We start from the raw sequence: 72,089 nt of genomic DNA, 5'->3' as shown, positions 1-72,089 counted from the left end.
CGAGTAGTGAATATATTATTTCACAGTCGGTAAACTTTTTGCTAAGGTAAATTGCATGCTCTTTTCAACCAGACTCGTCATGCTGCCCCAGTATACACCTCATAGACCCCTCAAAGGCTGTCAAGTACAGAATTAACGGTCGTCCCTCCACGGAAGGCAATAGAATCGGAGGCTCCTGCAAATATTCTTTTATTTTTTCCAAATGCCGCTTGGCAATCATTATTCCCCCTGACCGTTCGATCTTTTCTCAACAACTTGAATATGGGTTCACACGTGGCTGTTAGATAAGATATGAACCGTGAAATGCAGTTCAATCTACCTAAGAAACCATGAACCTTTTTCTCTGTTCTCAGCTCAGGCATTTCTTGTATTACTTTTTCCTTAGCAGGATCGACCTCGATTCCTCTTTTTTTTTTCTTCGCAATAAACCCCAGCAATTTACCGGACCGCACTCCGAAAGTGCACTTATTCGGATTCAACCTCAGTCTGAATTGTCTTAACCGGTCCATCAAATTGGCCAAGTCTGCCAAATGCCCCTCCTCTATTTGGGACTTTTCTATCACGTCATCAACATAGCATTCAATTTCATGATGAATCATATCATGAAACAAAGTCACCATAGCTCTTTGATGCGTGGCACCGGCGTTCTTGAGACCGCATGGTATCACCTCCGCTCTTGACACTCGCCTCCAAGGCGGCCCCAACCTTTACTTCCTTTAAGACCTCCTAGGGGCCCAGATTAACAATTTCAACTCGCCCCTCGTGCGGTTGAATCACCTTCTCCTCTTGTTTCAACAACCTGGCTAATTCCTCTGGCAGATCACAATCTTCTTCGCCTTCTTCTTCGGCATGATAGATCGGATTGTCGAAGTCATATAGGGTGTAACAGGATTGTTATCAATGAGATCCGGAGAATAATGGCTTTAGAGCCAGAACGAGACAGATCAAAAGAAAGAAAAATGAAAATAACCATTGCCATTTTTATTTTTGTTTTAAACTGCAAAAATAAGTGAAAAACAGGGAACACCGCTTTTAACGTGAAAAACATCCATTTATTACTGATGCAAACATTGCAAAATGAAACACATGAGGTGGCCCTTACAATGAACCATTACGTTTCGGGCAAAACGTATGGCTTTCATGCAGACAGAATTGAAAAACAGGAAATATTACTCTTCACGTAGAGTGACAGTGATGATCTTTTCGGCCTTCCAGTTCTGGATCTCCATCCCTGGTACGCACGGTTTTATCCACTGATCAATCTCACAGTCACTGTCGACCTCTTCACCCACCATACAGATGCGATCTGGATCTAGCATTCCAGCACTGGTGAACGTGAATGGCTGACGACGTCCTTTGCTCTGCCCAGACGATCCTCGGCCCGGCTGATAACCAACCCCAAACCTGTCTTCTTTGGCGGTGATGTCAATCATCTTTCCCCAACCTGGGGCTTCTCCGCTCTTCACCACCTCGGCGGCCTGCTTATACGAAGAAATGGACGGCTTCTTCTCTTCTTTGACAAAAACAACATTCTCCACCTTGACGGTTTCGAATGCTTGACTTGGTGTTTCCCATATTTCACCGTCCATTTCCACGTACTTGAACGATGACAGGTGGCTTACGAAGACGTCTTCCTCCCCACAAACTGTGACGACCTGCCCATCCCAGATGTACTTCAATTTCTGGTGCAAAGTCGAAGTCACTGCCCCAACAGTGTGTATCCATGGTCGACCCAACATGCAACTGTATGCCGGCTGAATATCCATGACATGAAACACAGACTTAAACACCTCGGGCCCGATCTTCACAGGGAGCTCCACTTCCCCAAACACAACCCTCTTTGAACCATCAAAAGCTCTCACCACCAAATCAGTTGGCCTCAGAATCAACCCCTCGCAGTCCAACTTCGCCAGGGCCTTCTTTGGCAACACATTGAGCGATGAGCCGGTATCCACCAAAACGTGCGAAAGCACCGCTCCTTTACACTCCATCACAATGTGTAATGCCCTATTATGATTACGCCCATCCACCGTAAGATCCAAATCAGTGAAACCCAGTCCATGGCTGGCATTAACATTAGACACCACTGTCTCCAGCTGATTGATCGTTATCTATTGCGGGACATAGGCTCTCTTTAATATTTTCAACAAAGCCTCTTTATGCCCTTCGGAGCTTAACAGCAATGACAGTATTGAAATCTTAGACGGGGTCTGCTGCAGATGGTCAACAAGCTTATACTCTGACTTCTTGATGATCCTCAGAAATTCTTCAGCTTCATCATCAAGTTCTCTTTCCGACCCCACGGGCGCCGGTGTCACTACAGGAGTACCCTCACTTACCACTTGCTTCCCTCCTGCCCTGGCTAAAGCCTCGGCCTTATCTTTCTTTTCTTTCTCCCCATCCCCACTCCTCAATGTGTCGGGCGCAAACAACCTTCCACTGCGAGTGAAACCACTGGGTCCGGCATTATCCACCTTTGAAACGGTGGTTTCACCTGCAGCCTGATTCTCCAACTTCTCCCCATTACAATAAACCTCTCCACCATAATCCCATGGCACAGCATCATCGTTGTCATACGGAATTGGCCCAGGTACCGTGATGGTAACTGGAGCTGCATCTGCCAGCACTGACAAATCGATCGGATCAAAATATATGGTTATGGTGGAGATTTCCTCCCTCTCCAAATCAACCTTCTCAAATCTGAGGCTTCCCTCATCCATCATTTTTTGGACAGCCTCCCTTAACAATACACACCCATTAGAAGCAACGGTGCATGCAGCACAACGATCATCACAACCCGGAAAAACCCCATTCTTCAACAGTTGTCTCTTGACCTCAGCCAATGGAGTCTTCAACTGATCCACGTCCGTCATCCAAATTCTGTCCTTATCCTTAGAAATTGCATTCACCCCCATCTGACCATGCGCCGGCATGGGATTAGCATTAACGTTTGGAGATGGTGCAAAATTGATGGCCTTAGAATCCACCAGGTCCTGGACCACATTGTTAAAAGCTTTACAATTCTCCACGTTGTGTCCAGGGGCACCCGAATGAAATTCGCATTTGGCATTTTCATCATAGTTGACAGGCCTAATCAGGTCTCAACGAAGCCAATGTTCTCAGCTGAACCAACCCCAAATCTTTCAATTTCTTCAGCAAGAATGAGTATGTCACAGGTGGCCTATCAAATTGACGATCAGTCATTCGCCCTCTCACCTGATACCCGGCCCTCTGCGGTCTCTGTTGAAATGATTGTCGTTGTTGTTGCGGTTGTTGTTGTTGATGTTGTTGTGCAGGCTGATTATCAGCAGGAATTGTTACCGCAGCAGTGTGCTGGTAGTAACGATCCCTACCTTGTCCCCTCTGGGCATACATGGCACTCGCATCACCTTCCTTCTTCCGCTGGCCATTACCAAAGGGCTTCTTCGATCCAGACATCGAAGCATTACCCTGTATCTTTCCCATCTTCAACCAACTTTATATTCTTTCCCCAGCCACCACTATGTCTGCAAAGTTGGTAACCGGGCATCCCACCATTCTTTCTGCAAACGTCCCCTGAAGGGTACCCATAAACAGATCAGACATCTCCCGGTCTACCAACGGAGGTTGAACTCTGGCAGCCAACTCCCTCCATCTCTGCGCATATTCTTTAAACCCCTCATTTGGCTTCTGAGACATACCCTGCAGCTGGGTACGACTAGGAGCCATGTCAGCATTGAACTGGTACTGTTTAAAGAAAGCATCTCCAAGATCTTGCCAGCTCTTGATATCCGACGACCTCAATTTGGTATACCATTCCAGAGACCCACCAGACAAGCTGTCCTGGAAGAAGTACATCCAAAGCTTCTGGTCCATTGTATAGGCAGAAATCTTTTGGACGAACGCCTGGAGATGAGTTTCCGGGCAAGAACTCCCGTTGTATTTATCAAACGCAGATGCTTTAAACTTTTGTGGGATCACAATCCCCTCAACCAGCCTCATATTTGACATGTTGACAACCCCGGGAGTAGCATAGCTTTCCAGAGCCCTTATCTTCTCTGCCAGTGCCTGAATCTCTTTGTTTGGCGGTTGGACACCATACAGGCCAAATTGCTCGTTCAACATGGAGAACTAATCCGCTTCTTTATCTTCCAAGGCTTCAAAGAAAGGAGGAAACTGATTATCCTTCAGATTATTGCCCATAGGACCTGGTCCACCACCTGCAGCGAAACCAAAACCTCCGCCGTTATTGAGCACCACATCAGCAGTAGTCTTCCTTCTGGGATCACCACCATCCCTAGAACCACCGAGACCGTTGTTGGAGACACCCTCTAAATTATTGCCACTGTTGGCAGCCGAAGCCCGCTCGAGCTTTTCCACTTTCTCAACAAGTACTTTCTTCCCCAAGGCGAACCCTTGCATAACGTTGATCAACTCTCCCATCTTCTCTTTCAGCTCGAGAATATCTGCGTTGGATGTATCCATCAGTTTGGATTTGTTGCGCCTGGTAGGGTATCTGTGTGGACGTGCTACGTGCAAAGGAATGATTCTACGTGCGCGAGCAATGATTCCTGAAACAATCAAGCACGTTAGAAACCGACACCTGCAAAATAGAAGACAAGTTATTATGATTCATGCATGAATGCAATATCTATCCATATGAGGAACACCCTGTCTTTCGATCCTGGTTTCATCGAGACAGATAATAATTTGACAGCAACATTCTGACATCAATCATCTGGTTTCATCATACAGAGCAGAGAATTATGATTTAGCAAAGATATCACCCAACCATGTGTGTGTTATGTGAGTGCGAACAGGAAATCAAATAAAGCTTGAAGATCAATCAATGAATGACAATAACCACTGTATATCAAAAGTGCACTACACGTGCAAGAGTCATACATCAAGTCTGATACAAATCAAATTACAATTCTCCAGAATCAGAAAGAAAATACAAGCAAGTGAATTCCGTCAACATGCCTGACGGTAATCCATACATAACAACAAAAGTCTAGTCTGCAGAAGGTCCCATAGAAGGCCCTACATCATCGACCATCCTGGTAAACTTCACGGCGAACCTGAGCTCAGTGTTCTCCTGCTGTAGTCTTCCTATCTCCTTCTGGTGAATCTTCATCTGTCGGAAATAATGATCCCTCTCAGCAAGATAATGATCTCTCTCAGCCATAATCTTCGCTTTCTCCGCTTCCCATTCTGTGGTAAGGACTTTGGCTCTAGCTTCCCTCTGATTCTTCACAAGAGTTTGCCTCCTCTTCTCATCCTCAATGACCTTCAAAGCTCTAGCCAACTTCTCCTTGGTGATGTCATGCTCCCTCGTGGATGACTCTAAAGCTTGGCTGACCTTGCCATAATAAGCAGTGTCTATCTCAAAACGCTTCACCACAAGAGCATGTCTCTTATCCTGGTCTTCTATTTTCCCTTTGATTTCCTGATTAGCCATTTGGATTCTAGCAACACTCATCTCCAACTCAGTCTTCTCTACATGCAGCTGATCTCTCTCCCTCTTCATCTCTAGAAACTCTTCCATACTGACAGAAGAATGAGATTCCTCAATCAACGGATACCAAGGATCACCCACAGGAAATGGTAGACGAGTGAGCTCTACTCTCTTGCTGAGCCAATCATCAAACGGAGGAAAAGACCTGTTATTAGCTCTACCCCAAGAAAACTTGCCTTTCCTTTGAATGCGGCGCCATGCATCAGACACTTGCCTCAACGATGACTGATTACCCTCAACCGGGAAGTAGCAAGACTTCTGAATCTCACACTTAAGAGGAGGAACCTCCATAGCGAATCCCATTTGTCTCTTAAGAAGCGTCGGGTTATAATTAATACAACCTTGAACTCCTATAAGAGGCACATTAGGAAAACTCCCACAACTGCAAATGAAATCTTGTCCAGCCCCACTACTGTGAGTCCAAGCTATGTCCTTGGCTCGCAAACCCATCAACTTGGTTGCCCAATTGACAGTATGGTCAAGAAGAACAAAGGCACCTCTGGAAGGCAAATATCCCATGAACCATTTGTACAACAACTGAGCACAACACCTAATCAATCCCCCACGCCGCTTCTCGTTCCGATTATGGACCGAGTAGTAAACATCCCCAACCAACGTGGGAATAGGATTCCTCTGCACAAACACCCGGATGGCATTAATGTCTACAAAATTCTTCTGGTTAGGGAACAGGATGATTCCATAGACGCTTACAGCAAGCAGAGCACAGACAGCCTTCCAATCACCCAAAACAGCATACTCCTTGGCTTTAACCTCCAGGAAACTCAGATGAAAACCAGGCAACTTTCCCTTCTCCTTCAAACCTCCTTTAGTCACTTCGGGGCTCAAATAAAGAGCACGGGAGATCCCACCAACATCAGGTTCTTCCTTAGTAGCATAGAAAGGAACTTGATTTCTGATCTAAATACCCAGGATACTAGCATAGTCCTCCATCAAAGGCCCCAACAAGTAATCCGGGAAGACAAAGCATCTCAAACCAGGATCATAAAACTGGAGAAAAGTATGGATGGCACTCATATCCCTGTCTGTGAGCCTGAAAACCATCTTCAGAATACCACCATAAGTCTCACGGAACATCCCCACATGGTCAGGTGTAATCAATGTTATCATCTCTTTCAGCACACTGATCTCTGGATCAAAGAAACTGTAGACAACATCGTCCTTCAAACCGGCCCTCGTATCTGAATAAAGAAGTCTCTCAACTAGGATCTCAATCAAGAATGTCCCCTGCATATGGATAAACATGAGTTAGATGCGGATAAATGCAAAATGAGAATGATACTGATGCATGAATGCAATGCACTGTGCCATCCTCCAAGTCATCTGATCATCAACTGTACGGAAGCCCCGGTCTCTGAACTGATCATAACCATCTGAGGGACTGAATAACCATAAATCCAACTTGGGAGGTTTCGAAATAAACGGAACCAGAGGATATATCACCATCATCACCAGAAAACCATTGAACGGATAACCACAACATCATCTGAATCGACCCAGGGAATCCTGAAATAAACGGATCCCCACTGATAAATACCGCGGACAGAACTCCGGCGTCTCAGAAATAAATCCATAAATCCCACTCATAAATAGAACCCAGATCAATGATTGAACCAATAGTCACCATCAGAACATCATCACCAGAACATGCATCTGTAGGAATCAAACCCTCCCCTCACAGGTGAATTCTAACAAGGTCATCCTAAGGCGGATAATGGTCTCGACAATTGGACAAGATACTCAACGGGTTTGCCCTTTTGGGTGTGCCGTTGCAGCTCTCATAAGATCTTCTAAACCAAAGATCCGAGAAAGAACGGTCACCGAAGTCAATAGCTCAGAAGAGGTAACCCAACCATAGTGGAAACTCCACTATGGAAAAGCTCTCTCAAAAGAACCTCGTCCGGCTTGTGGTATGTCACGTCACAACAACATGCCCAACCAACATGTGAGGAACGTGAGACCACACTAATCCTAGGTGTATACTCGGGCCTGGGTTTTAGCCCCACTCAGAACACCCATCCCAAATCAGAGGAACCAACCTGTACAGAGTCCAGCACAATGATAATATGATGCATGCAAACATATATGAAAATATATACACAGTATAATAATCATAAATGTAATAAATAAGTAGTAAAAGCAACCAAAACTATCCTAGAGAGCGCTAGGAATGACTCGCTTAGGGAAGATGGACCAGCAAGAGGTCAACTTCTTATGATGTCCCCAGTAGAGTCGCCAGTTATCGCAACGCGAAAAACAACCGGCGGGAAAAGACACAGAGCCGCCACCGTGCATTATTTATCCCAAAGGAGGGAAAGGAAACGCTCGAAGTAAACCTGGAAAGGAATGGTCTTACGACCAGAGATTACAAGGTACGGGAGTCGGTTACGCAAGGGGAAGGTATTAGCACCCCTCACGTCCGTCGTACTCGACGGGATCCATGCTCAAAAGAATAGAATAAGGTTGTTGATAAACTGCTCAAAGAATGCACACACACTGGAATAAACAGGATGGAAGAAGACAGAGGAAGCGGATTTGGCAGGATGTCGCATCCTGGGCCTACGTAGTTTGTCAGAAACAAACATCAGAGTCGACGTAGTTCGGGGACATGGGGAATTGGCTCTCTAGGATATCGCATTCTATGCCTACGTATCTCATCTGGAATGAGAATCAGAGCTACCGTAGTTCGGCTAACGCACGCCGAAACAAAACACAACACAAAGACGCTGAGACGTCAGAAGAAACTCAACAAGGAAACAGACTGCCAATGGCTGGTCTTACGTCCGACTCCGAACAACAAACACAAATAAGGAAACGGAATACCAATGGCTGGTCTTACATCCGACTCCAAACACACGCAAAAAGGTTAAACAAACAGACAATCTAACAGGGAGTCTGACACTCGAGCCTAATAGCTGTCAAGCAAACACCAAGAAGACGCTGAGACGTCAGAAGAAACAAAGAAGTTGAACACACAGACTAAAAGGGAGTCGGGAACTCGGACCTAATAGCTGTCAAGCAAAACACACACAAAAAAGAAAAAAGGGCGCCCGGAGAGATCTCGCACGATCTCCTGCCTACGTACCTCATCTGGTATGAGGATCAGGGCGACGTAGTTCCCCTTAACAGGGGAGAAACTTTCTCCTAACCAGAGACCGGGGAATAACAAACTAAAAGGGAGACTGACTCGAGCCTAATAGTTATCATGCAATCCACAATAGTCCTAGGTTGAGGTATCTAAACAGATCCTAACTCGCACAGGAAGCAAGTTGAAACAGCAAATAAATAGCAAATAAACATCACAGGTGAACAGCTATCACACACTATATGCAAACAAGCGGCTCATATAAGGCTAGGCTTTAGTCAAGGGGTCATATCAACCTCGACAAACAAGTCAACACTGGAAGGGGTGTCTGAGGCTCTTAACCACTGACATTGACCGTCAGGGTGAGCAGATGAAAGGTAATGAGGGTAAGACCTCATAGCTCTTAACCCGGGCCTGGGTGAGCTTCAAATTAATGAAAACGTGGGGGTCCAGAATGTGGGACCCTACTCCACTTGACTGACTCTATATACAAGGATCTTGGGTGTTTATTCAAAATGCATCAGCACGTAGTGCAAGCAAGATGAAAGACTCAACTGAATAGTAGGGGATTGATTGCAAATCCCTTCTATCTGCCAATCGCCTCTTCACTAAGGAGGTCTTTGAAGTACATGGCACAAATATAAACAATCACAAACATTGCCTCTTAAGGAGGGCTTCAGACAGGTGTCTGCCAAAAGACAGGACTTCCAGACTACATGGAGAATAGAATGGTTACCTAGGTGGTATGCCAACCACAAGCAAAGCAAAGCTCAATCAATGAGCTAAAGCAACTAAAGTACCTGTAAGAAAATCAAACAAGTCAATATTCACATTCAGACAACCCAAGAGACAGTCAACAACAGTGTTACAACCAATATGCACACAAGGCAAGTCAACAACTCAATAACTCAAGTGAGTTCATCACCAAGGAACCTACAACACAACAAAGGTCAGTGTATAAAGCAAATTTGCATCTCAAGTCATGAGATTGCATCAACCACTAGAGCTAATAGCTTGAACCTGAAATACACAGCCCAAAAAGTGAGAACAAACCACTAGTCCAAGACTAGGGTCAAAGGCAAAGTAAAAAGTCAAAACAGCAGCCAATATCCAACATGAATCACATTTATTCAAGTAAGAACATGTCCTAAAAAGGATCAAACTCAAATCCTAAGGCAAAGCCATCTAAAGCACAAGCTAAGGCAAAGGTAATTACAAAGCACACAATTGGATATCAAGAATGAAAATTCCATATTAAAACAGAAATGAGTCAAACAATCATGGAAATTTTTATGTGCATACAACATGTCAAACACAAGCCTCATGCCAAAAATTAGAATCAGAGGAGCTTAATTGACCTAGAAATGAAAATGAACAAGTATGACATCCAATTGTGTGACACAGATTGTCACACCATACATTCATGTGCCTAAAACAGAGATGAAAAATGATAAAAATGCATAATCAAGCCTCAAAAATCAAGCAACATGTTGGGAATCATCATACCAAATTTCAAAGCAATTGGCCAATGTATGAGCATTTCACAAAAGAATGAATGAAGCATGTCACATTTTGCATATATGATCAATCAACAGTCCACAATTAAAAATCCAGAGATGATAAAATCATGAAGTAAATGCCACAAAATAATAGATATCAATATGAACATTTGGCAAAAAATTTGGATTGAATTGGATTAATTTTCAATTTGATATGATTTTTTGAAGTTGACAAGAAAATATTGAAATAATGAAGAACAAAACATGAAAATATGGAGGGAAAGAGAAAAGGTTGAATTAAATTTGAAAAATGCGCAGCCGGTGAGAATCGAACCGTGTGTGAGTTAAAATGCGCTAAAGAAACAAATAAAATCACAAATGTCCAAAGCTGGGAATCGAAGGGAGTATGCGTATCAAAACGCATCACTTCACTAAATGAGTTGGCGTGCCAACTCAGAGTCAAACGCCACGCGTGGATGAGTCAAGCAACCTAGGCCAACCAAATGGACAACAAGCGCATGCGTGGCATACGACTGGGACAAACCCTAGCCTGCAAACCAGACGGCGGCGAGAGTGGTGTTTTCCACCGTCTTCTTCATGAAGACGGTGGCGCTACAGTACGTGCGCTCAAAAATTTCTCCAGAAACAGGCAAATCATATACCATTCAAAAGCTTATGACATGAAGAATACAAATCCAGCATCAATTCAGTCTAAATCATCATGAACAAGGCGAATCGAATCAAAACATCTTTAACATACAAAATTTCAAATCATCATAACTCAGTCAATTCTCAACCAAATTCAAAAGTAAAACCATCAGAATTCTCAGCATGAGGAGATCTATCTAAACATGGCAAGGGTTTGAAGAATTAAGAGGTTCGAAATTCTAACCTCTTGAAGAGTAGAACGATGAAACAGTGGATCCAAGGCCTTGCAAGTGTCCAGATCCAATCCTGAGATGATGACTTGAAGTTTGATGTATGAATTGAAGCTTGACACGACCTGGATCTAGCTCAAATCACAACTTCCATCTTCATGTTCTTGAGCTTGCACAACTTGATTTCTGCTCGAATTCTTCAAATCAAGGCTTGGATCTTCATCAACAACACTCAATAAACCAGAATATGGAAGAAAATTGCTATGCTATGTGAAGAAATTTCAAATTTGGATTGAGAGAAAAAAATGGAGGGAAGAGAGATTCTAGATCTAGAAAATGTGTAAACTCAAAATTCTGTTATGATTTATCTTATATACCATGTGCTAATGACATTGTAATCACAATTAGACATGTACTAATCATAATTAAGGACATTTGGGGTGTTTTGCAAAAAATGAAAAATGAAGGTGCATGGCTTAATTTGGACGTGAACAGTACCACATGAATGCTCAAATTCACTTAAAATCATCTCATGCACATAATTGGATTGGTATTTTGTTTATATGATGCACCAAATTTGAAATATGCATTTTCCCTCCAAAATACTCATGCATGGGCATATGATCTTATGATTAAATTTCATGCAATGTAATGATGGATTTGGAAATTATAGGTCATGAGAAGAAATATGCAAAAAGAGGGACTTCATTTGGAGTTTTGAGTCAAAAGTTATGGCTTGTTGAAGTTCCATGCACACTTGGCAATCATTTGATCATAACTCTTCAACCATTCATCAGATACTCATGATCTTGGACTTTTTGGAAATGGGAGAGAAAGATCTTCAACTTTTATGTTGGACAAAATTTCATTTGAATCTTATTTGATGTTGGAAAGTTTGGTTGAATGTGAACCAAAAACTTGCTATTTTTGGAAACTTGAAATTATAGGTCACTTTCCATTTTGGGAAACTTTTGATTTGACTTCAAAATCTTCAAGGTATGTGTTTGACATGATGAATAAACCTCTTTTGAACATGAATGAGATGTTGAAACTTATTTCTCCCCCTCCTAGCCCTCAGTTGACTTTTAGTGGACTGTATAGGTCCTCAGATGGCCTTAACATGCTCTGATCAGCTTGAGCCTCAACCACTTGAGGAATTGGCTCAGAAATGAAACCCTAACTCCAATAAGATCTCCACATAACCATGTGATCTCCATATCAATAGAATACTTCACCTCCTTGAGAATCCCTGGTTGGGAATAGAACATTGATTAGGGTTGACCAGAGGTCAAAACCCTAATCCTAAGGAACTGGAGCATGCACAATGGAGCCCTTGAGGATGACATAACCATGATGATGATGATGTACCCTTGCAATCAAGATAATGCTCAACCTCCTTGAAGAACCAAGAAAACCCTAATTGAAGCACAAACCCTCAGATGGTTGGTGATCAATTCAATAAGACCCCCAGGCTTGAATCTCTTAACCTCTCTATCTTCTGAAGAAGACTTAGGAGGATGACTTGTTTATTTTCACATGATATGCAATATGCAATGACTAATGCCCTAAATATGAAATTCAATATTCTAAGCTAGTCCCAAGAAGAAGAGGGCAAATTTTGAGGTGTTACAGGGAGGAAATCATGACATTTTTATCATTTTGCATGTGTGTGTTCATCTGCATCCTATACAAATTTGCTTCCCCTTAATCCAAAACTTCTAGATACAATCTTAGGTTCCCCTCAATGTAAACCTTAGGATTCTCTCTCTCTCTCTCTCTCTCTCTCTCTCTCTCTCTCTCTCTCTCCTTCTTATAACCACCTTCATAATAAACTTTGACTTAGATCATTGTTTTCCCTTTTGTTTCTTAATCAAATGATTCAAAACACTTAAGCATATTCAAAGATCTTTTCATAAGACCTAAAAAACATAAACTTAATTCAAACTCTTTTGACACTTTGGCTTTTCCATGTTTAAAACCTTTTCATAAAAGGATTAGACATGAGTCATCCCTAGCTGAGATTTAAATCTCCTATCCCATAACATTGTTGAGATTGATATTGATTCTTTTCCATTTGGAAGAGGTATGTGGCATACTTGTTGATTCTATATCCAAGTGAGAGCCCTTCTTTCAATTTGATGCAAAGATCTATCTTCCACATGTTTGTGGTGGTTTAAAAGTGAGTTTTCTCCTTAAGATGACAATTTGTCTCTTTCTCATTAAATCAACCCCAACAAATCCCTTCTTACTTTTGAACCCGAACTACGAGGTTTTGATCCTTCACGGGTATGTAGGCATAAGACTCAATGTCTTTCCAAATCATCAAAAAATAAAAAGATATTATTTTTATCATCTCCCCAATCAAACAACAAACAATTTTAAACCAAACACATATATTTAAAAGGTTCCTGTAGGATACTACAGATGATTAGGGTGCTAATACCTTCCATTTTCATAAGACACCCCCGTGCCTTAGAATCTCCCCCCTTTTTTGCTTAGCTTAAGTTTAATCTTCTAGTTTTGCATATACGTATTGGTTTATTTTTGAATCTTTTCCCCTTCCCTTGGATAAATTAAAATTTGGTGGTAATATTTTTATTCATGAGTCAAGTCTAATCAATAGCTTGGTCTCTGATTCCTCACCGCGATAACGGCCAACACGTGTCAAGGGACGCGACCCATGTCAACACCGACAAAATTTTGAAAATTTTCTTCTTCTCTACCATAGGCTCTACCTCCCCAATGAGGCTTTTTTATGAGTTTCTCTCCACCTATCCCTACTTGAATTGGAACATTGAGGTCAATGTCTGGATTGTTTTTATTTATTTGTTGTGTGATTTGGTGGTGGTAGGATAGTTTTTTTCTTATGATTAAATAAAGTTGCATATACCGTTGTTAGAAAAACCCAAAAAACGATTCGCTAAAATAATTCTGAAAAAGCTCTTAATTTTGAAAACGTTGTTGTGAAAGTATATAGGTTTGTAATGAAAATTGGCCAAGTTTATGGGCCTGTGGAAACACAATAAAATTAATATTACTCGAACTCCCTTAGTTTACCAAATGAGTCACAAGTTTAGAACGTGTTTTGTATCATAATACTTTGATCTATAGAAGTATTTCCTGAATAGTTTGTTATGACAACCCGACATACTTTAGATTCACACGTCATGTAAGATTGGTTGAGAGAAAAGCAAAATATAACAATTTTAGCACCAAAATAATGAAAAGGCGGTAAAAGGAAAATTAACCTTTTAAGTTGGGTAACCCTCTTCCGGTTATTCATCCCAACGGTGGTTGAACCCTAAACGTTGTTCCAAAATGGACAATATATAAGCACACAAAAATATATAATTTCATTGGTAAATAAAGATAACAATTGTTGCTTATTTGGTATCTAAACAAAAAAATAAAAATCTCAATTAGTTTTGTGCGTGTGATGATTATCATAATTCAAATTGCCTTAAACTGACTGTCAAAACAAAAAGGGAAGAAAATCGAAAAGAGACTTAAATCCAAAGAAAAGGAAGTAGAAGTTAGAGACGCAGTTATGACGTCTCCCAAAAAATAGGTAGTTGAAGAGGTTGAGAAGGAAGCACCATATGTTGTTCCTCCTTCCTACAAACCCAAGATACCTTTCCCTCAGAGGATCGTTAAGACCAAAGTAGAGGCTCAGTTCATAATGTTTGTAGACATGATAAAAAAAATTACGTGAACGTGCCATTTTCTGAGGTTTTCCCCAAATTCTGACCTATGCAAAGTTACTTCCTCTCTGAAAAGAGGAGATTGGAGGAGCACAAGATAGTGGCCACGACAGCCACAACCAATGCAATTATTCAAAACATGTCACAAAAGTTAAAAGACTTTGGTAGTTTTTCAATCCCATGCCAATTAGGCACAATGAAAATTGGTAAAATTCTTTGTCACTTATGGGCTAGTGCCAACTTAATGCCCTTAACTATTTATAGGAGGTTGGGTATATGAAAGATAAAACCAACAAGTGTGACTCTACAAATGACGGATAGGACAGTCAAGTTTCTGATTGGGGTACTAGAAGATGTTCCTGTCAAGGTAGGACACACACACACACACACACACACGCACACACATATATATATATATTATATATATATATATATATATATATATATATATATATATATATATATATATATATATATATATATATATATATATATATATATATCCCCATTGATTTTATCATAATGGACATTAGAGAGGATCCCCATGTGCCTATCATTTTGGGTAGGCCATTCTTGTGTACTGCAAGTACTATAACTGATGTGAAGAGATGAATATTAAGTATGGAAGTCGGAGACGAGAGGTTGGATTTTATAATGATCACCATGTTTGAGGAACCCTACACGGAGATCTCATGCTATTCTGAGGTGGAAAAAACAAAAATCACCTGAGCCTTGAGAAAAAAATAACTCAGGAGAAAAGGATAAGTCGGGAGAGAAGGATTAGAATGTTGGAAAAGACAAGAGGATTAAAAGAGAGGAAGATGATGGAATGAATGAGAAGATGAGTTAAAAGTACTTACCACCCCCCACAAAATAAAAGAAAAAGGGAGTGATAAGTATGATAAGTTGATTAGAAAGTTGGCATGGAGCCCTAAAAAGAAGGATGAACCACATGGAATGTTTATGCACTTAAAATCGTCGAGCTCAAATGACAATAAACAAAACGTTGTGTGGGAGGCAACCCATGTTTTTATAATTTAACTTGTAGTTTTTTGTTATTTTTTTAGGGTTAAATAAAAGGGAGACTCGTGAAAAAGACCCCAAGGGAAGATATTTTTTTAGGAATGATCAAAGTGTAAGTGTTCAAGAAATATTCAAAACTATTTTGAAAAAATGAGAGAGAATAAATGGTTTATGGGTTTTCAAATCATCAATGGAAGTATGTGTTTTCTAACATTATGAATGATTTTAAGAGAAGAATGACTTATATGTGTTGGATACGAAGCACAAAAAGTAGTGAAAAATCATGTTTGATTCAAGTCATGAGCACTTGAGTGATTTGAGTTAAGTGACAAAGTAATATGGAACAAGATCTACACTTTATGTGAAACCCATTTTTACATTATTCGTCAATTATATATTGTGATTCTACTCATGCAAGTTGTGATTCGTGTCATGAAGAAGTCATGATTCAACTCAAACAAGGATGGGGTTGACACGAGTTTTATGATTCAACTCATGTGTAACTTATGATTTGAGTCATAGTGTTGCATGATTTGAATCACGTGGAATCTGTGATTCGACTCGCAACAACACCAAATTCTTATTTTCCCCCAGTTTAGTTTGATTTGACTCTGAGGGTTGTATGATTCGAATCACGCACCCAATATCTCAAAATTTAAAGTTCTTAAAGATATTTCTGAGATTCTACTTGTGACATGACTTGAACCGATCTTAAATATGGATCTTCTTTAAAAAGTTTGACTAATTGACTTAAAACCTATTGTTCTTACTCAAACACAAACATTTGAACTATGCAAATTAAATAATATACAGATCTAAAACCCGATCCTCAAAAAATGCATAATTAAACAGGAGGATCAATGATATAAGACTAAAACAAAAATAAAGCTTAAGAGACAAACAACAAAACCATTGCAGAGACATTCATAGTCTTCCCCTTAATGTTTCAGAGACATGCAACTTCATAGTGGCTTAGCATAAATTTAGGGAATTGCTTATCCCACCCTAAGTGCTGGAAAAATATCCTAAGGAAATCCAAAAATGCCCCTCAAATTTTGGAAATTAATTTTCGAATGCACCCTGATCACAGTAAAACACACCCTAACTGAGTCTCGCCCTATCCTCATTCCCCTTAATGTTTCATAGACATGCAACTTCATAGTGGATTAGCATAAATTTAGGGAATTGCTTATCTCACCCTAAGTGTTGGAAAAATATCCTGAGGAAATCCAAAAATGCCCCTGAAATTTCAGAAATTCATTTTCGAATGCATCCTAATCACACTAAAACACACCCTAACCGAGTCTCGCCCCATCCCCTAAGTGACAAATCCAGAAATTCATTTTCGGATTTGTGAAGCGGGAATTTAAAATATGCCACCTTTACATGTCAGTGACAACTCTGGAGATACATGTATGGAATTATGAAGAGGCAAATTTAATAAAATAGGATCATGCATGTTCTTTTTCTTCATGATCAAACTTCCATTTTCTTTCAAAACCCTTAAAAAATCCTTCTATTCTCAATCAAATTTTTCACTTCGAAACTTCATTATTGTGTTTTATCACATCAAAAGGAGAAAAATAAGTTGTAATTCAAGGTAAAGTTCATGTATTCATTCCTCATTGCTCAAATTAATCTGATTTTTGAGCTGAAAAGTTAAGTTTATTTCGGAAATGCATTTTTGAATTCTAGGTGAGTTCTCAAATATCAAGCAAACATACAATATTTGTGTCCTTAACGATAAGACGTTGGGGGGGGGGACAAAAATGAAATGCAACAACTGTTGAAACTTATGGATGATAAATATTAGGTATCTAGGTATCGAACATGCAAGGATGGAGTAGTTGTTCGAGATATATTTTGGACTCATTCAATTCCATAAATTAGTTCAACACGTTTCCCATGGTACTCAACATTGATTCAACGTATAAGACCAACAAGTACAGGCTTCCACTATTGGAAATTGTTGGTGTTATCTGTAACGAGAAGATGTATTCTATTGGGTTTTCATTTTTGGATAGCAGAAAAGAGGAGAATTTTACTTGGGATTTAGAAATGTGCCAGACAATGTTGAAGGACAAAGAGAATACACTGAAGGTCATTGTCACCAATCACGATACCACATTGATGAATTCAGTTACAAAGGTCTTTCCTACTTCATATGCATTACTTTATAGGTATCACTTCACAAAAAATGTGAGAAGTCAAATTAAACCAACAATGTGGATCAAACAAATAAAGGGGGAAGATAGAAAAATGGTCAAAGCTAGCGTGATAGTGGAAAGAATAACAGATGCATGGAATATGATAATAAATTCTTCCACGAGAGAGTTATATGTTGATGTTGTTATAATTTTCAGGAAGGTGTGTGAATAAATCCAGATTTGGTGAAATATGTTGAAAATAAAATTTTGGACTAGGTGAATGAGAATATTATTTGTGCTTGGACCGGTCATGTTAGATACCTTGAAAATACAACAATTAACCTTGGAAATACACCAAAGAATTGGTTGGGAAATAGTAAGAATGATTTGTGTAGAGATTAAGACTTTTGTGAACCAAATTATTTTGAATCAATATAATAAGATACATACATCATTTGGCAACAACATCACAATGTTGTAACATAGATTCAAAGACAACAATATCTATTCACAATTGGTCAGCAACATATCTCGAGATGTCGATTTTTATACACAAATACATTGAACGAATTGCCAATGTTGATTGAGGGTGACGATAACTACATTTTTCGAGTTATTTCTACTTTGCTCGATAAAAGAGAGGAGACTCATACATTTGTCCACCAACAACTTATCAAAGAGTTAAAGGTCCATAAAGAATTATATATGCAATTGCATGAAAAAAAATAAAATTTAGATGCAATTCATAAATCTCTTATTCCTTGCATTAGCGGACCGTCAACGGAAGAAAATGGATGTGATTCCTTAAAATGGGTCATCTTATAGCATATGTGTATAATAAAATGTGTATTAATCTGACAAGATACAGTTTCTTAGGAATTTTTTTTATGACTGCACACTCCCTCACCTCAAATCTAACTGATTGTATTATGTATATTGAATGGCTTTAAAAAACACGACACTTTTTTGAAGTTTATTTGAAATAGGGATGTCCTATACCATTGACATCACCGAAGTGGACAACTGATTCAACAAGAGAAGCTGAGACTTGACCGAGACATTTTTTGGAAAGAATGCAAGAGTTCATCAAGTTAAGCGATATTGAAAGAGAAATACATAAACAAAAGTCATAGGCGAAACCATCCATACACATATATTTAGTCAGTGACACATGTTTTGATTTATTTTAGTTTCTATTCAATGATGTATTTATGTGATTAGACATGTTTTGTATGTAATCTTGTATTAATATTAACGATATCAAATATATACATTTTAATGTATTTCAATCTATGTTTCAGTTTCCAAAATATCCCTCCATTTTCTATTTTAAAGCAGAGTCTGTTTCTGAAATTGGTTATGTGTGAACAACGTCGGGTGCATCCGAAAATGCATTTCTGGATTCACCCAAAATATTAAAAAAATACGATTAAGGGTTTATTCGGAAATACATTTTTAGATGCACCTTATTTTCACAAATTTCACACAACGAAGTTGAGTGTGTATCCGGAAGTACATCTCCGAAATTCCCCATGGGACAAATTTGAATTTCTAAGGTCCATATTTAACCTAAATTTTTTATAAGTATGAGTCGCTCCTGTCTCATATTTTTAACAACACATTACAACTAAATGAACATATATTGACATGTCACATTTGTCTACTTCAACGACGCAAATGCCTCACTTGAATTTAAAGCCACAAAGTACACAACTCTTGTAGATTTGAAATCCATACTAGAGAATCTTCTAGAATGCTTAGACAATCTAAAAGTTGTCAAATTCGAGTATCATTTACCCTCGATTGATAACGAAGGGAAGATACAGTTCAACAAGTTTGAGCTAAAGATAGAGGAAGATTTAAGGGTTATGTTGAGTACATTTCACCGTTATAAAATAAAAGGTTTGGTCGAGCTGGATATGAAGATTGTGAGATCCAACAAAGATATATTGATGATGTTGAAACGTCCGACTTAATGATAAAATGTATTATTCAATTTTTGTTAACAAATAACCATGTAATGTTTCGTTTTTTATATATGTCATAACAATTATCGATATTCATTTTTCTCTATTTCAACATCTATTTTGTTTATGTTTCTAATTTACTAGAATCCGGAAATAGTATAATACATCAATATGCATTTTCGAATTAAATTTAATCATAAAATGAGAAGTGACTCAAAAACAAAGGAATTGTGTGTGAATGAGATACATCCGCATATGCATCTCCAGATTCTAAAAATAATTTTAATTTTTAATATTTCATTAAGGCGGAGAAGCAATACTTAGAATATACTAAACAATCCCTAAATCTAAACCTTAGATTTTTTTGGACATTTTGGTCATCCAAAACAATTACAAAATAAAAAATATATATTTTATGAAAGTGATAAAACCATCAAATAATATTAAATTTGATTAAAAACCTTAAATTAGTGTTCATATTTTTAATAGGTTATTTATTAAAAATATTTAATATCAATATTTTGTTTACTTATTTCATTATAGAGTTTAATTTAATATTTTAAGCAATACATCGGTAAATTATTATTATTCTGTGGTGTTAGTTTTTAACTCAATTTAAATTTATATAATGTAATAAAAAATTCGATATAATTTTTTTAAATTTAAAATATTAAATAGTATAAAATTTAAAAATTAACTTATCATATCTTATTATTTCATCAAACTTTAATTTCTGACATAAACCACTCAATCAAACGGCTCTTAATGCACCAAAGTCATTATCAGAAAAAATATGTTAAAATTCAGTGATTCGTACAAGCATATTTATAATATATGAGTTTTTCCATTTCTTGCTTATGAATGGCAAATCGTTAAAATTAGTTTAAGGAAAATATAAATAATTGATGTATTAGTGATGGGCACACGACAATATATTCATAACTGAAGTAGTATGTGGTAAAAGTTTAAACCACGATCTATTCTTATAATTTTTTATCCTTATGTTAATAAATTTACCTTTCATGAGATGAACAAAGAAATAACAAAATATTAATATTAATATATTCATATTCATTCCCTTATACATCAGGTAATGACAGCAATAATTATATAAAAAAAATGAAAATAAAACTCATATGTGGTGTAAATGGAATCTCTTCAAAAATTAATAAAATATTAAAAAGCATGAACAAGACCAACTACAACACCAACCAACTACTAACTCTATTGACCAAATCATATAAATCAATATTCACAATAAAAATATTTATATACAGCTCTCAAAAACGGAATAACCCGACCCTAAATGGACAAAACCTAACGGGTCTAAGAATTTTCAGGATTGGATACAAACTTTTTAGTGTAATTAAAAACGCATTCTTATGGATTCTCGTTTGAATTCATAATATATGTTTTATCAATTTTAAATTTATATTTTTAATAGGTAACATTTAGAGAATTATAAAAATAAATTAATATAATTCATCAATTATAATTTTAATGTTTAAATAAAAAGGTAACATGAATAAAATATTTAATATTATACGTTGTTATATTTCATTTATCAACTTTGAAACTTGTTTTATAGGTCATAAACATTCATAAAATTATAAATATAGATTAATAACATGCATCAACCATTATTCTTTGATACAAGTAGTATTTTTAAATTTTTTCAAAAATAATACACTTATTTGATACAGTATAAACGCTTAGAATCCGTGTATACGTTATAAAAATATTTGTAACTTATTCATGTTTATAAAATAAAATATATCAACATACTTTTTCTCGTTTACAAAAGTATTTATAACTGATTACTGTTTATAAAAATAATTGAATCAACAATAGACTTTTCCCGTTTATAAAAATATTTGTATAAATAATAGACTTTTTTCTTTTATAAAAATATTTCTAACTTATTCTCGTTTATAAAAATAATTTATCAACAATAGACTTTTCCCATTAATAAAAATATTTATAACTTACTCTTGTTTATAAAAATAATTGTATACACAATTGAATTTTTTTCGTTTATAAAAATATTTATAACTTATTTCCGTTTAAAAGAATAATTGTTTCAACAATAGACTTTTTCTTGTTTATAAATATATTTGTAACTTATTCTTGTTTATAAAAATAGTTGTATCAACAATAGATTTATCCCGTTTATAAAAATATTGGTAACTTCTTCCCGTATTAAAAAATAATTATATTAACAATAGACCTTTTTTCATTTATAAAAATATTTGTAACTTTTCAAAGAACAATCCCGCAACGGAACAACCCTAAATGGAAGGGATTCCTGAACTCACCCTCAACACGCGCGGGGAATGAACTGATGGTTCTTTGTGAAACTATTATGGATTTTTCAAAACCTGAAGCACAATGGTTTTGATCTTACCGGAACTTTGGCATTTCAAGGCTGAAATGCGTTCTTTGAAAGACTGAAAGGACCGGTCTATTCAGTTCTTGTTAAACAGTTCTGGATTTATGTTGTTGCGAACAAAGACACAATCACTTCCTATATAACGAACAAGAAGATTGTGGTTACAGAAAAGTCCATCACATATTTGGTTTCTCACAATGGTTATGGGAAGAAGGTTTATAATTTCAAAACGGATGCACATAGAGACACAAAGGTAACATCAATAATCTTTAAAGAAGAAACAAAGTTTGATGATGGAAAGAATCCTAGTGCCAAATATTTAACCGATACTTTGAGAGTATGGTTTAAAATCATCCTGGGTTGCATTCATCGTAGACCTAACACCTATTCTTCTGACTACATCAACACAACTCAAAAGTTCATGTTATTCTTTCTAGAGAAAGGGATCAAGCTGGTGCTTCCAGCTATTCTGTTTAGGTTCCTGAGGGATTCAATAAGAGAAACCAGAATTGGAAGTTCTTCTAAAAAGGGGAAGTTTATCTCCAATGGAAGACTGATCTCAGACATTCTGGTGGAGAATCCTCTTGTTAAAAACCTTATGGTTAATGGACTAACTGTTGAGTTAGTCACGAATTCTGAAAAGTCTTATGGGAAAAGAATCTGAAGAGTATGGGTCTTATTTCCAAAGTTGTCAAACCAGATTACCTTCATACCAAGGAATATATTTGTGGAATAAGAATTCCTATTGCAAACTTCCCAATCTTCACTCAGATTGATCATCCAGATGTTATGGCATACTACATTGCTAACTGCATTTAGTAAGGAGTTGATCCATTGGTTAATCCTTTCAATCTTACAGAAACCTACCCAAAAGCTTATGGGAAGAGGAAGAAAAGCAACAAGAAGAAAGACACTCAAGGAGAAGGAATTTCTGAACCACCGAAGAAGAAGAAGAAGGTGACAATGGTTTTGGATGATGTGCCTCTGAGTAAGCTTCAAAAAATAGTGATTCTGAAGGATACTTCTAGTGTTACCCAGAAGTCATAGAAGGTCTCGAATGCATCCATCCCCGGTAAGTCTTCTATGGCCATAACTCTTTTTATTTTTGATCCTAATGTTTCTGCAAGTGTCTTACCAACACCATCACCTCCATCTCATAACACCCTTTCAATTCAAAAACCATTAATTTTATCTCAACAACAACAACAACATTTTGGTTATATAACCACTTTAGAACTTATTACAGAAACTCATATAGTTTCTGAAACTCACTTACAATAACAATAGAAGCCACAAACACCATCTCCTCCACCAATTATATCTTCACCCATTCCAATACCATCTCTAGATGTTTCTGCTCCCCAACCAAATAATCCAAATGAGCCACTCAGAAAATCTCATTCGAGAGATTCTGGTGACAAAGAGTCTGAGGGAACTCCCAAAGGCTTGTTCAACTTTGAACCATATCACGTTGTGTCTGATTATAATGATTAATATACAAACCTTTCCTCTCTTGTTATACCAAATGTCTATGGCCCTGACTTTCACCCTACAATCACTGATGTTTATGTCAGATATCCTAGCCAACCGAAACCTAAAGAACCTAATGTTGGTAAGATTCTGAAGAAATTTGAATTAGATTCAAAAAGTTTTTTTCACAATGCTATGTGGAGTAGTGTTTTATCCACTAATCTAGCAGAAAGTGATGCGGCCTGGAAGCATATTAGAAATTGGTTAACTCCAAAGTTTCTAAGTTGAAGAACTTTGGATACAAAGTTTCTTAAAGGAATTTTTGTTCAAGGTTTGAACCTACAATGGAAGCCTTACATTTACAATGTGCTCCATTATGTCTGCTCCTGAAATTGAGGAAGTAGCAATGGAGATTGAGGAAGCTTCTGGACATCCAAATGTTACCATGGAAGATACTTCTGCTCAACTGGACAAAGGAAAGAAAGTCGTGTATGAAGATTAACAGTAAGCTAAAGACAGTGTGCCAAAATAACAAATTATTATTTCTCAGAATCAAAATGCTGATGGAACTTCTTCTGGGGTAATTCCTGAAATGATTCTGAAGAGTCTCGCTGAGATGGGGGAAGAAAGTGCCCTTGTCAGACATCGCTTGGATAGGCAGGAATTTCTTTTCGAAATTATTCTCTCCAGATTTCCGCCTCCTCCTCCTTCTCCATATAACCCTTAGTTTTTTTTAAAAATAATTTATGCACTTTTGTGTTATTTTGTCTAAGTGTTTTTGTATCTATTTTGCAAACTTTTGTACTATTGTGCCTTATGGCATTTTTGTATTAATCAAATCTTATTGTTTCCTTATTTTATTTTGTCTATGTATTTTTGATCGATGACAAAGGGGGAGAAACGTAATTGATTTTGATATACCTATGTTTGTGAATCAGAACCCAAACATTTTCAAGTCTTTCAGCTAACAACTACTTCGAAGAATAGTTTGTTAATTTTTTTCCAGGGAAAGTCAAGAAGAACAAAAGCTCTTTACTTACCAGTTTCTGAATAAATGGTTTACTCTATGAGTCTGAAGTTTTAACTTCACCAGTTGAGAAAGACTTCCAACCAAACATAACCAGGCATCAAGTTTTGAGGAATTGTGAACTCCATGTTAACCAAAATTGAGCTTTTCAGGTTTTAACTAGGTTCTGAAGCTCTTTAAAAAGGATTTGTAACTAGGCTTTGAAGCTCTTTAAAAAAGAACCAGGATCTGAAGCTCTTTCAAAAAGAGTTCAACCAAGCTTATGAAGTGAAGTTTATCATAATGTTGACTTTGACAACCAGTGTTCTGGATAAGTTTAAGCAACTTTTGAAGACAAGCCAAATTCTGATAGAAGATCATTCTGGTTCTACAAAAAGGTTAATCAGGAAAATGTTCTTTCATTATGATTTTATCTTTTTAGGATTATACATCTTAGGGGGAGCTTTGTGCTTCTTTGTGATTATCCTTCTGTGATTACCATGTATAAAATTATTCATCAAAATACATGGTTTTGTCATCATCAAAAAGGGGTATATTTTTAGAATAAGATTTGGTTCTACATCTATACCTTTGAGTTTTGATGATAACAATGCAGTATGTGTTTGAGAACAATTTTGGTACTCTAATGGTTTGGTATCGTGTAGCTTTAACAACTAGTTATGATTATGAGTTTATGACGTTCTACGTCATCAATTTCTAAACATTTGTTCCGGATTCTGCTGGTTCACTTATGAGAAGTTCTGAAAGACGCTATGTTATTGTTGCAATGTTCTTTCTACTTTTGTGTTGATTCACTCCTAAGAAGTTCTAGAAAGACGTTATGTTGCTGTTGCAATGTTATCTCCGCTTCTGCTTTTGGATGTGACTCTGATCATTAAGCTTATAAAGAATGTCAATCTTCTGAAGTTTTGTTACTTAGCTAAAGACTCTGAAGATCTCAAGCCAAATGTCGACGCTGTCAAGATTCTGACTGAAGATTATGATTTCAGCTGTGTGTTTCTGCTTTTCAAATTTCATCAACTTTTCATCAGAAGCCAATGATTTTGAAGATAATATCAAGTGGATACGTGATAAAATAGTACATGGTACAAATAAAAAATATTCCTTCCACTCCTGAAAACGTGGGCAAAGGATAATACTATTCTTCACACCTATCACTAATTTGTTAGTGGACAACTGCTTTTTGGTATCCCGGATTTTCCCTCCAACGGTCCCTTTCTTATGCTATATAAGTACCACTTGGAGACTTAAAGAAAAAAATGCAACAACTTACAAGATTGTTTTCTACGTAAAAAAGCTCCCAACTTTGTGCTTACTTTTATTTAAGTGTTTGTGTTTCATATGTGTAAAATCTACTTGTCTATAAGCATCTTGTAACACAAAAATCTGTATTCAAACTTGTTTGTTTGTATTTCCTTAAGGAGACTAAGTTATAGTCGGATCCTTGAGAAGACAAAGAAAGTTGTTCTTTATGATTTCCTTAAGGAGACTAAGTTGTAGTCAGATCCTTGAGAAGACAAAGAAAGTTGTTCTTTATGATTTCCTTGTAATTTGTTTGATTATAGTGGATTAAGACCTTGTGTATAAGGTGAAATCACCTTGGCAGGTGGACTGAAGTAGATTTGATTTCAAGCGAACCAGGATAAAAATCCTCGTGTCTTTCTCTCTTTGTTCTTTTGATTGTGTTGATTTTTTTGAGTTGGTAGAAATATTTTGTTTTTAAAACCCAATTCAAACCCCCAATTTCTTGTGTTTTTCACACCTTCAATATGCAAGGTATTGATTATTGTCAATGTATACCAATGATCTTTAAATAGAAATTCAAATAGCAATTGCTTTGATAATTTTGTATGGACTCGTTATAAACGATGGCAACAAGTTATCTACATGGCTTTCTATCCACTAGGGTGAAAGGATTTATCTCTAAGGTATACGGGAAACTCATTGTTTGCCTCTCATCCCCATAAACTGTCAAAGGCTCCTTCCTCAATGCCTACACCAAGGATATCGATTAGATAAACCCAACAACACCCCATGACATTAATATTAAATAAACACAACAACACCCCATGACATTATATTTGAAATTGAAAGGGCCACCTGAGCAACAAAGTTACTAAGGACACGCCCATCATCTAAGCACATTCTGGATCCTTTTGTGTTAAAGATCCTAAAAATTCTAAACTAAAAAATACACTCCACAATGAATCAATTGAATCCAATCCAACAAACAATTTGAAATAATACAAAAGGAAATTGAAAATGACCTCCATTTTAGCCCCTCGATGATAATCCATAATCAATATCTCAGCCATACGCTTACCCTAATCGTACAAACTTCGGACACATGTATCACATCACAATAATTTCTTTATTACCAGATGAAAATTACCTAACACTATCCCCACAAAACATAAAAATAAAAGGATAAAAAACCTATGATTTCCAGAGTAGAAATCTATATGCAACAACATGAATTCCTCTTTCATTTTTTAGAACAAATAGAAACCACATATTAGCAAGCAAAATCAGAAGCGAACATAAACTAAAACGAAATTTGATTTGCTCCTTTCTTGCTATCCATTGTAATCACCACACCCAATCATGCCTCATGATTCAAATCCGTTTCTTATCCTACACCGAGTCAAATCAAATTTCAATACGATTAACATAATCATCAACATAAAGTAAGGTATCAATATTGTTTTTGAAGTTTTTTTAAAAAATCATTTCTATTTGGGCGTAAACCAAGCAAAGCATAACATAAACGTCTAATTTGAAAAATCGGAATCTATAAATGAAAATTGAATGAAATGAATATGAGAACCTTTATTGAGGATTGTGGAGAGGTAAGACATGACGTCGTTGAGGGTTTCATTCGAGGCGAGGGAGGTTCAATGATTCATTAGTTTTCTTCTCTTAATTTTTTTTGTGAGATGGTGGTGGCGATAACACATAACACATTTCAGATCTAAACGCAGATGCAAGCACGCGAGCGTTATTTTCTCTTTGGTTTACCTTAGTTTTTCTCAATTGGTTCCTCTACCAATTGATGTTGGTGACGATTCTGATAGATACAAAAATTTGAAAGTGTTTGGGATATACTCCCTCCGTTTCTTTTTAAGTGTCGTTTTAGAAGATTTTTTTTGTTCCTATTTAAGTGTCGTTTTGATGTTTTAATGTTACAATTTGTCAATTATACCCTTACTATTTAAATAACTCAACTTTATATTTTCCATAAATTTTTCTTTCTTAATATATGTAATAACTCACTCCACATTTTCCATAAAATTCTCTTTCTTAATACGTACTCTCATTCCCATACATAACTCCCATTCCTATTCAAAGTTTTCCTTTAGCCATTCATTGAAACAATAAGCAATAAGTTTTCCTTTAGCCATTAATGAAAATGCAAGCAGTACGTATTCCTATAGCAAGCAATATTAATTCCAAAAATTTAGGAGTAGTTGAAAAATGCAACGGAAGAGAGAGAGAGTTATGTGGAGAAAATTATGGAATTAGTTATTTGAAGTAAATAATTTAATGAGTACTTATATTAATGAATTTTATTTAGAAAGAGAAAGTATATGGTGGATTAAAATGAGGGTATAATGGGAAAAAAATTATAACAATTCATTTATCTTGGTTGGAGAGCTTTATGTTAAAACGACACTTAAAAAGAAACGGAGGGAGTATATGAAAAGTTGCAAGTGTTTAGGGTTTTTTATCTCTTTATTTTAGAATGTAAAAGGTTTCATTGCATATCTGTAAATTTTATGACTTCCTCTAGGTAATAGAGAAGAGCCATAATAGAGATGGGAGTACAAAGGTTTTTACTGACTATTCTTAATGTAATTTAATGAATGTACGTTGGAAGTAACAATTGTGATAATCAGTATTTATTAGTAAGATTGCAATAATTAAGAATGTAAAATGGTAGTTAGAGGTAATAAATTAACTCTTTAAACTGGTTTTATCAAAGTTTAAATATAATTTTGGTAGTAGTTTATTTTTATATATTAAAACTAGATATGAGTTCAAAAATTATTATTTGAGTTTGCTTTTATATGCATTTCGAATTACCCGACCTTAAATAGATATTTTTTTTTAAATTGTTTTTATATAAAAATAAAAATAAAAAGGCTTAAATACACTTTTGGTTCCCCTATTTTTAAGTTTTTAAAAATGTAGTCTCTTCATTTTAAAAACCAACTTTTTGGTCCCTAAAGTTTACTTTCTTTGGGATTTTCATGACCCCCCTCCATTTAACAAACTCATTAATGATGTGGCGCATGCGCTGGACATCCACGTTAGTTCTAATTGAATATTTTAATTCACAGTAATTAATATTTGTATTAAAAAACAATTTTAATTAAAATAATAATTTTAAATGAATTATTGTTATTGCCTTTATTAATGGAAGGAAACTAGCTTTGTTGTCTCACTGCGTGCATGCCCTAGCCATTTTCTTCTTCTTGTCATTTTTCAAACTCGATTTCTCTTTCCGACATCTTTAATCCTCCTTCTTTGTTTCGTTCCCAAACTCGTCTTCCTCATCTTAAAATGTCTGAAAAAATAGTTTCAAAAAGTAGCTACAAAAATCGTTCATTGAGGTACGAATGTTATTGTGGTATTAATGCTCCACTGATGACAACATGGACTGATGCAAACCCAGGACATTGTTTCTATGGTTGTGGAATGTATAAGGTGTGATTTCCTTTATGCTATTTTTGTTGTTCTTCTCTGTTAAGTTATATATTCACTAAAACAACTTCATTCTACTCCATTTATTTTCTCCAGGTGCAAGGTTACAAGAAGTGTAACCACTTTGTTTGGTTGGATGAAGAGATGAATCCAAGGGCAAAGGAAGTTATTTCGTCATTACTGCAGAATTTGAATGATGAGAAGCAAAAGGTGAAATATTATATAAGGAAAGATGAAGAAATGAAGATGAAGATGAAATTATTGAAGAAACATTTGAAGCTCAATTGGATGATTACCATTGTTATGTTAATTGCACATGTTATTTCAACAATAATGAAATAGGATAGGTCCAATATGTTTAGGTTATATGTTGTAACATGTTTAGAATATGTTGGTTCAATTGTGTTCCTTTTTGTAACATTGTTGGTTTAAATTGATAGGTCCAATATGTTGATTCAGTTGTGTTCCTTTTTATAACATTGTTTGTGTAACTTGACTTGATAATGAAATGAAATTACAATATGTTGGTTTAGTTGCATAATAGTTGAATAACATATCATAACAGATCATAACTTGTTCATAATAGTTGAATAACCATAACAATTGAATATTATATCAAAAGATCATAACAAATCATAACTTGTTCCTAATAGTTGAATTTTCATAACAGTTGAATATTATATCAAAAAATCATAAGATATCATATTACAACTTGTTCATACCATATTGGTTCCTAACATACCAAATTACATCAAAAAGATAATGGTTCATAAACATATCATATTGGTTCATAACATACCATATTACATCCAAAAAAGGTCATGGTTCACAAACAAACCATATTGGTTCATAAATCTAACACAACAAACCATAACATAGCATAAACAACTAGGTATTATAAAACATCAATGCATTTAATCTTGAGTAGCTTGTAGTGCTTGAGAACACATCTCAATCTCAATCTGGTTTTCACTTGACTTCTTGACCTTCTTTGCTTTGTTTCCACCCTTAATGGTCTTTGTCTTCTTTACTTTGTTTCCTTCCTTTGGTATTGCTCTACCAGCAACCTTTTTACCCTTGCAACTTTCTCTTGTTATGTCCCATTTCTCCACACTTCTTACAAGTAACAGTTGCAAGTCTCCTTGAAAGCACATGAGGGTTCTTTGGTTCATCATTTGCCTTGTTTCTCAATTTCTTTGGACGACCAATTGCTTGTCTCATAGCAGGAGGATAAATTGACACATGATCAACTATAGGCCACAATTGTGGTCCATTTGTTGGAAATGCAATATTTGAGCATGTCCTCTCAAAAGTTGACTTCCTAAAAAACTCATAAACACAATCAACCATACAGATCATGCAAACCAACGAAGTCAAAATGCATGTGAATTATACTTGTAATACTCAGCCACAAAACTTTTAGGTTGTTTTTTGATGTTCCAAATGCATGTGATTACATGACAACAATGTATTCTAGACAAATCTCACTTTCTACATTAACATGTTTCATTTTTAAGATTCACACAGTAGGTCTCAATCCCATTGGTCACATACTCCCCATTCAAAAAGCAAGCATCCAGTACATTGTACCTCATCCTCATACCATTACATTGTACCTCATCCTCATCAATGTAGTTTTCTATTTCATTTGGATCCACAATCACATGGGGGTCAGATACTTTGTGCTCCACATATACATCCATCACCCTGTGTCCTATAACATCTTCGACAAACTGCAACACATCTTTATCATTATTCAATGGTCTAAGACCACGTGCAAAGCTGAAGACATGGTTCCAATACCACAAACATTTTATGTCTACATAACCCTTACTTTTAATCAATCTTTCCACATCCATGTATGATATGAAATCCACATCTCATCATCAATTCATCTCAGTTACCTCTCCACCAACATACCACTTAACGGGTTCCGAAACAATTTCCCCTAGGGTATATTATTAACTTAACATTATTAGCTTGAGTTGACCTGAAAATTATTGACCACAACAAAATATTAACATCAGACTAAGTTTACATTCAGTGAGACCACAATAAAAGATTAAACAAAACATGGTGGACCACAATAACACATTAAACAAAACATGGTGACATGGATGTAAACAAGAAACAACTAAGGTACCACAACAAAACAGCTGAAAAGGAAAATGGACCACACGAATATCACTAAAAACAAAACAATTGCAAATCCCAGAAAGAGAGAGAAGAAAACATACCTTAAATAGAACTTCACTTGTCCACTAGTCATCTTCGCGAATTTCAGAATTTCGTGTTAGATGTTTCGATCAGTGTGCTTGAGTGAATTTAGGGTTTCTTCATGATCTTCTGGGAAATGTAATTAAGGTTCAAAAGGATTTATGGATTTCTAAAAATGTAACATTGTTATTTTTACAATGTTAAAAATTAAATTGAAATGTTTTAAATAAATTACAATTATTTTGTAAAATGAATTATATGTTAATATCATTTAAATATTCAAAAAATGTGACATGAATGTCCAGCGCATGTGCCACATCATTAATGAGTCTGCCAAATGATGGGGGACCATGAAAATTCCAAGAAAAATAAATTTTAGGGATTAAAAAACTGATTTTTAAAATGGGGGGACTAAAATTTAAAAAACTTAAAAATAGAGGTATCAAAATTGCGTTTAAGCCAGACAAATATCTCATAATATTTATTATAAATATAATATAAAATTATATTATTTTAAATATAAAATATATTTTTAAATATTATAACATATTTTTAAATATAATACATATCTAAATTATATAAAATAATACTTAAATTTAAAAAAAAAAACTAAAAAAAATATGAGAAAATGGTAAATTAAAATACAAAATGATTAAATTTTAATTTAATTATATTAACATATATATTAAAAAATTGAATAAATAAAGATAAAATTTAGTAAACTGAAAAAATAAAGCCAAACAATATAAATTTTAATATAATTTTTTAAATTTATTGTTACGCAGAGCTAACAATTACTTGTAGTTTATGAGTTAATTCTAATGGATAACCAACTTTTTAGATACGAGTAGTTTATCATCTAATTTTTCACTTTTAAATTAGTTTTTTTAGTTAAAAACTTTTAATAATAAATTTGCTATTTTACATAACAAATAAGTTTGTTCTATGCAATGAATTTCATGCACATTTTATGCTATTATAAATATAAAGATATTTAAAGTTCCAGAAACCTTTTTATTTTTTATCAAATATTTATAATATTTCTAGATAAGAGTGTAAACGAGTTAAGTTGAATCGGATTTGATCTAATCTGTTATTCAACGTGTTCAAAATTTAGTGAGTTGAATTTTTCATCCATAATTTCATTATCAAAACCGATCCATTTATTTATGAGTTGAATTGAATTGAGTTTGCGAATTGTGTAGAGAACTCAATACAACCATGCTCATTTGTAACACTAAAATTCAATGAAACACATCGTATGATATCTAATAGAATTTATCAATACGACGTTATATTTGATAATAATATAAAATTCAACTAGACACTTTATTTTCATAAAATACATAAATTAGAAATAATATAAAATAAAATAAGAAATAATATTTAATTTTATTGGTCTAGAAATATTATTAAAGAAAAATAAATATTTTAAAAAAAATTATGGTTATTAGTAAAATATTAATTATATATTTTTATTTAAAATAATAATAAAAAAAAAAACTACTAAAGCCATTGATGTTAGGTTAATGAGTCCACAAATTAAAAGTCTCAAACCCAATCTCAAAACCAAAATTATTCGAATTATTATAAATTAAATTAAATATATATGCAAATAAATAAATTTGAATAATTTATGAATTAATTCAATTTGAGTAAACGAATATATGGGTCGATCCATACCCAACTTTCTAGAACTAAATTTGACCAAATCTTTCAGAAAACAGATATAAAACTCGTGCTTAGCACATAACTCTGGTTATTTCAACTTTGGCGTGTGCACGTCACAGCCATAATTGACTTTCAATAGTTTTATTTTTATCTTTTTTCCATCTTAAACTCAAAAAAAATTAAATAAATATTAAACACATTAATTTTGTACCGAACGCAAAAAATCTTCAAAATTTTCTATAGAGTTAGCATCTCTCTCACCTACCACGTTCTCAATCTCATTCGTTGCTTCAATTCTTCACTTTCTCTCTCCTCACTTTCTCTCTCTTACATTGGCGTGTGCCTCTTGCAATCTCCGAAAGGTACCTATCTCTGTTTTTTTTTGTTGAAATTTCTTTATTTCTTATAGCTTATTCATCTCTGTTTCTAGATCGGTAGTTTCAATTTCTTCATTTCGGTGATTTTTCACGACTTTTTTTTTGTTGTGATAATTTGGTTTTTGTTTTGGGATTTGAGATACTGTTGTTGGAAAGGTTTGTTTTTTTCGTTTGTTTTGAACTTGGTGGTAAATTGGTGAATTGGATTTTGGTATGCATATGAATTGTTTGAAAATTGGTGAATGTAGAAAATTGGTTGGTATTTTGCCTTTGAGTTGACTTTTGGGGATGCAAAAGGTTAGACATGTTAGAAGCTCTAATTGTGTGAATTAATGCAATTTGTGAAGTGATAATGTTTAACTTGCTTAAACCTATACTCACTAATTGATGTTGAATTGTAGCTTTGTTGATTTGATTCATTGACAAATGACAACTCCTTCCTATCCCTTGAGGATGGGAAAATAGGGACATTTTTCATGGTTGAATTGAAGTTTGGACTGGAAAAATTAAACACGTTTACAGCATTAGTTCATTTTTAAGACTCTCACATCTTAATAACAAGTTAAAATGTTGTTTTCATGAAGTTAATGGGGGATTAGAGATTTTCATTTTAATGTTGTGATATTGTATCATATTGGTTTAGTATTAGCCATTAGGTACTGTAAAGTTGTATCCTGATGTGAACTTCACAAGTTTGTGCATGTGTGCCTGCGTGCCAAATCCACGATGAGTTTCTTTCTTATTTATGATTCCTTTTATGCAGGTCTGTTAGATTTGAAGCAGAGGAATGGACTTCTTTACTCGAGATATAAATGAGGACTCTATCCTTAGGTGTCCATTCTTGAGGAACATTAATGAACCAACCAATTTCTCATTTGTTTCACCTTTGGCTTTTCCAATGCCTGTAAGTTCTCATTTCATCCTTTTCTTTATGCATATTTGGATTTTTCTGCCACCGAGCAGTTGTTTGAGAATGATGCTTGTCATATCCTGTTCTTACTTCTCAGATCTATGTAGAGTCTGACCAAAATGCAGTTATTGTAAATTAATGCTTCTGTTCAGGGATACTAACTGTATTTTTATATAATTATATCTCCATCTGCTATCTAACTTGCTAATACATTAAGCTACAAACACAGCATTTTTTTACTTGTTCTGTTACTAATCTCAAATAGAAATTGATATACTTACGAAACATCTCTTACACAGGTGCGTGCGGCTAAAGGTCCAATTTTTGAAGATGGTCCCAATTTTGATTTGGCATTTAGGCTTTTCCATGGGAGCGATGGTGTAGTTCCCTTATCTGAGAGGTCGTTTCAGCGTTTGGACAAAATGAAGCCCGAACTTCCAAAATCCCAATTCAATCCTTTGGCTGCAAAGGCGGCAACTATTAGTCTATCATCATTTGGATTTGGTGGACCTTTCGGTTTTGACTCATTTAATGAGAAGTGGAAGAAACAGAATAAAAAATCCAACTCCTCAAAAAAAGATCCTTCCTCAAAGGTATGCAACACATTCAATCTGCTTTTCTTGCCACTGCCAGCTCATTTTCAATGAAAGAGTTCTCTAGTGAAGATTTTAAATTCATAACTAGCATGTTTAAGCCTAGTAACTTGATTTTATTGGGTGTATTTAACTGATATTCAGGATGGCTCGAAGCATGAGGCAGGCAATGACTGGCTGCAAAATGGGAACTGTCCAATTGCAAAGTCATATCAGGCTGTCAGCAAAGTCCTTCCACTTGTAGCAAAGGTTATTCAGCCTCCTGCCGGTATGCATTACAAGTGCCCACAGGTAATAATTGCGGCTCGGGCGGCTATATCACGCACTGCATTTGCAAAGAATCTCCGCCCTCAGGGATTGCCAACAAAAGTTCTTGTGATCGGTATGATGGGGATGGCAGCTAATGTTCCCTTAGGTATATGGAGAGAACATACCAAGAAATTTTCGCCATCATGGTTTGCAGCTGTCCACGCAGCTGTTCCATTCATAGCAATGCTTAGGAAGTCTGTCTTGATGCCTAAATCAGCCATGGCATTTACTATTGCAGCATCGATATTGGGCCAAGTACTCGGGTCAAGAGCCGAGAGGTACCGTCTGAAGGCAGTTGCTGCAAAAAAGTTGTCTGCAATAGAAGCTCCTGATGTTGGTTCGGCTAAGTTACCTGTCGTTAAATCCAACGACAGGCACTGTGGTGAAGAGACTATGAAGTGGAATGCAACATCCCTTAAGCTGGCAGGAACTTCATCAACTGATGTATTCTGTTGATGGCTCATTTGTGATCTGTGTTCTGCTGTATACTTGTCTATGTACTCTTGAGTGTGTAATTTGCTACTCCTTTTTCACACTGAGTGCCTCAGTTGGCAAATTGTTTTCTTATTTAGATTGTTTTCGCTTTACCTTTTCTTTTATGCTCAAGTAATAATGCTAAGACATTTAAATAATAAGTAAATAAAAGGTCAATACAAAACTATTGTATTGGCTTTATTTGAGTGTTTCATTACTAAATACTCAAGGCTTATACTATTCTGCACTAGCAAGAGAGAAAGAATGTAAATGTGAACATTTTAAAATGCTGTATTTTGTGTGGTGGTTATTATGATTCAAATAAAAATTGTCCCTCATTCTCAGTTATGCCGATAATTTACAGTCAAATTAATTTATCTACTTGATCACTTACCATTAACTATTTATTGAGCAGTGGAGATAGTTAATTAATTATTTGTTAAGCATATATAAATCCAGGATTATCATGCTAAATTTGCTGTTTTTTTGTATAGATATGTAGTAGTTTATTAAATTTTTCTTTATTAAACTGGTTTGTTGATAAGTTTGTTTATGAGAATAATTTGGATTTGAAAGGAATACATTTATAATATCCGAAATTAAATGTTTAGATCACATTAATCCTTTTATTATTGTTAGCTGACAAATTTCGACCAAAGAAGGCAAATCATGGTTGATTAGGAAGTCCGTCGGAATATGAGGTCGATGAGGAATTGGTCGGAATATGAGGTCGACGAAGAATTGCACAATCCAGGGTCGACATTAAAAGGGCCAATCGAAGTCGAAGGATATCTCCATGATGAGGAGTGATCGTGGGTGGCCGAAATGTGGGTAGTTATCTACGTATATGGGAGAAGTGGGTTGACACGTGTCATCTCAAGACAGATTTTTAACCTCTCGACGATTACTTTTTACTAGTATTTAAGCAAGTGTTATGGATCATTTCATAGGTGGCATTTTTAGCATTTGCAGTAGGAGTACACTTGAAGTACCAAAGCGTTTACGAGAAAAGAGTCATCTCCCTGCAAAAAATGTACATTTGCCTCCATTTATATTTATCAGTCATTTAACTTATCAAATTGTCTTTATTTTGTTGTCTTTACTTTCATCAAACTTTTGTCTTTTATTGCATTTACTTTACTGCATTTCCAACTCATCAAGAGTTATATTCATCCCTTTTGAACATTCCAAAGACTTTCCCTACTAAACCACCATACACTCAACACTAAGTCTAGGACTTTGTAGCCGATCCTACAAGTAACCCTCTGATAGGAAGGTTAGAGATTGTTGGCGAAAAACAAATTGGCACACCTGGTGGGACTCCGGAGTGTTTAGTGTATGCGACTACGCAATGGAAAAATGACGTCTTCGGCGGGAGATACGACGACGTCACAGACGGCCGATGTCGGTTCCAGCGTGGCATCGGCGGTTTCGACAGCGTTTGTGGGTCCAATTCTGACATCGTGTTAGCCACAAACGACGACACCAACAATAATAGGAACTTATGGGAAATACATGCCCAGTTTTACAGTTCCCATGTATAGCGGGGTTTTGGTTACCTTTAGATTTATTGATTAAACCAAAAGTAAAGATACAGTTCGAGTCGCCACCGTACTTTTATTTGTCCAAAGGAAAGGCTAAAAAGCGAACAAAAGTCAAGTAAGAAGTTTTATCAAATCAAAAACTAATAAAAATGTCAGAGATCTAGGTAAGGGGGTTGGTTATGAAATGGGAAGGTTTTACGCACCCAAAACATCCTTAGTACTCTAAAGGGGTCCTTTTTGCAAATATGTGTTGTAGGTTGGTATTTGTGAAAATATGTGCAAAAGATTGGAGGGATGAGAAGAGAATAGATTATATTTACAAATTTGTTGTTTGAATGGATGAACCCATTGCCTACGTACCATCACAAAGGTATGATCAAAACCTCGTAGTTCGGGGTAAAAATCACAAAGATTGGTGAATTGATTTGATCAAAAGCCTTAAGGTCTTTTGTTATCAAAGGGAGAAAACTCAACCTAAACCAACAATCCACCATGTGAGGAGGGCTTCAACATACTAGTGAGGGGTTAACCCTATAATAAGTATGGAAGGCTTATAATCCAATCACTAAGGATGAGGCGGGGTTTACATCAACCACTATGATAACTCAAACCTATGACTAATGTTTATGAAAAGGTTTTAATAAGGTGGTCATTGGAACCACAAAAACAACTTGAAATGAGTTATATTTACGAGTTAGATTTACTTACAAAAATTAAGTCAAAGTAGGGTTAAGATTCATTTACAATGAGTATTAATGAAAAGATTTTGAAAAATCAAAGGCATAAGGCCTAGGTTTCTAGTTTGAAAACAACGTCAAAGTTTGAAATAAAAGATTTTTGGCTTGGGTTAGAATGAGGAGAAGAAGAGAAGGGCTAGTCCTAAAGCATGAAAAGATAAGAGAGAAGGTAAAACCCTTGGAGTTCCTTTTCTTGAGATCATAAAGATGATTCAAGATGCTCATTTCCTTTGGACTTAGCAAACACAATCAAGCAATCAAACAATTTGGATTCAAGCTCCTAGGATCTCCATTTGGCTTGTTTCTCTTGACTTGGCTACTCATGACAATGGTACTTCCTACTATCTCAAGATGAAATCCCTATCACACAATAGCAAACATCAAAAAGTTCACAATACAATAAGAGGAATGGACAAAGAATAAGTTTTGGAAAGGAAGTCCTTTGAATTCAACTTTGAGATTTAGCATTCTAAAGGCATGAGGCCTAGTTGCTCTTCAACAAATTTAGCATTCTAAAGGCATGAGGCATAGTTTCTCTTGAACTCCTTTAAGCATGGGTATGTCCTAATTTTAAGTCCTTTCTCCTTTTTGCATTGGGTTCACACAAAACAAAGGCAAGACAACCACAAGACAACAATATATTTATATACAATAATAAACTCAAATGAGCAAAAGAAAATGGCATAAACATAAAATATATGCTCAAGTGAGCAAAATGAAAAGTAATATGAATAAATGAGCAAGAAATAAATTGCATTAAAAGTAAAGGGCAAGAAATAAAATGCTCAAATTAAAGTTAGTAATTAGTATGGTTATGTTAGTTTGTCATAAGACAATGTAGCGCTATGTTAAGCAATCGTAAGTGGTCTAACGTAGTAGTCACACCTATCTGAGGTCGGTCAATAAAACTATAGGCAAATAAACACAAGTTAGAGATCATGACTAGTAAGCCAAACTCCAAAAACTTGCCATGCCAAAAGAAAAGAGAAAGGGCCTTGTATGGACTTTAGGTTTTTTGCTTGACCAAGAAGCAACCTATCTTGGACACAAAACAACTCACTTGATCTTGAATCAAGTTGAGTTTGGTTTGGATCAAAGAAGGTTAAACCTCTCACTTGTCAAGACTAACCATAAGACATTAACTCATTGGCCAAATTAAAAAGAAAAGGATGAAGATGAAATGAATGGAAAGAGAAATAAAGTATCAAACTCAATTGATCAAATGTGAACCAAGTCATCATCAACCAATGCTAAACAGAAGAAAATGAAGATTACAAGTCAATAAGTCAAACATAGTTTTTTGGTAATTTTTGAATTAAAAATAAATGCAAAATGAAATAAACAAAATATGATCAAATCTCAAATTTAATTCAAATCAACTTCAATAAGTCCAATTAAATTCTCATAGGTCTAACATGGTCAAACAAACTTTGACAAAAAATTTCAATAATTTTTGAAATCAGAAACTATTTAAAAACAATTAAAAACAATGAAAAATAACACAATATGAATTAAAATCTCAAATAAATCTCAAATCAAATAAGAAATTGATGAGACTATTTTTCATTGACTTATCATGATCCGTAGGTGTTAGGAAAATATTTTTGGAATTTTCAAATATCAAAAAGTATTTTAAAATGAATTAAAACTAAAAAAACCAAATAATTCACAAAAAATATTAAATGAAGTCACAAAAATAATTAAAAATCAAAGTATGAAACTAGATTTTTCAAAAAAAAATTTGGCATTGGTCTCATATTTTTGTGACTTCAAATAAAATATTTATGAATTTTTCAAAATAAAAGGAATTAACTAAAATTAAAAGAAAATAAGAAAAAAATAGGAAAATCCAGCGCCATCAAATCATCTCATTAATTGACATGGCAATGATCATATGGCTCTAAGGCCCGGATACATGATAGACCTAAGTCAAACGCGCTACACCTTGCATTTAAATGAGTCAACATAAAGAAAGGCCAAAATTAAAACGTGTATGCATGATCCAATGGCTGGGAGGCTACCACGTGGGGATGGTGGTGGAAACCACCATCTTCTCCGGCGACCCAACAAGATCCGGCCACCACGCGCAGGAAATTAAATGACAATGAAAATGAAAAAAGAGGACATCAAAATGAAGCTAAGGTGATGTACATCACCCCTGCAACCATGGATCATCCTCACAGTCCCTATTTAGAGAGAAACATGAGCTTGAAGATCATGGTGCATGAACTGAAATGGCACGATTTGCAAAATTAAGACCACCACTGGCCTGCCTCATGTGAGAGGACTTCAGAAAACAGCATAAACCAAAGGAATTCACATTATATTGCAAGACCTAGATCAAGAAAGTTTGGTGTTCTACCTCTGAAATGGAGCTTCAAACAACATGAATTCTCTAAGCTCTTGATCTACTTTTGCCCTGGGAGTGTGATGGTGATGCTAGGTTAAGGAATTGAGGTTTGAAGATCAACTAATGATGTTGAAATTCAAGCTTGAAAGAGAAATGGAAAACTGAAAATTCCTTTAGTGAGGGTTTAGATTTCAATTCAGCAGCAATTCAGATCTTCACTTGGTTGCCATTTGAATGGGAATGCACACTTATTTATAGCTGAAATGTGATGAGAAGCATGGTTCCCTCGTGTGCATGGGATTTGAATTCCCCTTGCATGGGCTTGTACAAGCCTATGTAAGGCCCAATAATGGGTGCAAATCCTTGCTGAGACCACCTGGAAATGAAATGGACGTGCAATTGGAGTGGCATTAGCTTGCACATGAAGTTTTGATGTGAGATGCAAAAATGAACCTAAATAGAAAGCTCTTTGAAACTCCCACATGGAAAGTCCAAAAAATTAATGTGAGTAATGGTTGGAAAGCCCTTGAAATAAGGAACAAAAGTCATGTGTGGAAAAAATTCATTTGGAGTTTGGAACTTAATGAAAACTGGCTGTGAAAGTTTGGGCACAAAACATGTTTAAGTTCCACTTTGAAAATTTCACCAAAAGCAAGCATCTTCAAGCCCTTCTGTTTCAATGATGCAAGCCTCAAATGGAAAACCTCCAACATCAAAGTTGTAGATATTCTCAATATGATCAATTTAGACTTAAATTTTGCATCATTTGGATTTTTCATGAGAAAGTTATGGGCACTTGAAGTTGGGCATTTTTCAAATTCAATGACTTAGGTCAAAAGTGACCTATAATGTTTTGTATTATCACATGTATTTATTTTAGGATTATGAAATTTTGTACAACATAACATTTTAAGTAGACATCTTAAGCTTTACAATTCATTTGGTCTCACCTTAAAATAATAAAAAATAAGGAAGTTAGGTCCTTGGGAAGTGGACCTAAAATTAGGGTTTCAGTCAAAATGACCTATAATGTTTTGAAATGAATGATGACTTTCCAAGTTTCAAATGGACTTTTGATGAACATTAAAGTTGTTCATATGGTTCTTAATAACATTTTTTCTCTTGGGGTCATCTTCATTTGACAAACATATTAAAAGTTGTATCTCAGTGATCTTCAGTTTAGTTAGATGACTTGACTGGTCAACTTCTCAAGGCCAAACTTCAAATCTTGATGAATGATTGAGGATTCTCACATAGGATCATATATGCATAAAATAATGAATTAAAGAACTTCCATTGATTAAATTTGATCATAGGGTGAGGTTGCTTCATGAGCAAGGCACAATCAATGCACAGTTGAATTAGGGTTTCCTTGGGAAACAATCCTCAAGCCCTTTGGGTTATCTTGATCAAATTGGAAAATTGAGATACTTGGGAGGCATATATGATTATTAGGAACTTTGTGGACCATTGTCATGCTTGTTCTCATCCTCATCTAGTCATTTCATTGAGCTTAGGAGCCTCCTAGGAGCAAGGGAGCACATGATCACTTGAGCTTCAAAACAAAAAGAGTTAGTGACATATTTTTATGCTTTTGGTTAGTAATCAAAATAAGAAAAGCAATAATATACAATACAAGCATGCTCGGTGGTCTCAAAATACTCACACAAGTCCCACCCTAGGGTTAAGGAGCCAAACATGCTATGATCCTTGATGCAATGCAATGAGCAGTGATGCCATGAGGGATCTTAGGGTCAAAATTAGGGTCTTACACCATGCACAGGACTTTGGGAATGCCGAGTGAGTTTATGGCAAGTATACATAATCTCGGTTCGACTTTTGGCGAAACATCATCATCGCCATTCCCACATTACCAAGGATTAGGACCTTTGGCAACCCCATTCGGTTGACCCCCAAGTTTTGGACTGGCATCCCAGTCGGTCCCAACTTTTACGCCGAGTTCTGTCGCCGTTATTAGAGAGCAGATGGATGAGAGTAACCATGAAATGGTACATATGCTAACTCAGCAAATGGGCACCATTTTGAGGCCTTTGATCTAAGATTCGATGCAGAGTTACCAACAATTGGCAACTCAAATGACATGGATATGAGACTTTTTGGGGGCTCCAAGGGCGTCAGGTCGTCAGAATCCAACGCCTCCTCCTTAACCGGAAATCCTGGTATGACAAGAGGAAATGACGAACGATACTGTCGAACAAGAATATTAGGAATTCGAGCAGACCCCAAGGGTGGCACGAAAGCCCCCCGTGGTTATGGTCAACAGAAACCAAGATCCCGACCATGTGGTTAGGGAGATTTGACACGAGGCAGCCGTTGGGGAGGAAAACCTAGAGGCTATCGTCGAACGAATCATAGTATGAAACGGAATAATCCCAGGCCTACAGCGTCCGACTTACGCTTCACCCTTGCCAGACTTTGTCTCACTGAGAGAACTGCCTAGGGGATGGAAGGTCCCAAAATTTACCAAATTCCCTGGGGATACTAAGGAATCCACCGTCGAACATGTTTCCAGGTATCATACCGAGGTTGGCAACATAGTGAACAATTAGGATTTGAAGTTAAAATACTTCCCAAGTTCTCTTACAAAAAACGCGTTTACATGGTTCACAACGCTACCTCCACGGTCGATCTAAACATGGACACAGTTGGAGAGATTGTTCCATGAATAATTTTACATGGGGCAGTCAAAGATTAGCCTCAAAGAACTAGCCATCGTCAAACGAAAGGTTGCTGAGTCGGTTGATCAGTACCTACACAGGTTTAGACTATTGAAAGCGCGATACTTTACTCAAATCCCTGAGCATGAGTTAGTCGAGATAACAGTCAGGGGTTTAGATTATTCTATTAGGAAAAAGTTGGATACTCAGTGTTGAGTGTTGTTTTGGTGTCGGGTTTTTGTTATCGTCTCCAAAGGGATTGTGAGATATCGCCGCCTTTCAACAGTTGTTTTAATTCTTAACTCGTAGTAACAAGGGGGGTTTGGTTTAGTCACGGTAGCTTGCATAAAAGTGTAAGAAAATGCGGTAAAAGTTTTGGTTTTTCTATTTGAGAAAGATTGTCAAAGTTAGGGTTCGACGATCACTTTGCATGTATATGTTCGATCAACAAAACTTATAAACTCCTTTAGATGACAAACTATTTCACAAAGTCCTCCCAATGTGTTTATCTCTAACACACATTGTGGATTTTCCCATTTTGATCCATTGTTTATCTCTAACACAATCTATCAAAATGACAACTTTTTGGTTCAACCTTATGGTGAACAAAATCATTCATTACTATCTCTAGCTAACAAACAAGATTGGATAAAAACCTAGGTAAAGAGTTGGTAAACATCTCTCGATTATAAACCAACACAAAGAGTTTTCAATAAAACAAAGTTTTCACCATATATTCATCATTAAAGAGTTTACAAATGAAGATCATCCCATTTACACACAAAGCTAATGATCATCTACATCTAACCTTGACAAAATGAAGAACTTAGCCACTCATTTTCATGGTGGCTTGCACAACAAGTCTCAGTTGAAGGTTGATCAACATCCAAGTCGAAGAATCGAGATTGGATGGGAATCCACCTTCTTTTTGTAGAATAATGTTAAGAGATGAAGAAAAATGGGTTTCTAGGTTACAAAATATCTCTAGAGCAATGCTGAAAATATCTAAAAAAAGTACAAAGTATGGAAGTGTAAAAGTATGGCTCCAAAAAGTAGCCCTTGCTACTTATAGTGCTGCTACTGAGCTGTCATGCTCGCTAGGCGAGCAGAATGGTTCGCCTAGCGAGCCCCTAAAATAGGCACCAGAGGCACCTGCGCCCAGAGAAATATCCTTTGCCAGATTTGCATGTTCGCTAGGCGAACAAAACCTTCGCTAGGTGAAGCCCACGCTTCAACCTTTGCTCCAGCGAGCTTAGGAGGTTTTGCTACTGGAATTGCTCGCTGGGAGCTCGCTAATGGCTCGCCTAGCGAGTAAGTGCTGGCTGTGCTTTTGACCTGGTCTGGGAGCGTTCGCTACCTCCTTCACTGGGTGCTCGCCTAGCGAGTTGGCTGACTTTGCTACTGTAAAAATCTGGGGATGTTCGCTGGCAGCTCGCTAGGTGCTCGCCTAGCGAGAGCTTTGCTACAGCACTCGCCTAGCGAGCATGCTGATGAATGCCTCCTTTTCTTGGTCCCTTTGCCAACTTTCTTGTGCCTTCATTCTCTATTATTTCATGCCTAATTCCTGCACAATAACGCACAAATTAAAGGTACCAAGATCGTTTAACATTGTATTGTAATTCATCTAAAACAAAGGCGGTTTCGAACACTTTAGCAACAAAAAGGAGTGAAAGATACCCACATTTGATAGCTCAAATAAGCACTTTTGGGCATCTAACACTCAGTATCTTAGAGATATGGCTCAATTGTCTGACAGAGTTCGATGCATCGAACGACTAAAAGCTGAGAAGACCAAAATTGGTCGATATCATAAGAAAGAAAAAATATCCTATATCGCAGTCGAAGGGTGTTCTTCCAACGAAGAATATTTAATCGACAGAAGTGAGGTTAACATATACATGTAAGGTTTTAAAGCCTTTGAATGGAAAAAACCCCATCGAAGCTGAGAAAATAGATAAATACGTGGCTAAGACTTATACGTTCGACGTGTCTAAGTGCGACGAGATCTTTGATCTGTTAGTAAAAGACGGTCAAATTATCGTCCCTCAGGGTTTAAAAGATCCCCCTAGAACAAAAGAAGAAAAGGGGATTCTGTAAATTTCATAATTCCATTAGTCACAAAACTCACCAATATGTTCTTTTTAGGGATTTGGTGCAATAGGCTTTGAAGAAAGGAAGGCCTCAATTTAGCAAAAGGCCAAAAATGCAGGTGGACTCTGATCCTATGAAGGTGAAAGAAGCTTTGTACTCGGAGCCTCTCGAATGCATGATGGTCGAGACTACTGATGGTCTCGTGGAGGCTTTCGACGTGGCGTCCTTAGCTGAATCTTTTGAAGTGCTAATGGTCGAAGTTACTGAGGGTTTCGACAATAAGGCCGAAAATTAATAGGAGTCGGCCTACCCCCAATCGGGTGAAAGTTTATCAGACTTCCAAGAGAAGTGTAGAGTAAATGGGTCAAAGGCTCTGCTATGCCCTAAGTGCAGTATGGTGTTCGACAGGAAAACTACCGGGAAATTGGAGGCTGACAACAAGGCTTTGAAGGAAGAGAAACTTGTTGTCCCACGATTCGTGTTCTACAAGCATGGAGCACCTCGACGGAATGAAGAATATAGAAGGTAGTTTCAACGTACTTGACCAAAGACTTTCATCTTGCCGACCGACGTTCCACAAGAAAAGTGGATAAGGTTCGTCAGTCGGAAAGGGGGCAAGAAACCAAAGTAGAGAGTGTTGGAGAAAGAAACATCATCTCCAAAGAAGAAAAGGGGCTACGTTGTATCTCCTAACTACAAAGGAAATAATCCAATGACAAAGACACAATGGAGGCGTTACCAGCGGAACAAAAAAGCTGGGAGGGATGTCACCACTCCACATTTGAAAACTGTGGAAAGAAACAGATACCAAAGGTATTGGGGCTAGGACAAGGAAAAATGGTGGCCAACCAGACAATGGCCATGACTGTCAACTCAACGAGGAAGAAAGCAGTGGTAGCCTCCCAAAGTGTGAAATGTTCTTCAGAGGGTGAAAAACAGCCAAGGGACGGGGGTGAATCAAAGGAAGAAGAACCTGAGTACTCCCTTCAACCAGGGGAAGGAGAGCCTGAATACCCCCCCCCCCCCAGTCCGAAGAGGAGTTTGACGAAGACATGTACGACGAAACTAATGATGACATATATGGTGATGACTTCGTTGTAAGCCACGACATTGTACAGGTACTGCCGACTGAATATGACATGATATCCGAAGTCTTTGAAATAGAAGTCGACTTTGTGCCAAATGGAACGGTTGGAGGGAAACCATTATGCTACTACGTCATGAATAGCAGCGTAGTGGAGGAATAGAAGACCACGCTCAAAAGACCCATCCCAGGGATGATGTATCATCTAAAGCCTTTGTTCATTAGGGTGAAGGTTGATGGAATAGCGGTAAAAAAAGGTATTTATCGACGAAGGCGTTACGGTCAATCTAATGCCCCATACTCTATTTAAGAAAATGGGGAAAAGTGACGAAGATCTTCGACAACACAACATGGTTCTATCAAACTATGAAGGGAAAACCAACAATATAATAGGGGTTGTCCAGGTCGATCTTGTTGTGGGCATAAAAACACGCTTAATTACTCATGGGTCGAGAATGGATCCATGCGATAGAAGTAGTACCTTCGACGGTTCATCAGAGATTTATAATCTGGCGCAAAGACGGCATCGTGGAGAACATTGAGGTCGACCAAAGTTATTATCGGGTCGACGATAGGGGTTCAAAGAGATCTTTCGACCAACACCTGGCGACTATAGCGCCATGTGATGACGAATCAGGTTCCTATACAACCGTCAAAACTGGTCACGTTTTGAACTTAGACCTTGATCATGGTTTCATATGCGATGCTGAGGAAGACACGGGATCAGAGATGGGAATTCCACCTACAGGGTGGCCTGTAGTCGATAAAGATGACTGTTGAGTCATAAAGTTTGGCTCAAATTTTGGCCTATTTGGATGAAAACAAGAGAAAGTCGATTCTGGAAAAGGAGAGGCTTTAAAATTTGGCCTGTGAGGCCGAAGGATTGGAAGATGGTCGACAAGATCGAGTACCAGCTTTGGAAAGCCGGAGGCTTGATTGCATCTACGACTTGAGCCTTTGGGGTTCGAAAATAACCCATCAAATGAATCCCAGAAGATTTAAGCATAAGACCCCTCGAAGAGATTGATCTAGGGGACGGGGTCGCAAAAAGACCAACCTACATAAGTACTAAGGTAGGGGCAGGAATGAAGGCGAAGTTGATTGAAGTATTCACCAAATACAGAGACTATTTTTCTTGGGATTATAACGAAATACCCGATTTAAATCGAAGGGTGGTGGAGCATCGACTGCCTATCCAATCTGGGTAAAGGCCAGTGAAGCAACATCCCCGATGATTTGCTCCGAAAATCACCTTGAAAATTAAGCAGGAGATCGAAAGACTCCTCAAAAGTCGTTTTTTCAGAAGTACGAGGTACGTCAAATGGTTAGCTAATATAGTGTCTGTCATTAAGAAAAATGGAACTCTTAGAATCTGTATAGATTTTAGAGATTTAAATAATGTCACGCCAAAGGATGAATACTCGATGCCCGTGGCAGAAATGCTGGTCGATTCGTCCGTAGGTTTTGAATACCTGAGCATGCTTGATGGTTACTCTGGCTACAATCAAATTCTTATAGCTGAAGATGATGTCCCCAAGACAATGTTTCAATGCCCTGGAGCTTTAAGGACATACGAATGGGTCGTGATGCCGTTTGGTTTAAAAAACGCATGAGCGACCTGTCAAAGAGCTATGAATGCCATATTTCATGACTTTATTGAAAATGTTATGCAGGTATATATTAACGATATCGTGATAAAATTGTCATCACAAGGAGATCACCTGGATCATCTTCGACGCTCGTTTGATAGAATGGGAAAATATTGATTGAAAATGAATCCATTAAAATGTGCTTTCGGTGTACACGCAGGAGGCTTCTTGGGTTTTGTGGTACACAAACGAGGCATTGAAATCAATCAAAATAAGACAAAGGCGATCTTAGACCTCAAAATATCATATTTATTGCACTTGGAATATTCATCTAATACTTCGTGAGAAGGGGAAGATATTGAGCAAAAACATTCGGTCTTTCTTTAAAATTTTCCACTTTTTCCATGAGTTTTTTATTTTCAAATACTATGGAAGAAATAGTTTCTCTAAAAGTGGAGACGAGTTATTTTCACGTACTTGTTTCTTTATTTTACTTCTTGAAAATACGAAACAATTCATAATAAAATAAAGTTACCTCGTTATCTTTCTTATTTGACATGAGACCTATCTTGGCTTATTTGTCATCTGAGGAGTTGATTTGTTATCGTCCCATGCAATGTAAGGTTTCTTTTTTTTCTTTTGAGGTTTCTTGGATTTTATTTTGTGACGGCCAAAGACCTGGGATTCGCTGCTCCACGCCGGGCAAAGGCCCAATAGCACGAGGCCATTATCTATCATACTCCCTCAAGCCCAAGGTATAAATACCTTCGTAAAGGGTTCTCAGGAACACAATCTCTAATCTTCACTTTCACAACCACTACCTTGAACCCTAAACTGACTTGGGAATTGGAGTGTTAACCGTGCAAGTATCCCCCCCCCCTGAGTCCACCGTGTCGGAGATAGAAAACACTGATTAATGACATTGTATCAAGATCGATCTCTCTGGTTTAAGAAGCATTATGATCATAACCTTCGTTCTACAATGTCACTTCGACGTATTACATTAGAAGCTTCTCTCCATCGTAGTTTCTACAATCATCACATTTATGGTTCCACAACGGAACAGTGGTGTCATCTATGAGAAACAACTTGTGATTCATATAATTTCCATGATTCCATGTTCGATCCATAGATCTGAGCTCTGAAGAAGCCTTTGGTGAAGAAATATTTGTTTATGGCTTATTTTTCATATGAGGAGTCCATTTTGTTGTCATCCCATACAATGTAAGGTTTCTTTTTTTTTACTTTTGAGGTTTCTTGGATTTTATTTTGTATCGGCCAAAGATTTGAGATTCATTGTTCCACATCGGACAAAGGCCCAATAGCACGAGGCCCATTATCCATCCTACTCCGTCAAGCCCAAGGTATAAATACCTTCGTAAAAGGTTCTCATGAACACAACCTTTAATCTTCACTTTCACTACCACTACTTGAACCCTAAACTGACTTGGGCGTTGGAGTGTTAACCATGCAAGTATCCCCCCCTAAGTCCACCGTATCAGAGATAGAAAACACTGATTAAAGACATCGTATTATGACCGATCTCTCTGGTTCAAGAAGCATCGTGATCATAACCTTCGATCCATGGTGTCACTTCGACGTAGTACATTGAAAGCTTCTCTCTGTCGTAGTTTCTATAATCATCAGTATTTCTGGTTCTGCAACGGAATGATGACATCGTCTATGGGAAACGACTTCTGATTCCTATGATTTCTATGATTCAACATTTGATCTGCAGATCTGAGTTTCCAAGAGGCCTCCAGCGAAGAAATCAAAGTCTCAAGAAGCTGAAATCTCATATATGCATCGTTTGGATCCGTCTAACTCTTATATGACATTGAACAAACGATTGTGTCGAATCCAAACTTATGTGGATCTACGCGATCCATTCAATTCCTTCGTATATAATTATAGAGGTAGTTGATAAAAAACAAAAGTAACAAGAACTTTGGTGAGGGAAGAAAATGAATTATATATATATATATATATAATATATATATATATATATATATATATATATATATATTATATATATATATATATATATATATATATATATATATATATATATATATATATATATATATATATATATATATATTTCAAGTGTTGCATGTCGTCTATTTTAACTGTTGTTTTATTTCTTTTCGCATATAGCATAGTCATCCTTAAATATCTGGTCAACGTGAAGAAATGTCTTGAAAAGAGTACTCCTTTTCATCATCACCCAAAACAAAATGTAGATACAAGTGGGCAGGATGAAAAGGGGGCCATAGAAAAAGACCTTACTCGTGAAGGAAGGGGCACTGGATCAAAACCAATTATCTTATGAAACTCAAAGTAAGAATTCTCACGATCCACCGGGAAACCGTGTCATAGATCACTCAAAAGCGACAGGTGACGACTCTTTAAAGTGGGAAAAGGACAAGATGTCAGCTCAAGATGGGCCGAATTTAAAGAAAGTAAATGTGGCTTCGACAGAAAGTGAGATGGTGGTACTAAGAAGAAAACAAAGTGCACCACCCATATATTTATGCAATAGTTTCTCCTTACCAGTGGTCCACGCTCCTCCAAATACGTACAGGCTTGCTTTCTAGAAGGCAATTGTACTTATTTTTACTCGGTTGATTGAGACTGGCAGGAAAGAAGCAATGACTAAAATTTATTTTCATTTGCATTGTGCTTTTGCATTGCAGTCCATTGACACTTCTAGAAAAGGAGAAGTTATGGATCTGGATTTTTTGGGAAAGGATAATGAAGTCCTGAAAAAAGTGGCTCGATAATGCATTATTCAAGCGAGATGGTCTCAGCGAAGAAGAAATTGAAGAAGAATGGTGCCCCCTCCATCATTGCTACTAAAAATAAAATTTTGTATGAGATATTGTGGGAGAAGGAGAAAGTTTTAGGGGAAGTGCTAGAATCATTTTTTAAGGTTGAGAAAACCCTGGGTGAAACTGAGACACCCTTGGTACTGCAACCAAGATGGTGGAGGATATGGAGAGTGCATTGGCAGACAAAGAAAGCTCGAGATAAGGAGGCTAATACATTGATTGCTCATCTATAAGAAATGTATAGAGAATATGATAAGGTTGTTAGTCTGGGCATTCAAATGATGAAACTTATTTTGACAAAGCTTTGAGCCAAGTGGAGACGTTTTGTTCAAAAGTGAAGATCCCTAGAAAAACTCGATGTAGAGAAAAAAGTTATAAATGGGGAAATTAGTGGCTTACGATAAAGACCAAACTGCCTTTTTACTCATTTAATTAGTCTTTGTTATTTGTTGTTCATTGTGGCGTTGCCTCTTGCCCTGTTTGTAAGTGTCTTTTTGAATCGTTTCGACTCTTTGACAAATATGTTACCATTTATTTTTTTATGAATTCTAATGCTTAATTGTGTGCCTTTGTGAATGATTTTATTTCATCATTTTCCCTTGTAAATTATTTTATTTCATTACATGTGTGTGCATGGTTTTATTTCATCATTTTTGTGACTAATTTTATTTCATCATTTATCTTCATGAATTATTTCATTTATCATTTATTTCTTTTCTTGAGTAATCATTTTCCCTCGAGCTCACTATAGTCAGATTGGAAATCGATCCCTTGATGTCTCTAGGGATCGCGTATGACCAATGTTATGTGTCCCCTTCCATGCTCCTGGGTATAAACCTAGTTCGAGGCAGGTGCAATTAAGGCTATAACTCTCATGTTTTTGAGTGGCTAGCTACCAAGATAGGGGTGTGATCATTCTGCCATAAGAGGTTTTATCATTATCCCTTCGCTCTGTCTTGCCTTGGAAATAAAACTCATACAATTTAATAGAAAATCCATACATTATTTTTCCTAATCGGCCTTGTATTCGTCTAGTCTTGCCAAACTCAACATTTATTCAAACAAAACAACTTAGCTTAAATAACACTTTACTTTGGTGTCATTCCAGGTCATTAGTATAAGTTCTCCGAGAAGATTTTGGAGGGGGTAAGCTCGTTTACATGTAGATGTCAAAATTGATTATCTCACTTTAATAAGTGAATTGTCACTTGTGTCCTCTCCTGAATCATCAATCAAGTGATCACTATCATTAACAACAATATATTTTTCACTATTATTCTTTATAACTTAATCAATAAGGATTAAACTTTCCACATTAACTTTCGATTAAACATATATTTCTACATCACACTCGTTGTTTAAGCATATCTTGATATTTCACATGAATCACTATCATTCTTGAGTGTCTTCAAGTCTTCATCCAAAGCTCCATTATCATGTTTCCACCATAATTTCATTATAGCTTCTTGAAATTTGGAATTGATTCCATTAATTATGTCATAAGCCTGAAAATATGACTAAAAGTCGAAATCTTCAAGTATCCGCACCTAAACTTTTAGTATTTGATAAAATAACCCTTTTGTATAAAAAAACAGTTAAGTTGACACCTAAAATTACATCAACACCGTATATAAATACTATAAGAGGTACCTTTTGTTTTTAAATAATTTTTCCACACTTTGGTTTTTGTGCCAAAATTAAAACGAATATAAAATTCTACGGTGTAGATGCGGTGTCCTTTAATAAGTGTCAACATAACACCACTCTATGGGAAATTACATTGTAAATATTGTATTCATACACTAGTTCATACATACATTATTGTTAAGAAAAATCATTCACATATTCACCTACCATAAAATCCAAAATATTTAAAATATGAATAAAAATCTAAAAGTACATATTTTAATAAAGTTTTAATATATATTTTAATCTTTTAATTTAATTTAATATTCCACTTTAGTCTATTATTTAATTTAATGTTATAAGTTAGTCTCTTAACTTCACTTATGATATCCTATTTGATCTCTTTTATTCATTTTTAATAAAAAAACGTTAAGTTCTAGGGATGTCTCGTGACAGAAAGGTCATTGATATAAATTTGAGTTAACATATAAATTTAAAAAGTGATACACCGTTTAAATTGCAGGATTTCTCGGAAAACAAAACTTCATAGTTCAAAAAATGTATCAATTTTTAACTATAAATGTTGATTCAGATTTAGACTAATGATTTTGTTGTCGCGTAACTTCATCAAAATTTCACATTTTTTTTATCAGAAATTACGAAAGCGGTCAAATAAAATAAATTAAAAAACTAACGTTTTTTAATTAATAGAATAAAGCTAAATATTAAATTAATTTAGAGAGTTGATAGTGAATTGTGCCTCTCCTAAATCATTTAAATTTGGACTAAACTTCTTACTTTTAAAACTTAATTTTTGAGGCATATTAAATCCATAATCACACTTATCAAATTAAAAAGTTAAGATTAAAACATAATAAGCCAGATAGAAGTTGAGAATGGCGAACCCAAAGAAAATCGGAACTCCTTGGCCGGAACTCAACGACGGTCTTTCCTATCACGACGTCGTTCGACCCTCCGACGCTGGTTCGTTCACCAAACCCCCCTTTCTCTCTTCTTTTTCTTCTTTCTGTTGCTACTAATAATTAATGCCATTTGATTTTATATTCATTCAGGTTCAACACTAATTGAATTTTACTCCAACAAATACAAAAGTTCAGCTCCATTACAAGGGTAATCCAAAAATTCAAACTTGAAGCTATGACCTAAATAAATGCTATTACTATTATTACTTTTTAATTAGTAAGTTTATGTCCTGATTTTTGTAACAGTTGGTTGCAGCGTATAAAAAATGACCAGGTTTGATCATAACTCATCAACTAGTTTGTTAAATTTTATTGCATATGGAATAGAATTATAGAATGTAGTGATTAATTAGTATTTTATCTACAGATTACAGTTGATGCAGGAGTTGTTACTGATCCAAACACACTCCTCAGGTTTTTTTTATTTTTGAAAAAAGTTCCATCATGGCTTTATTATAATTTAAGATGTTTTATTTTAATTTTATTCCATTATATCATGCTTTATTACTTCTTCATACTAGAGTTGGCTCAAAGCTTGTCTATCATAGAATTCCGTGGAAAGAACCCGATGCACCGCACATCATAGAAGTCTTGTATGAAGATGATGACATTGTAAGCTTTACTTTGTGTGATTATACCATTTTGTGTGTCTCACAAGTTGATTTCTATATCTGTGTTTGGAAGGATTGATAGAGTTGCGTCTTGACTAGATTTTATACATTTTTTTGTGTTCTAGTTGAATGCTTTTTGTGATTCTTTAACAGTATTTTCCTTTCCTCAATCAATCTATTTTGTTGCATGTGTGAACAATTAAATTGTTTTCAATACTTGTTTTACTAATTGTGATATTGATTTTGAATTCAGATAGCTCTGAATAAGCCTTCTGGCCTGCAAGTTCTGCCTGGAGGTCTCTTCCAGCAAAGAACAGTTTTAACACAGCTTCAATGGGAAACCAACAAAGAAAGTACCTCTGAAGTACACCAAAAGCCTCAGCCTGTTCCAGTGCATCGTCTAGGGAGGGGAACTTCAGGTTGTGCTGATTATTTCTGTTCAAATGTAAAACTGCTACATTATATTTGTTGTTTAATTTGCTTTGAAAATGTTACATGCATCAACTGAGGTGAGTTTCTGAATTCTATGAGAGGAAAATTGTTTTTATATAGTTAACCGCAGTGCCTGTAAAAAAAGTTAAAGCTAGTAATCACTATTGTCACAGTTGATTGTTTGTCTTAAAAGTAGTTGTAAATCAGTGATATTTATATAGTTATCAGCATCACTACCAGACATGTCATACTATGAGTAGAATATTTTCTTTTGATGCCCTTCTAAATTCTAATGTATAAATAACAAACTAACCCGTGAAACTTTCTACTGCTTTCACAATTGGTTGGTTGCATCACAGGAATTTTACTATGTGCAAAGACAAAACTAGCCCGGGCTAATCTTGCATCTTATTTTGCTGATGGAACATCTCGCCTAGGAGGAAAAAGGTTAGGAAATAACCACTTTTTTGGTTTGTTGTATCTACTTGATTTACTCTTCAAATTGGATCCAATTGTTTATCTAAGTACGACACCCTTAAATAGAACACACGAAAAAAGTATCTCTTTAACTTTTAAAATTAAGATTTTATACTCAATTATGCTGTTTGACTCATTTGATTCTGTTATTTTCCGAAGCAGAGATACAAACCAGGAGCTGGGGAAGATTGCAAAGATATACCGAGCACTTGTGAGTGGGGTAATTGATGATGACACGGTAATAGTATACCTACATTTTTTTCTTGTTTTATTGGTATTGTGTACGAACGATTTTTGACTGCATCCCCTCATAGTGTGTATCATCACATATGCTTGTATAACTAAAAAGTTCATCTTTCCAATTATTTGTTATGGCTGCTTCTATTGACACCGTGTGTTAACTAGAATATTATTTTTCTTCACAGGTGACAATTAATCAACCAATTGGAATTGTAAAATATCCCGGTGTTGCTAAAGGGTTATATGTTGCTTCTCAATCAGGTTATTATTAATCATTACTTATATTTATTCCGATGAATGAGTCTTGAAAGGAAAGCCACGTTCATAAAACCGCTCTCTATCTTTTTTTTAATCATTCACTCATGCATAGTTGTTTTGATTGAACCAGGGAAACCAGCACTCAGTGTAGTGGACATTCTAGAAAGGGATGTAAAAGAAAATAGCACATTAGTACAGGTTGCCAATTTCTTCTAGACTACATGTTCCTTCTTATGAATAAAACATCTACTACGTCATGAAATAAATAAATCATCATTCGGTATGTAATAATATAAACATCCTATGAAGTTATGAACCATTGTTTTAATTAGAAAGTGTGCAGTGCTGCTGTGTTCTCCGACATTGTTCAATGTTCTTCGATGTCCTATCAGCCTGCACTTCCACTTCAACTTGTAACCTTTTGGCTTCCCAAAGTTTTGCTTGTTTTTCATCTCTTGATGACCCCTTTAAGACTTAAGAGACAATAGAAGAAATAAAAATTTATCACAAAATTGCATATCTAAACTCTTAGGTGACTTTTATCTTCTCAACTTCTTTGGTTAAAGGGTTTCCTTTGTTGCCTCTTCGTGAATTTAATGTACATCATTTGAAATCTTATCATTTGCTTATGTAGTCTCTTCATGAATTAATCCAAAATAAATTAGAAAGTAAATTAACAAAATTAAAAATACAAGGTAGTAGAAAGATTGTTTAGAATAATGATAACAAAAAGGTTGTATGTTGCAAGACTTATTATATGGTTGTTGCAAAAAAAATCAACTTCAGACTTCAGTACCCTATAAAGAACTACTGTGGTTTGCAAAAATTTGGATTGTAATGATTATAACATCCTTTTTATTTTTTCTGTTGTCATGTTAGGTGAAGATCCAATCTGGGCGACCACATCAAATCCGCATTCATCTCTCTTTCATAGGGCATCCTTTGTTAGGTAAATTATTTAATGCTGGAAATTAACATTTACGCAGTGTGAATTTTATACCGTGTTGTTAGATAGTGGCTATAGCAACTCCATAGTACTATAGCATAGTAAAATTTGAACAAATTTTTATTGTTTTGCAATATCTTATTTAATATAAAATATTGTCAAACAGGGACTCAGTGGTGCTATTTAGTACAAAATCGCAATTTTCATACATATTACAAACATATAAATGCGAAAAGAAAAGAAGAAAAGTATTGTTACCCTTGAAAAAATGAAGTTCTGCATGATTCCACCTAAACATACTCGAGTGCCAATGTCTGCCATTTGTGATTGCATATCTCTAGGGCCTTAGGGATATGATTCTCGTATGGTTCTTACTTTTATTGAAATCAAATTTCTTCCTACAAATCACTTTTAGCCCCAACACACCTAAAGGATTGCATATTCTCATTTTGAAACATGATGAGTAAATGGTTTATGCAGCACACATCCCTGCATTTTTTGACATCTTGAATGTTATGAGTCAACCTTTGAATGCATGCATTCACGGCTCTATTCCTGAGTAATCTGCACAAGGAGAGCATCTGCGTTGTTTGCAAGTCTTGCATGACTCCATGTTTTACTCAAAGAGCTTGAACTAACTCTTTATCTAAACAAACATTTCCCGTATGTTTATCTGCAGGTGATCCTCTTTATACCGTTGGTGGGCAGCCAAAATGCTTGGATTTTGACTCCGTGGATGAGAGTTTTGCTAAAGATGGGTAGGTCACTGTATTTATATTTTACGAGGAAACTTCCATTCATTTTTAACACCATATTATTCTTTGTAGTCATTTAATAGTAATCAAAGTGAAGTTATAAGCGGTTAAGCATTGTGTCAAGTCAACATGTTTATGAACATTTGCCGGTGCTTTCATTCTTGACTTCCAACTGCCACTTTTAATGCAAGAACACTTGTTTATAAATTTATATCTTGGCTTGTTTTAAACTCCCTTAGCTTAGAATTTGGAATGTGCTTAATTCAATCTCCTATGAATACCTTATTATGTTTCGGTGTGCCGTGTTATTGGATAAACAACCCTATTTTAGAAATAAGTTTCCAATTTAAACTTTGTTTTGATCTATATTCATTCAATACTTGCAATTCTTTGATATCGGTTTTAGCTTGTATTTAGAGACAAAAGATGATGGTTAATTTGAACATGAATTTCACATAAGTGTTGGGAATATGTTTTGATTCATTTAATCCTTGTGACAGATCAATACTGATGGAGAAAGGAAAAAGAAAGATATTGATTTTAGATTTGATCTAAGTTTTGACATTGCTGCTCATTGTATAGGGGTTATCCAAGGCCTGCCAAAGCAGTTCCTGGAGATTGTGGGTATTCTTTGCATGCACATAAATTGTTTCTCTCCCATCCAATAACTAATGAGGTACTAGTACTTGAAAAGCGTTCGTATCATTATGACCTGTCCTGTTTATACCAAAGTGGTTACTATTATTTTTGTTTCCAAAATAAATACTTGCAGTTAATCGAAATTAATGCTCCCCTTCCTTCCATCCTCCAAACACTTGAAGAAACAGCTATTGTGCAGCAGACAGATGCTTTAGATTATTGAAAGATGCTATGCAGACAGATGCTATACACTTGAAAGACAAATGGCCTTCTCTCGGCAAAAATGTGGAAATCTTGTTTTGTAGCAAAACGTGAACGAAGTTTGCCCCAATTTTCTAGAACTCTAGTCTTCCCATACTCAATAGTGTTGAAAATTATAATTAATTAAATAAATTATTGGTCCTGCGAAAATAAAGGAAGGCAGGTGGGAATAACTGAAAAAGTCATTGCCCGCTCCGCTCTCTACGGCATACATATTCCCTACCTTCGATACAAATTATTTTTAAAGTGTGTCCCTTGCACCCTCTTTAATTAATTTTCTCTCCGAACTCCCCTCTAATAAATCTATTCATCCAAATCTAACTTTGGAAATCCTGTCCCCTGTTCTTAAATTGAGACAACTACAGTATTCCTGAACAAAAATACTCCAAATTCCGTTGCTTTATTTCATTCAAATTCTTTCTACAAATCCTTCATTGAGTACAGGGAAAATGGCCTGCGCAACCTGTTGATTGAATGTCAAATCCATTGCAATTCCTATTTAATCACTAAAAACAGATACTGTCAGTCCGAAATTATTAGACTGATTCTGTTTCTTAATTTTTTTAACAAAAGAAAATTATAGCCAGCCCTCTATTCTCATAGGTCAAAACTTCAACAAATAGCCAGATGGTTTCAGGAATGAGATGTAATGGGGGCATGGGATCCAAACCAAAATGGTAATGGCAATCGCCCCTCCTGACTTCCAGAGATTATTTCTGTATTTTCATCAAATACAACAAATACAAAGCTGCTTGCTTCCACATTACAAGCCCCTAATATTTTACCAAAAAGACAGGCTTCATAACCATTAAATCAGCCTCCTACACTGTATTGAGCAGTAAACAAAAACTATTATACAGGGGTCACCGCAAAAAAGACAAGTTTTGCCACTAAACACACCTACTACCTGCCATTGTCCCCTTTCCCTCCCCAAGAATCATCATCTCTCAAGATACTCCCGCTCTGACCATCATACTTTTCCGAATTAGAATAATGCATTTTAATTGCGGCCACAGGATCCGAGACACCGCTGCATGAACCACCCACTAGAATCCCAGGTCTTCCAACGCCATTCATTCCCATCACTCCTATTCCATGCTGCTGCATACTAGATATTGCTTCAAAACTGTTCCTTCTATGCATCTCAGAGAATACATCTTGGCTGTGATTGGCATCTACTAGAAATGGCTGCCCTTTTGGACTATCCCTACTTCTAAACATCGGATAGTCAACCATGGCATTGCTTCCATTGATGTCTCTAGCATTAAAAGTAGATGCACCAAACGGCTGCAATGGTTGTTGCTCCAAACTGGAAGAGGATGTAGGATAATTGCTGAAGGCAGCAGGATATTTAGCCAACAAGAAGGAAGAATCGGGCAATGATGGGAGACCAGTCTGTATTATTCCAGTCCCTCCCCAATAACCATAACTCCTCACTGGAACATTTTCAAGGCCAAGATAATCAGCGTGGTCAAACTTCAAAATTTTCAAATTTCCATCAGAATTTTGATGGCTAGTAAATTTCCGTTTACAAGACTTGTTGCTTGACTTGGGATGATGGGTACCACTTTCTTCACTTCCCTTTGTAATCAAATTAGGTTTCTGATTGGAAGAAAGATTAGTAAGAATCTTCCCAAAAAGTTTCACATCACCATTTCTGGATGTTTTTTCTGAATCAGAAGAATGGCATAATGTTTTGAAATGATCATCAGTCTGTTGTACCTTTTGGGGAAGAGGGAACTCAGTTGCTGAACTGCTGCAATTCACATCCCCGTCAACTTCCTTCTTGACGGGCACCTGCATGGGATAGCCCTGGAGGATGCTAACAGTCTCAAGATGATTGCATGGAAGAGGAAGCTGATGGTCACCGTTGCTGCCAGAACTATGACACCGCATGTCTCTACCTCTTTGAATATCACAACTAGAGGACAATCTATCCTGGCTAACTGCTTTTTCACATGGAGGAGCAGAGTTTAGCAACAATGAATTTGTAGTAGTCCAAGAATTGTTCGTAGATAATGCTGAGGCATGAGGCTTTCCAAAGGAGACATGCTTATTTTCAGAACCAAAGCTCAATCCTGAGCATGAATTGGCCACATGTGAGAATGAAAGATTTGCGGAAATGCTTGACTCTAACACACAACTTTTCAATTCAACTACAACACCTGCATCCGCTTCATGTTTATCATCTCTATCATCAAAGCATGGGGGTGCTTCCACTCTTTGCCTTTCCACTTCATTTCTGAGATCCCTAGAAGAACCCTCTGAAACCATTGTATCCATATCAACAGAACCACACTCCAGTGGTTTAATTATTCCTACAGTATAAATTGATTCTCTAGCTGCATCTCCCAATTTATTTGCAACTTCTATGCTATCTGACATAACTTTAGCTGGATGTTCATTGACTGAACAAGACTTGTCAGTTTTGCCCAAGCCAACTACGCTATCATCAGAGGCAGGCTTAGATTCAACCTTAATTGCACAAACATCAGAAATCATATCTACATTTTCAAGAAGTACTTCTGTCCCAGTGATTTCTCTTGATTCATTTAATTCAGCCGACAGTCTACTAGCTTCCAGAGGATTGAATTCAGCATGGAATATATTCAAGGCATCAGAAGGCAGGTTCTCATCTGTTTTATTCCCAGATATATCATTTAATTCACCTGACAGTCTCCTAGCTTCCAGAGGATTGGATTCAGCATGGAATATATTCAAGGCATCAGAAGGCAGGTCCTCATCTGTTTTATTCCCAGATATATCATTTAATTCAGCTGACAGTCTCCTAGCTTCCAGAAGATTGGATTCAGCATGGAATATATTCAAGGCATCAGAAGGCAGGTCCTCATCTGTTTTATTCCCAGATATATCAGCATCAACCACTGAGCCTGTCTCAACAAGACATGCATCATCTGTGTCACTCTCACCGCCATTTGCATCATCATCAGGCGGGGATCCTACAATTCCAGGTACGGGGCGTACGAGATTTAATCCAAGGCATTTTTGAGTCTTGCTGAAGAAAACTTTGCAATGTTCTCGGGACCTTGTACCTACACACTGTGCTATCTTTGTAAAATCCTTACCAAAAGATGATACAGCCTGAAGAAAAGCTGCCTTCTCATCATCTGTCCACCCAGAAAGATCTACTTCCCCACAGCTTTCATCTGAACAAGTCTCATCATCAGCATTCTGAGAAATATCAGGCATCAAGGGTTGTTGGCGCAAAGGGTTCTCTTTCAAGAATTTCCTTTCCTTGTTGCCATCTACAGGACCAATTGAACTTGTTATGCAGGAGCTCATGGCCTCAGATGAAAGCGACCCACATATACCAGCCAATACATCAGCTGCAGCAGCAGTCTCCCTTTCATCCCCAAGAGTTTCCAGACTATTTGATCTCTCTATAATGCTGCCCTCGCCCCTCGATGCTTTTACATTACCAAATCCTTCCAACAGCAGTCTTCCTGCTTGCATCCTTTTATTACCTGCAATGTCATCTGCCATCACTGAAGCTGCACTCAAAATATCAAGCGAAGAAACATTAACTTCATGATTCCATGTTATACCTGATGCCATCAAGTTAGTTCTAGCTGCATATGACTTCCCTAGCTTGTCAACATCTTTCATCTTCAATTTCTGAAAGCATTCAGATTTGTGATTCTTGTAGTAGAACTCAACACAGTCCGCAGTTGTCTTGTGATCAAGGAAAGAAGCAATTTTCCGGAAATCTTTTCCAAACACAGCAAATTTCTCTAAGAATATATCTTTCTCTTCTGATGTCCAAGGATTGATCATATCTCTTTCTTTCTCAATAGCCAGCGGATCTTCAACCAGCCCATTACTAGATATGAATTTTGTAACCATCTTCTCTTTCTCATCCAATATTAATGCTGGCATCTTTAGGGTGTTCCTCTGAACCTGTGCTTGGGATTCTGAAAGAAGTTTGCTTGTGAAATTAATAATATCTGATGTTGGAACCAAGCTTAGATGATTTCCAGCTGCATTCATTGAAAAATAAAAGATGAGAAAAAACTTAGTTACCATCACAGCAACAATTAAAAACTCAACAAACAATTATAAAATAAAATATCATGTGCAAACATCACACATCACAGAAAAACCCACCAGAATTGAAGATAAGAGCAGAACACACGAACAAGACACTTAACAATTATATTATGGTAAAGCAGAATAGCAGCAGCCACAGATTACTGACATTCTCATGTATTATTTTGATAAGTTGAAATTGTGAGTACCAGACAAACCTTCAGCAACAAACCCCACCACCTATTTAAATTTGTGATCATCAATTTCAAAACCCTAACAAGTAACAACTATTTTTATTGACACGTGGTTAACTAGCCTAAACATCGCAGCCAGTCAGCTTGTGTCAAGCAAATAACTTGCAAATGAAACCGAACAGGAACGGTAACTCATGAGGAAGGTACTCAAATCAAAATCATTACAAGAAAACTAGACACGGAGAAAAAGTCAATGAAAAAGAAAACTCCTCATACAAGGTTAAGTACCAACAGCACAACAAAGCAAAGATGTATGTGTGCACCAACATGACAAAACCCAAATATTAGTAGGACATTGAGATATATCACCATACTAAAATTATAAACTATCATCTTGTACAAGTCCTGACCCAGGTCAACTATTATACAATATATGCCACATACATGTACATCTCATTACACATTAGTTAAGGCTACATAAGTTAAACTAGCCATGGAATCTCATTCACTTCAATACAGCATCATATGCCAAAAAATCGCTATGCATAAACTATATTCAAAATTTGACAACAAAACATTGCCTTCAATATAAAATGTTTTTAAATCTAAGTAATAAAAAAATCACCACAACTATGAAATTAACCGATTTTTCACTTATGAAGGTTTAGCTCATTTAATAGTCCCAAAGCTATTTTGGAAGACCAAATGAGCCAATAGCCAAGACTAACACCAGCAAATTCCACCTAGCAATATCATTAAAACTAGACTGACCTTCAAACATGTTTAACCTGGACTCAAATACATGGTTGTCTGGTCCATGTACATGGTTATCTCAAATATCATTAAAACCAGCTAACATATGCTTAGACTGCCTAAAATTGCTCAAACCTGTAAGATCCAGGCAAGTTTGGCTTGTTGAAAATTGGATGAGTTGGTTATCCCAGTCATTGTATTCGCACGCTTGTTTCTATGTATGTACATTACTTCTACACTTCCTTACTGCAAGACAGTGTCAATAAACTCGGACCGGAGATCAATTTGGCAGGGTCATTGGGTTGTTGGCATAACTAGTGAGTCTGGGTTACTAGTTGAACCATGTAATCAGGCCAATGGGGTTGGTTCCAAGTGTAGGCCCAAACCAGAGGGAGGCTGGTTGAAAGAATAGAGAAATTGGATACGAACAAAACCAGCAAAATTTAGAAAAATACCAATCCAGACAAAAAGCACTGGAGAGATCAAAAACAAAAAGTAATGAAGATATCAAAATAAAAAATTCATCTTTAAGGCAGAGAACTAATCCATTATTCTATCCTTATGGGAGACAACCAAAAAAGCCCCCTATATTTTTAATCACTGTCCAGAAGCGAGGATTCAATTTTCTCATGTATCCATTTTGTTAAGTATCTACTGTACATATTAAAGAAGGTATAAACTAAACTAAAATGAAAATTAGTATTGAAAGATGTTTTTTTATCATACTATCACACCTTGTGATAGGGATGTTAACCTCACTCAGCCACTTCGTTTTATTTATTTATTTTTAAGAATCTATCAACAAAAAAGCAACTACAAAGTCATTGAACCTTATCATATCAAGCGAGAAAAATATCATTAAACTAGTACTTTTTACCAAAAAGTAAAATGCAAAAGAATCATGAAATAAAAACCAATTGCGAACACAAAGTTTACCATAACAGTAAAAGGTTATTGACTCAAGGTCCTAAAATCAAATTGAAAAGGTTTCACAATGCTCTTACATCCTTAGATAGAGTATTCAAGTAAACTTAATATACACAAAATCTATTTCCGTACATTAACACCACCACCCAACCACTATTTCTATTATTCTCATTGCTAAACTGCATGACATAACTGAACTGCAATAAATTGAAAAACAATGCAAAATCACTGGCATAAATTCAGCAAAAGAATTGGTGGAAAAATTCATACCAGGGAAAGGAAACCGAGAACGAATGGAAGATCGGTTCTTCAGATTACTACTACAGGTAGTCCGTACACTTGGTTCATTTTTCTTATGAGATTTTGGCCGGCATTTCTTAATTGACAATAAGCGCATATCTTCTTTCCACAAGTGATGCAAGGCTTTGAACTTGAGTACAGTAACTCTCTCCTTAACTTTTTCAAGACGCTTTTTCTCAGCAAATTTTTCCATAACAAATGCCTGACAGAGTGAATCGTTGCTGACTCCCATGTTAACAGGATTTTTACATTCTTTGGGCACTAACTTAGCAAATACTCCATGCGCTCTGTTGGCAGATTCTTTATTTGAAGCAATAATTGAATTATAAGTATCCTCATAGCTAGAACATGTGTTTGCTCCAAAGGTTTCCTTTACATCAGCAGGTCTATTAACATCATTACAAGCAGATACACGAGGATCTTTCCTAGTAGTACACCGGACTAAGCATTTCATTGTAGTAGACTGAACAGTATCCATGTCCCTTGATAAGTTATCATATCCCCCAGTATTACGTGAAGAAACTGCTTTTACCAAAGGCAGAGGCTCAACAAATTTAGAAGTTGCTGATCCAGGACTATCAATATCCTCTTCCTTGTCGTTTTCATGAATACTACATAGATTAGTTGACAGTGGCATCATCTCTATATTGGGTTCATCGGAAGAAATAATTTTCAATGGTACTGGCCGAATAACCTTCTGAGAGACTTCATGTTCCTCATAAATTTTTATACTGCTACCTGCCTGCTGGGAGCCCAATGCTACTGGAGACTGATATCTATCCACAGAATCAGATTTTAGAGACTTAAGTTCATTTTCAAGCAAATCAATTTCAGATTCAGTCATCTCCAATACCTTTGAAATGTCAGCTTTCCATATCAGTAACGTTTTAATTGCATTGGACCTGACTAGACAAGAATCTTCAGAACTTGGATCATCAGACTGTACTAACTCAACAATTGAAGAGCCCAAATTATTCAAGGAGTCAATATCCAAGTTATCAAGGCTAAGACAAAACTTCTGCAGGTGATTCTGGAACCCAGGAGCAGGTGAATCACTCAAATTACTTAAATTATTGTCTGCATTTGCAGTTTTTCCCAATAATTTATCATCCACGCCTGCAACAAGGTTGAATTTAGGTTTTGGCATAAAAAAATATATGCAAGGTAAGCACAAGCAGTACACAATACATAGATCACTATGACGGTAAAATTGAAGGAGAAACCATAAATACCATTTCCCATCTAAGATCGGGTGAAAAAACATTGCAAAAATTAGAGTACAAAGAGACCAATACAATAGGTTTTGGCATAAAAAATATATGCAAGGTAAACACAAACTGTACACATAATAACACGCAGTAAACATAATACGTCAATTACTACGACGGTAAAATTGAAGGATAGACAATGATTACCAATTCTCATATAAGATTGGGGGGGAATATATATTGCAAAAGTTAGAGTACAAAGAGACCAAAAGTTTTAACACGCACCCACCTACACACACGTGTAGAATATCATGTCAAAACCTATTAACAGTTGAGATCAAATAGTCAGATGACTGTTAGTATATTGACTTCAGTAACCATTCTATTGCACAAGTAATCTTGAAGCTACCTATTTTAAAAGCAGAGGTCAGGACACAATACGGGTTTCAAGGATCAGTATCTAAATATCACTTGAAAACAGAAGGCATAAATCAATGAAATATGCCCGAGACAGATTTTCAGTCAATTCAATTTAGTCCTCGGAGTGTTATATTTCATTTTTAAATCAAGAGCACACCTACAGAACATTTTCAAACAAAAGATCATAGTAGACCTGTTCTTAAATAAAAAAAAATCATTTAGACAAAAAAGTGATGCATCCAAACAATTGCATGTCATTAGATCAATAAACCAAAAAGGCGCCAAGAAAACATCAACAACGCAAAAGGCACCCGGTCCAACGTGAAAATTGCAACTAAAAAGGGGGTTTATGAATTAGGGCAAAAGGTGCCAAGAAAACATCAATAAAGCAAAAGGAACCCAGTCCAATCTGAAAAATGTAACTAAAAAAGGTAGTTGTGAAGACTGAAGAGTATTAACATGTTAACAAAATTGTTTTGGCTGATATCTACTATTTCAGAGAATTATTCATGAAACACCAAGATAAACACCACAATATCGCAATAGGGTCACTATGATTCTTTATGTGATACAGCAAGATGTAAACACTGCAGGATCAGATGTTTATAGTAAAATCTTCTACAAGTTAAAATGTCATTTTGCTCTTATATATCCCTGTAATAGAAGGATTTGACACAGTAGTAAAGAAAGCTTTGTAACACACCTGGTGAGGAACTGCAGGCAACAGAAGATGGAGTTGCAGGAGATGCACAGTCTGAAAATTCTGTAACTTTTGGGCTTTTATCTACTAAGTTGGAGCTGATGAAATTACAAGGTTCCATATTACCAGCATACGAGACTGACCCATCTTTGTTTGCTCCTGGATCAGGTCGCTCAACTTTTTTCTTCTCGTACTTTGCAAGCCCCTCACCCCAATTTAGCCTAGGCTTCTTCTTTCTAGAAGTTGTATCTTCAGATGGCATAGAAGATGTCACACATGCAGTGCCTTCCCCTGAATGCAACTCAATAGCAGTGATATTTTTGGGTTTCAAATCAGGCTTTGCTTCATTGGAATCTGCCCCTGCCATGCTCCGTGAGCAACTTGAGTGGCTAAAACCTGAGCCTCGAGAAGACAAGCTTCCAGATCGGTTCCATTTTAGTGGCTTCCAGTCAATTGAAGAATTCTCTTTATCACATCTTGGTGCTGCTCCTAACTCATTGACACCACCCATCTTATCATGCTGGTCTTTCAAGTGTTGCTGTTTCCAAGTGTTCACAGAATCAGAATGTGGATGAGAGGAATATGTTGTAGAATCATCAACTGACCTCCGGTCATTATTCATATCTGATGATCTCCTGGATAAATTTGGGGAGCCATTGGTGGCTTCCCACGAATGACCTCTCCAATCTCTCTGGCCAGAGGGACCTCTATTGTCCTTACTGCTCCTGCCGTATTTACCATCACGTGAAACCGATGGCCGACTATCTTCTTCCAGCATCTTGTCACCAGACCGAGAAACCCCGTAACCACGACCAGGTTCTTCAGAAAACATATGCCAACCACCCTGCTTACCATGACCTTCAGAAAATATTCAAACAAAAAAAGGAAAACAGAAAAAAAATCAACACAAGCAAAGTATATATTCCCTCACCCACAAAAATGAGCAGATGGGGAAAAACACAAAATCAAACAAAGAATTCTTGCAAAAATATCCTCCTCTAAGGCTTAAAGAAAACAACTACAGGCACAGATCTTCAAAAGTAAACACAAGTTTAAGCATCAAATTCCAACAATATATCAAAATACGCAAAGAATGATCACCAAAATTCTAACAATTAAAAAATACAGAAAAGCAAAACCTAAAAACAAGTCGTCGAGTTTTTTCCTAATCATAGACAACGAGTAAAAACAGCAAAGAGAAATAGAAACTCACCAGGCGGTCTGCGAAACTCGGTGGATCCCCATCGATTCAAGTCTCGGTGATGAGAAGAATCTCTCCATCTCGCCACAGACCCAACCGATTCCGACCTCTCGTGCTTCCTCTCCTTGAAGAAGTCCTTTCGATCCCAAGGCAATGGTTCCGGCGGCATCAAAATCAACCAAATAGCATGGGCAACCACTGATAAACAAAAACGAATACACCACAAACGCAGCAACACACGTAACAAACCAAAAACAAAAAGTGCACCGCCGCCGATAAAACAAACCAGATCCCTTCTTCACACCAAAATTAGGGTTCGTAGAGCTAAATACAATAACACCGTTGCGCGGGGTTCCCTTCCCACAGATCGAACAAGAAACCACACACAGCAACAATATCCACCGCGCCGCAAGCCAATCTAGGGCTCCGCCGCAGCTGAAAAACGAAAAACGCAAAGAAGAAAGAAAACCTAGGGATTTGACAAGGTGGAACGAAATTGAAAGAGATATATATATAAAATTAATATAGAAGCGGCGTTTCAGATCGAAAAAGGTCGCAATAAAGAGTGAGATAAGAACGCATTAAGTGTTGATTCAAATATGGAAGTGTCTATAGCTTAGACTGTGTTTGCGCCTCAAAACAATGGAAATTTTCTTCGCTATTCTCTTCTTGGATGAAGCGAGAAAGTGAGAACGTGAGAGGAGATAAGGAACAAAGAGAACTTAGAGAGAGAGGAAGAATGAAAGAGATAGAGAGAGAAAATGTAGAAACGGATCTCAACGTGTTCGTAAAATCATATTTCAACTCCTTTCGATTCCGCTATTTTATATTGTATATTTTTATTATTTTTATTCTCATGGTTTATTTCGTACCATTTCACTCTTTTCTTGAAAAAAATAATTAATATTCCCTCTAATTCTATTTATAATTATTTTATTTTTTTTTAAATCATTAAATATTCAATATATTTAATTAAAATAAGATTATATTGACTAGATATATTCAACGTATTCAACCTATTATATGGATTGTTGAAAGTAATAGAGGAAAAAAGATTAAAATAAAAGGATTTTGTAAAAAAATAGTATTTCAATATGAAAAAAAGGTAAAAATAAAAGATGAAAAAATTAAATGTATATTAAACATTATATATAGTAAAAAGAATAAAAAGTAAAATATTTTTAATTTTTAATTATATATTTTTCTATTAAGATTATTTTCTAAAAAATATATTTTTTTATATCAAAGGTGTATTTATTTTCTTTCTTTCTTTATTGAAAAATCCAAGGTACTTTTAGTCAAATAAATAATTTGAATCGAATATTACTAGATGTGCACTTGTGATTATATTCTATTAAAATATTGTTAATAATTATTAAATTTTAGAAAATAGTTTAGAATATATGAATATGAATATTTTTAAATTCATTATACTTTTCATTTAAAATATAAGTTAAACGTTTTGATAGTAATATTATTTAATTATTTAAAATAAAAGTTTCATAACATTAATAAATAAATAAAATAGACAATTTATATGTAATATCAAGTTAAAGAGGAATATACTATTTTATAAATAAATAATATTATTTAATTATTTTTTAAATTAATCTAAAATAGTATATTTTTATTTTATAAATAAAAATAGATGGGATATTCTATTTTTTGTTGAAAGTAAAAAAGAGGGATAAGATTAAAATAAAAGGAATTAATAAAAGAAATTATTATTTAAATATGAGAAAAGGTAAAAATAAAAGATAAAAAAAGAGATTAATTGAAATACACTGTCAGTGTAAAAGGATTTTACACCATCAGTTAATTATAGACATTGGATATTAAAAGAAGTTTGACTTTTATTTTAAAAATCTATAAAGTAATACAAACGGATGATGGTGATGAATCGACGGTGTAAAACTTTTTACACTGACAGTGTATAGTAATTAATCTCATAAAAAAATAAATACATATTAAATATCTTTAAAGAAAATCAGATATAGTCAAAAGAATAAAAGTAAAATATTTTTAATTTAATAATTTATTTATCTATTAAGATTATTTTCTAACAAAACTATATATTTAAAATCAAAAGTGTATCTATTTTCTTAATTTCTTTATTGAAAAATCCAAGGTACGTTTCAAATAAATAATTTGAATCAAATATTACTAAATGTACAGTTGTGATTATATTCTATTAAAATATTATTAATAATTATTACATTTAAGAAAGTTATTTAGAATATATGAATATGAATATTTTTTATATTCGCTAATACTTTTAATTTAAAATATAAATTAAATGTTTTGATATTTTATAACTTTATTTAATTATTAAACAAATTTTCATAAAATTAATAAATAAATAAAATAGGCAATTTATATGTAAAGTAAAGAAATAGATAAATATATGAAATTAAAATATTATAAAAACACTTCTTAAATAGTAGTAGGAGGTAAATAATTTTTTATAGTGATGTTGTTAATACTACGATATTTTCCTTTTAAAATTTTCATCAAAATCATATTAATTTATGGACTAAACTACAATTTTAATAGTTTTTTTTATCTGATTCACAAGTTTATTTATTTCGAATTCAAACTGTGAATAGATTTACATTTAAAATTGATGGTGTGTCTTTTTTTAAATGAAATATTACCTATGAAGTATCACAAATTTTCATATTAAAATATTTATAAAATTTTAAAGACAAATATATAAATTACACGTAATTAAAAATTGACATCTCATCTAAATTTTGTGTGAAAAGGTGAGAAGAGAGTAAAAAAATCTTTTGTGAACCTTTAAAGTGATAATATATATTAAACGTTATTAAAAAATTAACACATCGTCAATTTTGATTAAAAAAAAATATATTTGAATATATCTAAATTATTTAAATTTAAAACAAAGAGATGTTTTTTTTTAATGGGGTAAAATAGAGGATTGGTTGGAATAAAGTTTAGTTCATATATATTTATATTTATTGATTCACTAGTTGTATAACTCGTCAATAGTAACCAACCATAATTCATTTATATTAATTAAGTATTAAGTTAATTCTACTAATTCACTACATAACCAACAATTAGTTAACAATAATAAAAATTAAAAGAGGAATAAGATATAAGGTCGAGAATATATTTATTAAAAAATGTATTATGTATTTCTTCAAAGTTTGTAGTTAAAAAAACATAAATAAGAATTAACAAACAAAAATAAAAATTAGAAATAGAATAATAAAAATTAGTGAATGAGATATAAAATAAATAATTTGTTTACAAGAAAATATATAATTTGTGATTTTTATGAAAATGAGTTATTAGGATGATATATATATATATATATATATATATATATATATATATATATATATATATATATATATATATATATATATATATATATATATATATATATATATATATATAGAGAGAGAGAGAGAGAGAGAGAGAGAGCTAGAGCGATAGATAGAGAGAGAGAGAGAGAGAGAGAGAGAGAGAGAGAGAGAGAGAGAGAGCGAGAGAGAGAGAGAGAGAGAGAGAGAGAGAGAGAGAGAGAGAGAGAGAGAGAGAGAGAGAGAGAGAGAGAGAGAGAGAGAGAGAGAGAGAGAGAGAGAGAGAGAGAGAGAGAGAGAGAGAAGAAGAAATCTATATAACATAGAGAAACTATCCTTAATATTTTCGAGTGAATTTTTTTATGGAAATTGTACTTGTCAAAAAGTACAAATGTGCGTGGTATCCCTACACGAGTAGGGGATATTCAGAGATCTTAGTCAAATATGATGGTTAGGGTTTGCCCGCGACGTTGATAGACACTGTTTGGTGATGATTATGGTGTTTACGGGTAATATGGGAGGGTTAGCTCATGTGAGATGATAGGTTTTGTGTATTTCAGCATTATATTAAGGATCTGATGATTTGTCTCCTTCTCCCGTTTGGGGAGAGATATTTATAGAGACTTCATGGGCCTAGGATTCAGGAAACCTAGGTGATACCCCTCGAGATTAAAAGAGATTGTTGATTGCCTACTTTCTATGGAATCTTTGGCATGACTTAGTATATACCCTTATGGACTAAGTAAGTGTCGTTATCCACGTTTCACCTTAGGGCGAGTCCCCATGACACAAAAATCTCTCATGGACAGTGCCTCGTGGGGTGGGGACTCGTGAATCGCCTTTATATTAGATTCTCACAAATATATCAATATATTGTCCCTTAAGCATGAGGATTTGTAAATGGCGAAGTGTTTTTAGA

General features: G+C 35.7%; 3 protein-coding genes across 5 annotated transcripts; 2 read left to right on the top strand and 1 right to left on the bottom strand.

Annotated features, from left to right (window-relative positions):
- The first annotated feature begins 33,388 nt into the window (after nt 1-33,388).
- LOC127097986 (uncharacterized) lies at nt 33,389-36,304 on the top strand. 2 transcript variants are annotated; one of them, XM_051036482.1, is made up of 4 exons: nt 33,389-33,655; nt 34,434-34,574; nt 34,880-35,173; nt 35,318-36,304. In XM_051036482.1, the coding sequence occupies exons 2-4, from the start codon at nt 34,458-34,460 to the stop codon at nt 35,936-35,938; spliced, it is 1,032 nt and encodes a 343-aa protein (XP_050892439.1). In that variant the 5' UTR covers nt 33,389-33,655; nt 34,434-34,457; the 3' UTR covers nt 35,939-36,304. The 2 variants fall into 2 exon arrangements, with proteins under 2 accessions (XP_050892439.1, XP_050892440.1); XM_051036483.1 differs by lacking the exon at nt 33,389-33,655 and adding an exon at nt 33,670-33,826.
- A 17,001-nt stretch (nt 36,305-53,305) lies between these two features.
- Nucleotides 53,306-58,299, top strand: LOC127097985 (RNA pseudouridine synthase 5). The gene is made up of 14 exons (XM_051036481.1): nt 53,306-53,470; nt 53,560-53,617; nt 53,716-53,743; nt 53,837-53,883; nt 53,991-54,081; nt 54,334-54,499; nt 54,872-54,959; nt 55,152-55,227; nt 55,415-55,490; nt 55,618-55,685; nt 56,367-56,436; nt 57,113-57,191; nt 57,771-57,864; nt 57,961-58,299. Exons 1-14 carry the CDS (start codon nt 53,383-53,385, stop codon nt 58,048-58,050), a joined length of 1,119 nt encoding a protein of 372 aa, XP_050892438.1. The 5' UTR covers nt 53,306-53,382; the 3' UTR covers nt 58,051-58,299.
- A 400-nt stretch (nt 58,300-58,699) lies between these two features.
- LOC127097984 (uncharacterized) lies at nt 58,700-68,625 on the bottom strand. 2 transcript variants are annotated; one of them, XM_051036478.1, is made up of 5 exons: nt 67,851-68,625; nt 66,641-67,495; nt 64,280-65,425; nt 61,655-62,086; nt 58,700-61,573 (listed from the first exon to the last, which is right to left on the bottom strand). In XM_051036478.1, exons 1-5 carry the CDS (start codon nt 68,005-68,007, stop codon nt 58,992-58,994), a joined length of 5,172 nt encoding a protein of 1,723 aa, XP_050892435.1. In that variant the 5' UTR covers nt 68,008-68,625; the 3' UTR covers nt 58,700-58,991. The 2 variants fall into 2 exon arrangements, with proteins under 2 accessions (XP_050892435.1, XP_050892437.1); XM_051036480.1 differs by having other exon boundaries at nt 66,641-67,481; nt 67,851-67,999.
- Between the last annotated feature and the right edge of the window lie 3,464 nt (nt 68,626-72,089).

This window comes from Lathyrus oleraceus, chromosome 6 (genome assembly GCF_024323335.1).
Source record: "Lathyrus oleraceus cultivar Zhongwan6 chromosome 6, CAAS_Psat_ZW6_1.0, whole genome shotgun sequence".
Classification (NCBI taxonomy): Eukaryota; Viridiplantae; Streptophyta; class Magnoliopsida; order Fabales; family Fabaceae; genus Lathyrus; species Lathyrus oleraceus.
The sequence above is the reverse complement of the archived record's forward strand: the minus strand, read 5'-3'. Positions and strand labels throughout refer to the sequence as shown.

Bases quoted from the DNA above. Each gene is read 5' to 3' on its own strand.
- LOC127097986 (XM_051036482.1), top strand. From the start codon at position 34,458: ATGGACTTCTTTACTCGAGATATAAATGAGGACTCTATCCTTAGGTGT. The intron at 34,575-34,879 runs GTAAGTTCTCAT...TCTCTTACACAG, and splicing joins CTTTGGCTTTTCCAATGCCT to GTGCGTGCGGCTAAAGGTCC. The intron at 35,174-35,317 runs GTATGCAACACA...ACTGATATTCAG, and splicing joins AAAAAGATCCTTCCTCAAAG to GATGGCTCGAAGCATGAGGC.
- LOC127097985 (XM_051036481.1), top strand. From the start codon at position 53,383: ATGGCGAACCCAAAGAAAATCGGAACTCCTTGGCCGGAACTCAACGAC. The intron at 53,744-53,836 runs GTTTGATCATAA...TTTTATCTACAG, and splicing joins AGCGTATAAAAAATGACCAG to ATTACAGTTGATGCAGGAGT. The intron at 57,192-57,770 runs GTAGGTCACTGT...CTCATTGTATAG, and splicing joins GAGAGTTTTGCTAAAGATGG to GGGTTATCCAAGGCCTGCCA.
- LOC127097984 (XM_051036478.1), bottom strand. From the start codon at position 68,007: ATGCCGCCGGAACCATTGCCTTGGGATCGAAAGGACTTCTTCAAGGAG. The intron at 67,496-67,850 runs GTGAGTTTCTAT...TATTTTCTGAAG, and splicing joins CGAGTTTCGCAGACCGCCTG to GTCATGGTAAGCAGGGTGGT. The intron at 62,087-64,279 runs GTATGAATTTTT...CAATGAATGCAG, and splicing joins TTCTCGGTTTCCTTTCCCTG to CTGGAAATCATCTAAGCTTG.